This window comes from Choloepus didactylus, chromosome 18, assembly GCF_015220235.1.
Source record: "Choloepus didactylus isolate mChoDid1 chromosome 18, mChoDid1.pri, whole genome shotgun sequence".
NCBI lineage: Eukaryota > Metazoa > Chordata > Mammalia > Pilosa > Megalonychidae > Choloepus > Choloepus didactylus.
Window position 1 is genome coordinate 21,715,709 of NC_051324.1, and position 70,641 is coordinate 21,786,349.

The window sequence follows — 70,641 nt, forward strand, 5'->3', positions numbered from 1 at the left end:
CTTTGCCCCCCTTCCAAGCCCACTTTTCTAGACCCACTCATCATAGAAGCCACGGGGGATAAGTTTACTGCCCCCAGGGCTGCCCCACCCTCTAACCTCCTGTTCCACGGGGAACAAATCCGATGATTCTGGGGTTCTCCCCAAATCACAAAACATTTGAGTGCACATAGTGGGATTCAGCAACACTCCCCAAATAAAATTAGGAAAAATATCCGGGTGCAAACTGTACCTTATTCTGGTGGTGGCAGTTGTCAGTCATCAATCTCTTCCCCTGGGAGAACTGACAACAAAGGACAGTGCAAGAGACCGGTATCTAGACACAGAGCAGAGAGAAGGTTTCCCCAAGTCAGGAGACGACTGAGTAGTGAACACCCCCGAAAACAGAGCATGGAACTCTAGGGCCTCCCCTATTTTCGCCTCCTCTCCCACCTGTCCATTGGGTCTTTCCTGTCCTGACCCTCCTGGTGGGTGTCTGAGAGGACCCGGACGCATCATGTAGAAGCAGAGAGTGCGGTCCAGGACAGAGAGTCGCCAGCTCCCTGGGAGATGTCCAGAGCGCCGCGCCCTCCCACGACCTCGCGGAGCAGCTCTGGCTACAGCCTCCTGTGGCTTCTTTGCTCGTGCCCAGGCCATGTGATGTGGGAGTCCGGCTCGGGATCTCCGCCATCCAAGTCGGGGACAACCAGCACAGCGGCGACTGGGCCATGAGTACCCAGGTGTGGGATGGGCTCTAGGCCTGCGCCAGGGCCCTGGGTCAGCGTGTGCTTAAAGGAAGCACAGAGGGGCCTGGGCGCACAGAGGGGCCCTGTGGCCACAGCTCTACCACGCAGCGAAGGCCCCCTGCCCGCCGCTTTCTGCAGAGCCCCCTACCATCCCCCCACCAGTTTTCTGCAGCCCTTTGGTGCAGGAATCTACGGATATGGATTCCCAAATAGGGCGCCGTTTCCAAGGCAGCCGGCTCCGAAGTGGGGAGGGCTTTAGAGTAGTAGAAAGGCAAGTTGGGGGCAGGACTGGGGGAGAGATGCATGTCTGCTTTGGATCCCAAATCTAAGAGTGATGACTTGGTTTTTTGAGTGAAACACAGCGAGCTGGGAATCCTGACTTTGCTACAGATGTGTGATCTTGGAAAAGTCTACATTTAACCTCTCTCAGCATGGTGTTCAAATCTGCAAGAAGGGGCTAACACTACTTGCATCAAAGGGATGTTTGAGGATTACGTGGGCTCGTGTGTGAAGGGCTGGTACATGCTTATTCCTCCACTGAACAACCATCAAGCAGTCAGTCAACAAAACCTATGTTACTGTGACTGAAACTATTCTACTGCTAATGGGTAGGGAAACAAGAGTGGCAGTGTGCCTGTCCTCCTTCAATGCATATTCTAGTGGCAAGGAGTTTAAAAATATGTAAACAAATACATGAGATCTTTTCTGGTGCTAAGTATTTTTAAAAAAATGAAATTTGATTCTGCGATAATTGGACAGATGGACAACTTCAGTTAGGATGCTCTGGGAAGACCTTCTGAAGCAGGTGACCTTTGAACCTGGCCTTTGCCCACAGATGTCATTTGTGGTTTGCAGCCCTGCCGTGGGCCTGTGCCCGATAAACACAGGGATTCTGAGACCAACCTCGATGTGAATCTTTCCATACCTGTTTGCCTTCTCATCTAATCATATCCAGTTATACACACACACACAGATTTCTGTCTAATCAAGTATATAAGCTCTGCCCCTGCAGCCCCACACTCCTCTCAGTCTGCTCTTACAGCAGGGTGGCCTCCTTGCCAGACATGATTCCACCTTAGGGTTTTTCTACTGACTGTTTTCTCTGCCTGGGATGAGATCCCACTCACCCCCATATCCCCATGGCTGACCCCCTCACCTCCTTCAAGACGATGCAAATCAGGCCTAGCCCAACCACCCTACTTCATACTGTGATACAGCCCACCCTGTACTCCTATACCCCCCACTCTACAGTAATTTAAAATTTTCCTCATATCTGAAGGATGGTTTTGCCAGATACAGGATTCTTGTTTGGTGGTTTTTCTCTTTCAGTATCTTAAATATATCGCCCCACTTCCTTCTTGCCTCCATGGTTTCTATGAAGAAATCTGCAATCGTCTTTTCAAGCTTCCTTTCTATGTGATGGATCACTTTTCTCTTGCTGCTTTCAGGATTCTCTCTTTATCTTTGACATTTGATAATCTGATTATTAAGTTTCTTGGCATAGGCTTATTCAGATCTATTCTGTTTGGGGTGTGCTGTGCTTTTTGGATCCGTAAGTTTATGTCTTTCATAAGAGATGGGAAATTTTCATTGATTATTTCCTCTATTATTGCCTCTGCCACTTTCCCCTTCTCTTCTCCTTCTGGGACACCAATGACACGTACATTCTGTCTTCTCATTTTGTCCTTAAGTTCCCAGACACCTTGCTCATATGTTTCCATTCTTTTCTCTATCTGTTCTTTTGTGTGGAGGCTTTCTGGTGCCTTGTTCTCCAGTTCCTGAGTGTTTTCATCTGCCTCTTGAGTTCTGCTGTTGTATGTTTCCATTGTATCTTTCATCTCTTGTGTTGTGCCTTTCATTCTGTAGATTCTGCTGGTTGGTTTTTTGAACTTTCACTTTCTACCTTACGTACACCCAGTGTTTCCATTATACAGCTCAGTTCTTTTGCCATATTTCCAATAAACTTTTTGAAGTGACATATTATGAGTTGTTTCAATTCCTGTATCTCAGTTGAAGAGTAGTTTGTTCCTTTGACTGGGCCATAACTTCATGCTTCTTAGTGTAGATTGTAGTTTTCTGTTGTCTAGACATGGTTTCCTTGGTTACCCTAATCAGGTTTTCATAGACCAGAACAGACTCAGGTCCCCAGAGGAAGAAATATTCAGTATCCGGTTTCCCTGAGGGTGTATCTTAGAAAACTGGTACACCCTGTGATGCCTCAGGTCACTGTGCTTTTCTGCCCAGCAGGTGGTGCTTGTCAGCCTGTAACTCCAGACTGGAGTAAGGATGTGTGGCCCATGGCTGTTTTCCCCCAGGCACTGGCATCTGGTTCTGAATGGAAGGCAGGTAGTAAAGAGCTAGGTCCCATCCCTTTCCTCTTAGGGAAGATAAAGCCCCTAGGGAGAGGTCATTGGCATTTGAAAAGACTGCCTGTGTTACCTCCACCCTTGTCTGGGTCAGAGCACTGGGAACAGAAAATGGCTGAGGCTTTCTCCACTGAGTCAAATCAGGGACAGAAAGTCCATTTCAGGGGTGGTCCCCTGTGACCCTGTGGCTCTCCAAGGTCAGTCATCACCGAAAGCCTCTTTCTGCTTGTTGAGGACTCATAGCTCATAGTGAGCAGTCCACGCTCACTAATTAAAACCCTAGTTGGAGTTCAGCTGAGCTGTATTCACTTGCTGGGAGAGAGTTTCTCTCTAGCAGCAAAAGCTTTGCAACTCAGGCTGTGGGGGAAGGGGTGTCCTGGCATGGATCCACAGTTTTACCTACAGACTTTATGCTGTGATCCTGGGCATTCCTCCCAATTCAGGTTGGTAGATGATGAGTGGATGGTCATGTTGTCTTCCCACAGTTATTCTGGATTATTTACTAGTTCTTCCTGGTTTTTAATTAGTTGTTCCAGGAGGACTAACTAGCTTCCACTCCTCTCTATGCTGCCATCTTAGATCCTCTCTGCCTTGACTTTTAAAACCAGGGATTAGTTTTGCCTGTTTTTGAACATAGTATAAGTGGGATTGTATTGTATATACATTTTGAATTTTGGATGTCTAGCTTCTTTAGTTCAACATTGGGTAAACTATGAGATTTATCCATTGGGTTTCATATACCAGGAAGACATTCATTCTCATTACTTTGGAGGCACTCCATTATATGAATATACCAGAATTTATCTATTCTACTACTGATGGGCATTTATGTCTCTTTGTATTTAGCCATGACCTTGCTTTTCAGAAAATGCTTCTGAGTCAGGATAAAATCACTATTTGGAACCTCAGTTTCTCTACCCAGGCTTAAGACCAAGGGTCAATGAATTTTGCAAGTTGCAGACCAGAAGAGGCATATGAGAACACGGATGTGTGGTGTGGCATGGAAGAGCTGTGGGTGGGGCCAAGGCACTAAGAAAGCCACCACCTGCTCATGGATTTGGGGGTGAGTAGGAGTCTCAGGGTACCTGGCCTTGAGGCAGGGCCATACAGAACTTACTGGGGAGGGGTTGTGGGGAAAAGTAAGATGTGCTTTAGTTACTGCAGGGACCCACTGCTACATATTCAGAAAGTGTGAGGTTGAACTCAGAGTTCAGACAACAAAGATACCGTGTCCCTAGGACACCTTCTTCTTTCCCACCTGATCCATCTGGACAGAAATGAGCATAGTGCCAAGCAACTCTGGTCCTGGCCCAGGGACTCTTTGGAGGCTTTCTCTAGCTGTCAGGAATTGAAGGAGCTTGGCAGTGTTGGTTAGCTCAGCTTTGCAGAAGCCCAGCCTATGCCCAGCAATGGCAGAACTCCATCTGCCCCAGGCCAGGGGCCTTGGGACTCAATAGCCCAGAAAAGGCAGACACTTGAGGGTCCCAGGACCTCTAGCACTGTCACTGCAATTTCACTCCCTGCTCAGTGCCAGAGTATTCCAGAAAATACCTCATGAGTCCAGGGCCAGGAGGCAGAAACACCAAGGGGCCTGAATGGACAAAGGCTGCCTTTAGCTCCTGCTTCTGGGATCTGCCCAGAGCACGTGTCCCTCCCAGAGGCAGGAATATGTGCTCCCGGGATGTACCTTGGCAGCTTCATTCCTCCATCGAGGGGAACTTTCCCGTGGAAGGAGGATCCACTGTCTGAGTGAACAGAAATCAGAGGTCTGAGTCTGCCAGGCCAAAGGGGAGATACGGACACTGGTCAAGTCACCATATTGGTGAGGAATCCCTATGAGGAATTGCAGGACACAGCCAAAACATTAATAGTAGTAATGAAAATAACTGAGACCAGTTACTGAGCACTGACTGTATGCTAGGAACTGACGTCAATGCGTTTGCAGAGATGGTCTCAATTTTCATGTTCCCGGAGTTAGGCACAAGCATTTTCTCCAATGCCGAAATGTGGAAACTGAGGCTGAGTGGTGAAGGAACTTGTCCAGGATCTGCCACTAGGACTGACAGTGCCAGGCTTTAATCCAGGTCCCTGTGATGTAAGGGTAAGAGCCACATGTCCCGACCCCTCTCGAGACTCTGCTGCCCACCCCAGGCCTGCCCAACTCCAAAGCTCACGTCCTGCCAGCCAGTGCCTGACAGTATTCTAGGCCTCACCCTACAGCCAGGCAGGATTTGTTCCCTTTAGAATCTGTACACAGAGCAAGAAGCAACTTGCACAAAGACCACTTTCATCTTACAATGTTCACACCTAGTTGAGGAAACACTCTTTGGTGGTGGGGTGTGTGTGCATGTGTGTGAGCAAGTGTGGGTGGGAAGGTGGGAGGGGAAAGAAGCAGGAAAGGGGCAGCAGGAGGGGCTTCCAGGAATCCCTGGTGACTGCTGTCTGGCTGCACCTGTTTGTCATCTGGGAGAGAAGGACCTCACACCCAGGACAGACCATATAATTTGCAAGGCCTGGTGCAAAATGAAAATCTGCAAGTAGGAAAAAAGTGATGCTGAAGGCACTAAAATAAAAAGATTTTTCCTTTCTTCTGCTATCTCTTCACCTGACAGATGCTTTTCATTGGCTAATTTATGTCATGCTCCCTTAGGTGCTTGGATACTCACTCCAGGAGAGTGTGGACCAACACAGGCCCTCGGGGAGACCCAGGACTCAGCATGGCCCACTGGCCACTGGATTCCTTGCCTTACAGCAGCCACTGGATCTTCATGAGGGTCTGGGTGGGGACTGGGAAGTCAAGTCAGGCATTTCTCCTCCTCTTGGGCATCCCACCTGAACCCATGATGGACAGGTAACCTCCAAGAGGATTGTAACCTGGGTATGTGGATCAGGAAGGGGTGACAGGCTCGGTCCCCCTGAATCACCTGATGAACTAGCTTTGGTGCTGCCAGCATGGGGTAAAGATGGTGGCCCCCATGCCCAGCCTTGGGACCCCACAGAGAGCTCACACTCAACTCTGAGCTTCCCGAAGCCTCACCTCGGCCCCTGTTGGGGCTGGAGGGCAGCAGTGGTTACCAAATGGGGTAGAGAGGGGGGCTGGGAGGAGCCTGGGGCTTCAAGGCTTGGGACAGTGGGCAGCCGAGAAACTGTCCTGGGGATGTGGGAAGGGGGTAGGAGGCAGAACCGCAAATGAGCTGGGGTTCCAAATAACCCGGGTTCATGCTCAATTGTCCCATCAGACTTGCCTTACAAAACACAAATTCAAAGAGAAAGTGATTAAACATTTCAAGACAGTGACTCCAGGCATGAGGATTTTCTGAGCATGGGCCCTCCACACACCCTACCCCACGCCTAATTTAGGACTTGGGCATTGACTGGGTCTTCGCCACCATCAGCCAAGGTCCTATATCCAGTTAATGGGTTTCTCCCACTAGAACTCAGAGCCTTCTGCTTCACCCAGGGCCTGGTGTCCTTGCATTCTAGAGGCTCTCTTCCCCTTTGTCCCCCCCACCATCTTTTTCAGTGCATACAGACCTTCTTTCTACACATGATCTTCCTCTGTGGAAATGTTTGTTCATTAAAATGTTAAGTCCCAATTTAACCACTTGCATGTCAACAATTCAGTGATATTAGTCACATTCGCAATGTTGTGCTACCGTCATCACCATCCATTACCAAAACTTTTCCTCCCCCCAAACAGAAATGCTGTACCCGTCCCGGTAACAATAACTTCCCACTCATCCCTGCCCCGCAGCCCTCGGTAACCTGTAATCTACTTTCTTTCTCTGTTAATTTGCATGTTCTAGGTATTCTGTAGAAGTGAAATCACAGAATATTTGTCCTTTTGTTTCTGGCTTATTGCACTAAACATGTTGTCTTTAAACTTCACTCATGTTGTGGCATGTACCAGAACTTCATTCCGTTTTATGATTGAATAATATACCATTTTATACCACATTTTGTTTATTTGATATCCATCATCTGTTCCTAGACAGTGGGTTGCTTCTACATTTTGGCTACTGTAATCCTGCTATAAACACCAGTATCAAAATATCTGTTTTTCTCTCTGTTTTCAGTTCTTTCGGGGTACACACCAAGAAGTTGAATTGGTGAGTCATGTAGTAATTTTATGTCTAACTTTTTGAGGACCTACGAAACTGTTTTCCACAGGGGCTACACCATTTTACATTCCTACCAGCAATGTAGGAAGGTTCCTGTTTCCATGCATCCTCACCAGGACTTCTTGTATTTGGTTTGCTAAAAAAATTTATTTCAATAATAGCCATTCTGGGGGGTGTGAAGTGATATCTCATTGTGAGTTTGATTTGCATTTTGCTAATGGCTAATGATGTTAAGCATCTTTTCTTGTGCCTATTCGCCATGTGTATATTTCTTTGAAGAAGTGTCTGTTGAGTCCTTTGCCCATTTTTAAATTGGGTTGTCTTTTTGTTGTTGAATTGTAGCAGTTCTTTATATATTCTGGATGTAAACCCGTATCAGAAGTTTATTCACTTTTGTTCAGTGCTCTTTTCTCTGTACTGTCCCCAGTGACCAAGGATCATCAAACAACGGTTGTGACAAGTTCCTTCCCCTTCCTTTCTCCTTCTGCTCCCCCACTCACCCCAGGAACTCACCCTAATTGAACGCTTAAGAACCAAAGGATGTATTTGGTTCTACCTGAAACTGTGAGCACCCTGGAATCAAGACCTCCCAAAATGAACAATCCACAACCACCACCAAAGAGTCTTTTAATTCCTTTGGATCAGCAAAACATGTCTTAGGCATATATATTTATTTTTTCAATTAGAGAAAGCTTTATTGTAGCCTTGTATGGGCAGGCTGAACTCTAAGAGTAGCAGCAGCCCCGAACACAGGTGGGAGTACAATTTTATACCTTTTTGGGAGGGGGGTTGGGGGAATAATTGTTGGTGGGTAAGATAGAAAAGTAAGGAGTAGAGTCAGGGGATTGGTTTGCTCAGGGTAGGATAAGGAGTTGATGTTAGGGGTGTTTAGATTAAGACAAGGAGTTCATGTTAGGGTAAGATAAGGAGATGATGACAGAGAGATTGTTACATTATGAAACATTTTTGTTTATGTTCTTGCTCAGACTGCTCCATTAGCTAAGAGTGGGTTTTTCTTTAAATAATTCAATCTGATTGAGATATATTCACATACCATACAATGCGTACAATCAGGTGTTCACAGTACCACCATGTAGTTGTGCATCCGTCACCAAAATTAATTTTTGAACTTTTTCATCACCACACACACACAAATGTAATAAGAATAAAAATTAAAGTGATAAAGAACAATTAAAGTAAAAAAGATCACTGGGTGCTTTTTTTTTTTTGCCCCCATTTTTCTGCTCATCCATCCATACACTGGACAAAGGGGAGTGTGGTCCATATGGCTTTCCCTATCACAATGTCAGCCCTCATAAGCTACATTTCTATACAATCATCTTCAAGATTCAAGGGTTCTGGGTTGCAGATTGATAGTTTCAGGTATTTAATGTGTTCTAGTTTGGTAATGCTGCCAGAATGCAAAACACCCGAGATGGATTGGCTTTTATAAAAGGGGGTTTATTTGCTTATAGATTTACAGTCTTAAGGCCATAAAGTGTCCAGGGTAATACATCAGCAATCGGGTCCCTTCACTGGAGGATGGCCAATGGTGTCCCGGAAAACCTCTGTTAGCTGGGAAGGCACATGGCTGGTGTCTGCTCCCAAGTTCTGGTTTCTAAATGGCTTTCTCCCAGGATGTTCCTCTCTAGGCTGCAGTTCCTCAAAAATGTCACTCTTAGTTGCACTTGGGGTATTTGTCCTCTCTTAGCTTCTCTGGAGCAAGAGTCTGCTTTCAACAGCCATCTCCAAACTGTCTCTCATCTGCAGCTCCTGTGATTTCTTCAAAGTGTCCCCAATGGCTGTGGCTCCTCTTCAAAATGTCACTCACAGCTGCACTGAGTTCCCTCTGCCTGTCAGCTCATTTATATGGCTCCACTGATAATGGCCCACCTTCAATGGGTGGGGCCATTCTTCCATGGAAATTATCTCATCAGAGTTATCACCTACACTTGGGTGGGGTACATTTCCATGCAAACATCCTAATCCAGATGTTTCAACTTAATCCCCACTAATATGTCTGTCCCACAAGATTGCATCAAAGAATATGACATTTTCTGGGGGACATAATACATTCGAACCAGCACATGATGCTAGCTATTCCAATTCATTAGAACCTAAAAAGTCTTATCTATATTATGTCTAAGGGTGCCCACCAGAATAAGCAGATATTAGTGCCTTTCCCTTCCCAGTCCCCGTAGGTTCCCATGAGGGGTGAGCCACATGAGTGGAAGCTGAGACAGAAACAATGGCCAAAGCCAAGCTTGCTCCAATGTCTTCGGGGGTATTTAGTGAAAAAGTTATCTGCCCCTAAAGACTTTGTCTTTTCAACATGTGGATCCTGATGCCTCTTCTTGAGCCTTGTACTCTCCATGGCTCACCAGAGCCTGTAATGTGCAGATGACCCACCAGGCAGAGGGGCAAGGTCTGAAGGAGAGAGAGAGCCCCCAGGCCTCTGGGCAGTGGTGGTAAGAGTGGCTTGAGGGAAACATGGGGCATGGCTTTGGGGAGAGAGGATGGAGCCAATGGGCTTCCCCGTCAGAGCACTTGTCTTCTCTGTATCATTGCTCCATTGATTTGCTTGTCTTTTCCATCAGACCACAAGCTCCATTTTCCAAGGGACCATGTTGTCCTTGTTTACACTTATATCCACAGGGCCTGCCACATCCCAGCCCACAAGAAACTCTATTTAGTGAAGGGATATAGGGCCCTGGCCCCAAACTCTGCTGCAGAAACACTTCTATTGCATGATCGGCTGTTCTGAGTATTCCAGAGTCCAGGCCAAAGGCAGTTTCAGGCAGAAGGGCCTGGGCTTTATGCCAATGACGACTTGTCCAGCTGACCCCAGGGACCCGTTTCCATCTTTCCAGTCTGTAATGTTTGTCCACAGAAACACACACTCAAAATTTTTGGGTGAAAAAAGAATTATGCCTGTGGCTTGTTCCATAGGAGCGAGTAGAGGAATTAGCTGAATTCAATTGAACTCAATATCTGGGGTCAGGCTGGGGACCTGGAACTAGGGTTGTTTGGGGCTGTGAGACCTTGGGCTGATCCTCTCTCTTCAGATGGTCTCAGTTCCTCTTTGCACGAGTGAAGGAATTACGGTACTAGAGCAGGTGAGGGGAGATTAGTACATCTCCACGTTGCTCAGTGTGGAGAAAATGGCCACATTTAGAAAGTCATAGAAAGTCAGAGTAATACTTGTGTCCTTTGATACAGTCTTCCCCCTCCTTCCTCTTGATTTCAAGACAATGATCTAGAAGAAAAAGGAAAGCTGTCTGCAGAAAGATATGTATTGCAGTACTGTTTGGCATAGCAAAAATCAGAAGCAAACAGAATGCTGCAACAAGAGGATAATGGTTCATTAGATTATGGTGTATCCACTGCATGGAACTGTGTGCAGAGAGGATTATTTTGAAAACCCTTAAGTAGCTTGAGGGATGCCTATGGTGATTTACATCAAAGTCGAAAAAGCAAGATTTAAAATGACATGTGCCAGGATGGCAACAAGATGGAAATACGTGGGTAGAGAGAAAGTCTGGAACAGGGAAGGTAAAGATGGTAGTTCTTGCACTGTTTGTACGATAAGATCACGGCTAATTTCCTTTTCAACTTCCCCAGACTTCATGTACTGTTTGTTATTTTAATTTTTTTGGTACAATAAAAGCCATTAATAGAAGAAAAGATTGAAGTCATGGACCCTGTAGTTGCTTTCAGAGTTAACAATACTCTGTGATGTTCTATGTTCTATGAGGCCCTTACCCAACTGCCTGAATGGCCCCACGTTGCCTAGCAACCACCAGCTCAGCAGCGGTTGCTAGGGAAGCAAGGACAGGGCCAGGACTCTAATAGGTCAGCATTTATACTATGGCCAGTCTCTTCCCCCCAAGCATCTTTCTCCCCCATGCATTCCTGTCCTCTCCAGCTCTCCTCCCTCAGTTTCCCTAGCTCCCAGGGGAATCCTGCCAGCAGCCTGCAATGAGTCACCACAGGCACAAAGTGGATCCCAGGGAATCACAGCACAGCACAGGTACTCAGAGGTTCCCTGGAACCCTCTTCCTTCCCCCGCTCCAGGGTCAAGGACTGAACAGAGCACATGCATGGCTGAATGCTGAAGTCTGTAGTGCTCCCACCCTGGAGATAGGAATTGCCTGTGTCCTCTGTAGGGCCCTGGGCCCTGGCAATCCCCTCTCCCCTGGGGAGTGATCCCTCAGGAGAGAACAGAGCTCAGCCCAGGGCTCCAACCCCAGTAGAATGCATGACACAGCGGAAACATTAAATCCATGGCTCTTGAATCCATTCTTTGACAGGGCCCCATGAGGACATCTCCCTATTCTTTAAAGAGAAGGGAAAATGTGTTACTTGGATCCATCTGAACATGATGATCCTGGAAAGCCCTAGTTTCTGTCCCATGGGAACTCTCCTGAGGGTGACCCATGTGTCCTGTGTGTCACCCCCATCACTCCCAGCCGTTGCTCTAGCATCACCTCCATCCTGTGGAAGTCACCTTCTACCCATACTTGATCTTCCATTGTATGATCCTCTGTGACTGCCGCATTCAGAAGGTGAAACTGAGAGCCAGAAACGCCAGGCTGCGATAGGAGGAGGGCAAACATGAAACATAGACAGAGAGACCCCAGGACAGGTTCTCAACAGGGAATAGGGATGGGCCCCTTATAACTGGGGCCTTGATGGGGAGTGAATGAGCCTGCCCCCTGCTCAGCCATGGGCTGGTCTCCTGGCTCACGAAGGTCTTCCTGGGATGGGTCCCAGTTCCATCACCAGTGCCAAAATTACTTTTTGCTGACCTAGCAATAAACCAAAAGGATCGGAGATGTTTCCAATAATGTCCATGATCTGGGAATCTGAAGGGTCATATGTGTCTTCTGAGAGTCCTGAGAGTCAAAGAAGTTGGGGAGAGAACCAGATAAAGGAGAGCTCCGTCTTCTGGGTAGGGTGATGGCAAACCAAACATGATTGTCAGCCTAAGAACTCCTGGGTAAAGGGTTTTTAATGTGCAAGGGTAGGAGGTTTGATGGGTGTGGCACATTATATATGTACATATATTATATGTATATTATACACATACTCTTCTTACAGTGTGACTGACATTCCACCTGCTGAGAGGTGGGGTCTAGTTCTGTCCCCTTGAATCCACCATAGGGTAGGGTGGAAGTGATGCTTTGAGACTTCCATGGCCGGGTCATAAAAGGATATAGCTTCTCCCTGACCCCTCTTTTCCTTGGTACACTCACCCTTGGTATCCAGCCACCATGTAATGAGGCAAGCCCTTCCTCCTTCTCTCCCTTCATTCCTTTTGCTATATTCAAGTATAATTGACAAACAATAAATGTAAATAGTTAATATGTAAAATTTTGTAAGTTTTGACATATGTACATAGCCATGAAATCATCACCATAATCAAGATGATAAACATATCCATCATCCCTCTAATTCATCTCTTGCCCCTTTCTAATCCCACCTTCCTGTCCCTCTCTGTACCACCTTCTGCTGCCCCATCCCCAGGCAACTACTATTCTGTTGTTACCATTGATTAGTTTTCATTTCATAGAATTTTATATAATTGGGATCATACAGTGGGCACTTTTCTGAATCTAGTTTCTTTCACTTAGTATAATTATTTTGAGTTTCACCTGCAGAGTTGTGTGTATTCATATGTTCCTTTTAATTGCTACACAGCATTCCTAATAGTCCATTATATGGATATACCACAATTTATCTATTTAGCTTTGATGGGCATTTGAGTTCTTTCCAGTTCTGGGCTAGCACACGTCAAGCTTCTGTGAACATGTATGCACAAGGCTTTGCATGGCCAGGTGCTTCCACTTCTCTTGGGTAAGCACCTAGGAGTACAATGGGTGGGTGTTCTAGTTTGCTAATGCTGCTGGAATGCAGAACACCAGAAATGGACAGGCTTTTATAAAAGGGGTTTATTTGGTTATGCAGTTACAGTCTTAAGGCCATAAAATGTCCAGGGTAACACATCAACAATTGGTTACCTTCACTGGAGGATGGCCAATGGTGTCTGGAAAACTCTGTTAGCCAGGAAGGCACATGGCTGGCATCTGCTCCAAGTTCTGGTTTCAAAATGGCTTTCTCCCAGGACGTCCCTCTCTAGACTGCAGCTCCTCTTCAAAAATGTCACTTGGTTGTTCTTGGGGCATTTGTCCTCTCTTAGCTTCTCTGGAGCAAAAGTCTACTTTCAATGACTGCCTTTAAACTGTCTCATCTGCAGCTCCTCTCTCAGCTCCTGGGCAATCTTCAGAGTGTCCCTCTTGGCTGTAGCAAGCCTGCTCCTTCTGTCTGAGCTTATATAGTGCTCCAGTGAACTAATCAAGGCAATGAATGAAACCCGGACCAGCGGCTTTCCCGAGAGGGCCCCATGGAACAGGCGCCTGCAGACCGCCCGGTAAGCGGGCCTGGAATGCACGCGCTGCGTGGAATGAGACTCTGGGGAAACTGCTGGATGCGTGGGACGGCGGACCTTCGGGACCGCAGCGACCGACCTCTCAGGGCTGGGGAGGACGCTGAAAGTTGAATGATCTTTTTGAGGTTAAAATCGTTCAGAGGAAGGTAAGAGGGATCAAATCATGTGTGGAGGCAAGGAAGACGCTCCGCAATGGAAAAAACGGGAGGGCGGGGAGGGGGAAGGTATTGGGATGTAGGGGTAGGGAGGTGTTAGGGTTTGCTAATGCCACCGGAATGCAAAACAGCAGAAATCGATTGCCTTGTATAAAATGGGGTTTATTTGGTTACACAGTTATAGTGTTAAGGCTAAAACTTGTCCAAGGTAATAAATGAACAATCGGGTACCTTCACTGGAGGATGGCCAATGGCGTCTGGAAAACCTCTGTTAGCTGGGAAGGCACGTGGCTGGTATCAGCTTGCTGCCAGGTTTCATTTCAAAATGGCTTTCTCCAAAATGTCTGCATCAGCTTCCAACGGCTGTCTTCAAAATGTCCATCTCAGGGACCGCTGGCTAACTACCAGTGCCTTCGGTGTGAGCTTTCACAGAGCTGCACTGAACTAATCAGGGCTAGTGCTGAATGGGCGTGGCCACACCTCCAAGGAAATACTGAACCAATAGGTTCCAACCCAATCCACACTATGTCTGCCTCCACAAGATTGGATTAAAGAATATGGCTTTTTCTGGGGGATATCATATATACAAACTGGTACAGGGGGAGACTGATGAAACTTACTCAAATGCTCCTGAGATTTCATTCACTGCTTAAATGCAGCAAACATTGCTTGAATGTCCTCCCTGTGCCGGCTCCGGCAACACAGGAGGCCCAGAGGGTGCTGGGGTACAGGTGTGGGACTGTGGCTACTAGACAAAGCAGTGGGAAAGTAGACATTGGTTTGACCTGTGGGGGATGGGTGGAGGTATGTATATTTCTAGCTGGTTACTCTCTTAACTAAATGTCCTACAGGAATCTGGAGTGTTGGTGGATGTTTGAGGCTAGAGGATTTGTGGGTGTTACTTTGTATCCAAATTGCATTGTATGGTGTGTTGTCTCATGGGGCCTGTGCAATAAAGCTTTGTTCTCTGCAGGCTGAGCAGCCCTGAGATTTCTTTGCAGCCTGGGTGCTGACGCTGCCCAGCTGGGGAGCTTTGGGGTAGAAACCCTGGCGGGAGAACAGTTTGGTGAGGACGCCTTTGAGCTGAGGCTCGGGGGAGAGAGACAGTCATCTTTGAAAATGACACGTCTGTTCCCAGAAGCATTCCTACCCTTGGCAGGATGGGAAGGAAGGAAGGAGAATGGAGAGAAAGAAGGGGATCCCAGGGCCCAGCTCTCCGGACCTCTAAGCAAGCTGTCTCCATCCCCTCTTTGACTCCAGAGGAAGCTCGGTGTGGACCCCTTCTGCTTCCTCTAACCATAAACTTTCAGTTTAATCTATTGAAACTTATTTAAATGGTTTAATTCCTACTGCACAGCTCAACAAGAAGGGGGAGAAGGGAGGGAGGGAGATGGGAGAGAGATACATCAAAAGGCAGAGGAGGGAGGGGGAGAGGCAGAGCTGCTGAAGGACATGTATTTGCGAATGTGTGTGGGGGGACAGTAAGGGAACCACAGGGTAGGGGCACCCCTGCAGCAGTGGGGGTGGGACTGGGCCCAGCGCTGACTCAGCACCTGCTGGCTAGGGTTTGGGCCTGACCCAGAGCTGTCGTATCTGACACCGGCCCATCTGGTGTCTGTCTGTCTGTCTGTCTGTCAGCCTGCTGGCTCGTGGGGCCCCAGCGCTCTGTGAGGTTCAGCCTCTCTCTTCAGCCAGGTAACCCGCCTGGGGTGGGGGACATTCGGTACTTTACCAAAGAAATAGCGGGAGGGGGGACAGGGAGCTGCAGAGGCAGGCTGTGTCACATGGGAGCCGGGTCCCTCTCAGGGTGGGCTGCGGACCTTACCACTAGCGGGGTCAAGAGGACACCAGGCTCCACCCCCATGGGAGCTGGGATCGGGCTGGAGTGGGGCAGAGGGGCTCCCTGCCTGTGATATCTGGACGGGGACCTCATGCTAACCCTCACAGCTCTCTTTCTCGTCCTTGGTGTCCGCATCTCCCCTGACCCCCACGTTTAGGTGGAATGAACCCCAGTCTCCCTGCCCATCTGCAGCCACCCTACAATCCAGTAGGCCCCCTGAGCCAGTAGGACCCGATGTCAGAGCTAGGCAAGGAGAAATTCAGGGATAATGGGGGTTCCCAGCTCCCTTCTTGGAAGGAGGCGCACAGAGGGACGCACTGGCGAGTTAGCTTTAGGGCGTCCTGGGTGAGAGCTGAGGAGATTAGCCTGGAGCCAGGCGAGCTCCGCCAGGAGGATCAGAGCCCAGGAGGGGAGCAGCAGGAGAACCGCGGCAGGCTGGGGCGGCCTGAGCAGCAGGAAACCTCGGGGTTTCCCAGGCATCAAGAAATCACCGCCCCCCCAAGCTCAGGGTTGAAAGGATCGCGAGAGTCAGCACATGGGCAGAGCTGGTGGGGTGGGGACTCCCATATTGGGGTGTGGTGGCAGGGGCTATGAGACTTCAAGGCACCAGACTTAGCTCCCCAAGCTTTCCCCTTGCCCTGGAAAGCAATTAGAGTGTGGATTACCAGGAAAGGGGAAGGAAACTGAGGCATGGTCTGACAGGATGGGACTTTTGGTGTCCTGGCCCACCCACTCTCCCGGGCGTCCCCTCAACCGGGCCACACTCTCCATGGTCCTGGCCTCAAACCCCCAGACAGAGAGGCCCCTGGACCGGAGCCCCAGCCCCAGCGACACTCCCCGTCTGGCTGCGAGGGCTGCCTCCTGCACTGTTGCATCTTGGACAGCAGGATGAGAAGCTGCTTCTGGCAAAGGGACTTGGTGCCGTGGGACACACTCACCACTGTGCTGACACGGGCCGGCTCTCCCCAGGCGCGTGGACCTCCGGCTTCTGCTGGATCAGGTGACTGTCCAGTGCCACCATGGGGTGCCCGGAGACGAGATACCCCCAAACCTGCAGGTGCCCGGTGCACTCTGGGCTCCCCCAGAGAAGAGAAGCCCACTCACCAGGGCATGCTCTTCCCTCTTGGGCCCCCGGAGTCCCCACACCACACACAGGACCTGAGGCTGAGACCCCCGCAGCTGCCAGCTCCCATCCTTGGGCCCCGCTGGTGACTGGACTCAGCAGCCTGCTGGCCCCACAGTTGACCCTAGACTCAAATTTTGCCCCCTCCTCAAAATTCCCCCTTCCCAGTTCACCAGTGTTGCTGTCCCCACTTCCCCTCTCACAAAGTCAACACCCTCAATATTTCCAAGATGCAATTCCAATAGCCCCAGGCACCTGTCCACTCTATTTTGGGGCCCTGCACCCCTGCCAAATCCTCTCTTGGTATCTAAAAAGTGTGGATTCGTTGCTATGGGGACATTAGCTCCCCTGACCTCCTTCTGGGGAGCTGTTCAGTGTCAGGAAAGAAGACAACCTTGGTGCCTTTTCCTTTCCCACCCCATAAATGGAGAGGATTCTCCCGCTTTTTTCACCAAAATCCCGAGAACCTGTGGCTTGGAATTGCTAGGCCACTCTGGTTTCGTGGGACGTTCCCAGGCCTTCTCTCTCATTAGACAGTACCTTTTCACCAAGTCACCCCCAATTTTAGTAGCCCAGGGTTCCAGCTACTGAGCCCCTTTCCTCACCTTGTCACCCTCCACTCCTTTCCAAGTCACCTCCAAAACCACTCTTCCCAGCGGAAACACCAGGTGGTTCTGTCACTTTGAAATAAGGAGGATCCTTTTCTTCTGTCTGCCCTTAAATTTCTTCAGGGACGGCTGGTGCTGTTTAGATCCCACATCCTCCAACACAGCAAACCACCCACACCCACCCCAAAGACGAGTGCACCCACATTGTCCCCAGTCCCCAAATGTGAACAGGCCCCCTCCTCCTCAGAGCGATCGGTCAGAGCTTCCTAGGATCCTGCTTCCTCTTGGATACCGCCTATAGCACCCCTCTTTCTTCACGACACCCCTCAACCTCTCCTGTCCTGTTGATCCAGCAACAGGTGTTGCTGACTCAGGCTCCTCCCTCCCTCTCCTCTGGAAGCTGAGAATTTCCCCGCACCCCCCTGGACTCCCCGAATCCCCAAAAAGGAGCGAGAGCGTCTCAGCAAAGCACTCTGGTCTGGCGAACTCAGCGCTCCGGGCCTGGAGGTTGGACCAGGAGCAGCGGCGGCAGCACCCCCCCTTGCCAGGGATGGAGACGCTGGGGAATGGGGGTTTGGGGGATGGGGAGGTGGAACCCCACGATCCCTTGGTAGGGAGAGTGGGAATGGAGCCGAGGCTGGACCCCACGTCTCGGGGTTTACAGGAGGAGGGAGAAGGAGGCGACTCCCTGAAGGGAACTCTGGATGGGAGCTGGGTGGGCTTGAGACACATGGACTGGCTGCCACCTCAAGAACCTGGGCCTCCAGATAACTGGGGGTGTTCTTGCCACCTCCATCTGGGTCCCATTCTTTGGTGTATGGAAACAGGGAGGTATTTCCCACGTGGAAGTCCACGTTCTCCTAAGGGGGGTGTTTTCCCATGTGCAGGGTGAGGTGTTTTTTGCCACGCTGGACACATGTTGGCCCCCTGAATTTCTGCAGGGGTTTGTACCCCGGAATCCTGTCCCTCATGCCTTCTCCCACCCCATCCCCCACTCCTGACCCCGTGGAGTCCCTAGAAGCATCGTGTTCACAGTGACCCTTGGAAACCAGACAACACAGCAAGGACCCCACAGCCCCCCATTCCCCCCCCAGCAGAAAAGTGTGTTACCCCCATGGCACAAGTCAGGCCAAGGACGTTCCCCGGGTAGGTGCCCAAGTTCCACAGATGGTAGACGCAGGGTTCCTGCGGGAGGAGGGCGCAGATCCGAGCACCCCTGTGCTGCTGAGAACTCATGTTCCCGTGGGTCCAGGAGATGCTGCTGAGTGGACACATGTTCTTGCATGTGGATGCGTGTTTTCCCATGCAGACAGCCCCTTTCCTCCCAGTGCATCCAGTGCATCCCTCCACACACACACACACACACACACACATAGGCACACACAAACATGCACCCATGCACACACACCCATGCACGCACACACGTGTGCGCACACACACACCAGGCCCCTGGCCCCACACAGAAGCAGGTGGGAACAAACTGAAAACAGAAGCTGTGGGAGACGGACAGATCCGGGGGTAGGGCACTACACCTCCCTCTCCCAGAGACGCTGAGTTGGGGGTGCTGCAGAGGCCCCCCAGAGGGGCCATGCATGTAGCACCAAAGCCTCACCCAAGCTCCCTGGACAGACTTTCCCTCAGACCATTGTTCGTTCTGCCAAACTTGGAAGGTGGGTTTGTGGGGGAGGGGATAGACCATTCCCCAAAAGTGCTGAGGATTCCCTGGTCCTGGGCTGGGTCAGGGGATGCAGTGAGGGCTGGTGGGATCTTGGCAGGGGGAAGTGGCAGTTTAGGGAGCCCAGGTTGTGCCTCTCTTCTAACTCTATCTCATCCTTTCCTCTCTGCCTCAGTTTCCCATTCTCCTCCATCTCTGTCTCCCTATCTCAGTGTCACATCTACTTTCCAACAGCTGACCTCACCCCATCTTCTTGCCCCTTGCACCCCATTCTCTCAGCTGCCAGGATTCCAGGCAAGGGTGGGGAGGGGGTAGGAGACAATTTTCCTGGGAGGGGTTGGGGAGAGAGTGAGGTGATCCGAGAGGGGAGCAGGTGGAAGGGGCAGTCGGGGTTGGTCTTGGGCAGAAGAAGTTGAAGTGTGTGAAGTGACTCCCTGGAGCCTGGAGGGAACTGCAGGGAAAGACTGAGTCTCTGGGGTGAAGAAAAATGTCCAATGTCCAGAAGGGCTTTAAGGGACAACAGTGGAGGAGGACAGAACCTTTGTCTGCTGACCCTTTCTGGGGTGTGAGGGCCAAACATGAGTAGAGGGTGCGGTGCTGTATTCCACTGACACCCAAATCCAGAGTCCCTGGTCTTGACTCCCCAGAACGTTCCCTCCCGACAGACCCTGGCCCTTCCCCCCTCCCCCCATGGAAACCGAGTGCTTTTCTGTCCCCTTCCCCTGGGGGTACTGGACTAGCTCCACTCGAAACAGTCACGCCCTCCAAATGCTAGGGCTCCAGGCCCTGAATGCTGGAAACAGATGCCCCCCACCCACGGAACTGGGGCAAAGGAGGGTGGCTGGAGAACCCCATGATTCAGCCACGGACACCAATGCCCAGCCCTTCTCCACAGAACAATCCCTATGATCCCATTTTCCCCACACCCCAATCCTCTGTGGCTCTGCATACCTGTAAATCTGGCAAAACATGAAGAGATCGGTGACGTCACGCAGAGACAACTCGGGCTCTGAAAGGGCACTGGGTGATTTTTCCAAGGTAACGTGAGGCTCAGGCTCACTGAGGTTACCGTGGGGATGGTCAGGGGAGCTTACTGGGTCTTTGAGACTTCCTTCATTCTTGGTTTCGTGGTATCACATCGTCCCAGGACCGCATGTCCTAGGTAATCCTGCCAGCCCTCCCGGACCTCCAGCTCTGGAAGGGAGATTCGTGAGTAACAGGATTCCAGGTCCAGTTGCAGCTCCGGCCCGGTGTCATCCAGCAAAACTACTGGCAACAGGAGCATCAAATTGGCATTGTAGTGAGGTCCCCGGGTAAAGGGAACCAGGGGTGCAGGTCCCGCCAGAAGCCTAAAGAGCTCATGTCTAAGGGGAGACAAGGGATCATGGGGGCAAGGCCAAAAGCTGGGGCAGGTACGAGGCGTGGCTTGGAGCTGCAAGTTCCCGAAAGCAAGAAGGGTTATTTACCAAGCAATGAGAAGACAAACTTCTTGCCCCGGAGGAGGTCTGGCTGCGGCTACAGCGTGTTACTTCAGCTCTCCTACACCCCCAGCTCCTAAACCAGCTGGCTCAGTCCCTGAAGCTGTGCACCAGAGCAGAAGTCAATGTCTCTGAGCGGCCGGGCTGGGGACGGTGACGGTTGGCCCCACCATGTTGACCCCGCGACCCCAGACCACAGAAGGCATGGGGGTGTATTGTTTTTGCAAGGGGAAACACTGCAACTGAGAAGGTTGGGTGAATGGTATGTTCTTCTGGAGGTCAGAGGGTTGGGTGAAACCCGGACTTCTTAGGATAGCAGCATCTTGAGCAGGGCATGGGCTCTTCTGGGGTACAGACTCTTGGGTAAGCTCTGGAGTCTTATGAAGGTCAGCGACTTGGGGAGGGTTGTGGCTCTTACAGAGAGAAGATCCTTGGTTACGGCTGGAGTTCTTGGGGAGGCCTGGGTTCTCTTGAAAGCTCAGGTTCTTTTGGAGAAGTGGATCTTAGGAAAGACCTGGGTTCCTGTGAAGGCCTGGATTTTGGTTAGGGCCTGGGTCCTTGTGGATGTTTGAGTCTGTTGAAGGGCATGGGCTCCTTTGGGGACAAAGGTTTGGGTGAGGCCTGGACTCTTGTGAATTCCAGACAACTGAGGTCGGATGAGAGTCTTCGAAATCGTAGAGAACTGGGGAGAGATGGGAGGAGGCTTGGAGGCTGGAAGAGAGGCTGGGGGTTGCACTGAGGTGGAGGACTTCTGATGGCTGGCGGACTGAGAGGACAAAAGATCCCGGAGGAATGAGAGGCAGGGACAGAGTGCACGGTGGAAGAACAGTAGACAGGGAACTCTGGGCACTAGGAGAATGAAGGGAAGGTTAAGCAGATGCAGCCTCCTAGGAGTAGACCAGGAACTTGGGGTACACTGGAGCCTGGGTGTCCACGTTCCTCCTCTCAGAACCGTACCAGAAGGTCCTAGGCTGTGAGAACTTGTCCTTGCTATTATCTGGGATCTTGTGTTCCAGATTCCTCAACCCCAGGTAGCCCAGTCTGGAGCCTGATGTGGAGTTGTCACCATCCCCAATGTGCGGCTTTGATGTCTCCTCCAATGTACCAGAGCCGTGACTCTCTTGGGGTCTGGAGGGGGTACAGAACTCTTCTCTGGAGTAGCCGGAGTTTCGAAGGCTGCCGAGATGCCAAGAGTTCTTTCCCTTCCTACGGGCGTCATATACTACGTGACCCGGGCAAGTGCCATGGTTGAAGGCAGCCAGAGTAGAGGGAATAGGGGTTAGGATGTGGGTGCGGGTGGAGGCCATGAGCGGAGTGGTTTTCAGGGCCATGATGTGTGCTGGGGCAGGGGTTGCAGCGAGGGTTGGGGTATGGTCCGGGACAGGGAGAGTGGCTGAGGCAGGAGTGGGCGGAGGAGCTGGGGCAAAGATTGGGGCAGGGGCCGGAGTGTGGGCGTGGGTGAGGTCTGGACGAGCATGTGCTGGGGAACGGGTCTGGGCCTGGACTGAAGGACGCACAGGGAACACGCCTGGGGTCTGGCCTGTGGTATATTCTGGAGACTTAGCCTTGCTCCCTTGGGGGAAGGATGATGGAATTGTGACCAACTTGGTCATCTTTTGCTCATGGGCCTCGAGCCTCTCCCTGGGGGTTTAGATCCGGGAAGCGGTCTCTGGACTGGAGAAATCAGAGTCAGTACCCTTTAAGGCGGTGTTCCAAGAGGCCTTCCCAGCTCCCATCATCTCCTCGTTCCACCGTCCACATGGAGCTCCCATGGGAGCTGAGGTGTGCCCACATGGAGGTGGCAGCCAGCAGTCTCTGGAAGCCTTTTCCACCTTCCGGTTTCGGATCCAGGAATCCCGGTGTTTAGAGGGCCTCTTCTGGAAATTTTGCCGGCGATGAATGGGACAAGAGGCTCTTGAGCTCTGGGTTTTGGAGTCTACGGAGCAGCGCGTGTGCACGGGATGCCTGCATGTACGGCTAGGCTGCGTGTCTGCAGAGAGAAGTGGGGAGGGAAAAGGCCTGCGACCCTGAGGGGCTGAGGAAAGAGACAGGGATAGAAGAAAAGGGACAGGCCCACATCCCCTGGAGCACATCCCCTGTGGTCACTTACCTTTGGGGGAAAAGCCGGTGAAACGGTTACCCAAGAAGCTCTTCAGCTGCGTCCAGAAGTGAGGGGAGCAGAGAAGAGAGGACAAAAGCAAGGTGAGCCCTGAAGTCCCTCCCTTGTCTGACCACAACCCGGCAACCCTCCCACCCCAGCCCCTGCCACCCCAGGTTCCCCCCACCCTTCAGCCCAGGACCCTGCCCTGACCATAGTCGCCGCGTTGAGTCCCACGTTGAGCAGGATGATGGTGCCCAGAAAGAAAAGTATTGAGTCTCCCATCTCCTGGCATTTCCTGGGGATGGTGCCAGAGCACGCCTCGGCTCTGCGGTTGATTTCCTCATCCATGGCTGGGGGTCCCAGGACAACCTGGGCCCCTGGCCCACACACGCTTGCCACAAATGGACTTGGACTTTTCAGTATCCCGGAGGACTGTGCCCGTCCCTTCGTTGGCAAACACTGCCCCTGCCCTGCCCCTGCCTCTGATTTTGCCCAGGGTTGGGAGGGGCAGAAGCAATGGGTCACAATTGGGGGTGTGACAGGGTCACAGTGAGGGAGAGGGAAGAAGAGGAGGCTGCACCTGGAGTTGCCTGGTAACTGGGCTTGCGTGACCTCAGTCTGGACAGTCAGATGAGGCCTGGAGCCCAGCACACTTCCCCTCTCCCATCCCTCCATCACCCACTCACTGCCCACTCCCTCATTCAGTCATTCCAGCACTTTCCTTGAAAATACAGAGCCCCTTCATCCCTTGACGATTCCTGAATCTGGCAACATATTGGCCTTGAAGTTTTGGGGTAGGCCTGTGTGCCACTTTGCAAATATGTGTTATGTCCCCACAGTAAAATCCATATTCTTTAGGACAATATTGTGGAAGGCAGATGTATTAGAGGTGATTAGGTTGGAATCCTTTGATTGAGGGTTTCCATGGAGATGGAAGTCAATGAACTGTGAGTGTAGTGTTTCATTGGATTATTTCCATAGAGGTACGGGCCCCGCCCATTCCTAGTGGGTCTTGATTTAATCACTGGAGTCCTGTAATAGAGCTCACAAACAGAGGGAACTCAGAGCAGCTGAGAGAAACATTTTGGAGCTGGCCTTTGAAAGTAGACTTTTGCTAGTCTGGAGTTTCCCTGGGAGAAACTAAGAGAACACGCCCAGACACCTGGTGATAAACATCCTGGGAGAAAACCATTTTGAGACCACAACCCTGGAGCCGATGCCAGGCACGTGCCTGTGCATTCCAAGCAGACAGAGGTTTTCCAGACACCATCTGTGTTCTTCACTAAAGGTAGCCTGTTGTTGATGCCTTACCTTGGACACTTTATGGGCTTAAATTGAAACTTGGTACTCAAGTAAACCCTCTCTATAAAAGCCAATCCACTTCTGGTATTTTGCACAGTGGCAGCATTAGCAAATTGGAGCAGCCTGGCTGGAAATGAGAGCCTGACTTCTCCCTGCCCAGGATCTGCCCAGACATAGAAGCCCCAGGTCTGGGATCTGGCCTCAGGGACTTGGGTGGGGCTGAGAGACCCAGGGTGGGTGCCCTGCTTGTTGCTTTGGAGTCTGCACGTGCAAAATCTTCTGAGCTCAGGGTCCAGGCCCAGGAGGGGCCTGATGGCAGGGGCCCAAGGGAGACTCCTACCAAGAGTTTCCAGAGGCCAAGGGCAAGGGCTAAGGCTGGCAGAAGGCCTGGAACTTCCAAGCCACAGACCACGACAGTCCTTCCTGGACTCCATTTCTCTTTATTTCCCCTTCCATGACCTGTCCAGCCCCTGTGAGAATGAGTTTAAGTTTAGCTTTCACACAGGGTGGGGGCCACTCGGGGAGATGGCAGCAGGTCAAGAAGCCAAGCCGTAGTCTGCAGCCCGTCCTCCTGTTTATCTGCCCACTGTCCTTGCAAGGTGGAGACCCGGGGTTGGAGGCTCCTGAAATCGCCTCATAATTTGTTCCCAATTGGCTCTGCAGGTAAGGAGCAAAACAAAGAGGCCACGTAAACATAAGAGTGGTGTCTGTGCCTTGTACGGGCTGTAACAGCTATAGTGAGAGGTGGAGACTTGTTTCAAATGTTTCAGATTTGGGCGGGAGACTTAATTTCAATTGTTTCAAATTTTCTCCCGTTAGTTAGACCTGTGAAACTCTGTTAGTTTCACAGGTCTAAGAGTTAGTTAGACTCTTCTGAAAAGTGGTAAAAAGTAGCTCTTGGTTCCCTCCAATGGGATTCAGTGGCCAGTCCCTGCAGGGGCCCAGCGATTTCCTTTAGCTACTTCCCTTTACCGCTTTTCAGAAGAGGCTTATGGTCTGTGGCTGCCCTCTCAGGGGAAGCTGCAGAGTGGGAAGAGGGTGTGTAGAAGGATTCAGAATGTAACTTCTTCCTCTTGCCCACCTTCTCCGCCCCTAGATTACAACCACGCCCCTTTGGGGTAAATTTCGGGAGCGGTGCCAGCCCGGCCCACCTCGGGTGCGAGTGCACCCTATCCTGTCCAGGTACTGAGATCTCGTGCTGTCCTGGGATTTGTACTTTGTCTCCCGCACTCCCAGGGTGTTGGAGTCACGCCCCCGCATCCTCTCCTGTTCTGTTGAAGCAATGCCTGGTGGAGGTTGTAGTTTCTATGGAGATAGACCACTCTGCATCTTTCCAAAACCCCATCCACCCACCGAAGCATGCCCTGGAGTTGGGGAAGAGGCTTGGTAGGATGGACCTGGATAGCAAATAAAAGGAGATAATCCTAGGGTCCCCGTGTCCTCTCTGTGAGTAGAGGAGCTCTGGACACTTACACCTGGGAGGGCTCTTCCATACAAATATAAGTCCCTCACTTTGGAAATAAGGAAACTGCAGCCCAGAAAGGAGGCACATGATTTGCCCAAGGTAACAGAGCCGAGCCATGGAGGTGTTGAAAGGGGATCTCCAGCTAGGTGGGCAGGCATCTTTGGGATCAGTGGTGGCATTGTTAGGCAGGAACAGTCAGGAAGTGACTCAAGAGGGTCTTGTGGCCCAGAGAAGAGACACACGTATTAGACGGCAGAGAAAACACTTTTGAGCCATGCAGTTTATGTGCACACTGGGAAGGCTCATCAAAACTGAAGATCAAATCCAGAGGAAACTCTCAGTGGGTTCGGGGCAGGGTATTGGAACACTATCAAGGGCAGGAAATTGCTTTCAGTAATCTATGCTATCAGGGACCAGGATACAGCTGAAATCCAGGGTGGGACCAGGAGCTAGGATAATGGGGAGAAAGCCTAAGGATAAGGCGACAAGTTCATGAACCAGACCAGGCCATCGCTGGGCCAGAACTTCCTACATTCCCTTTGCCCAGGGACGGTCTCCAGTGCAGGGCAGGCCGAAGTCTATGGGCAAGAGAGTTAAGCAGGGACACACCTAGAAAAACCAGAGGCCCGAAGAGGAGTGGGCTCTTTGACTCCAGAGCTCCATTCGGGGCACCCAGGCCTCACAGGTTCCTAGGCCTCACTGACAAAGAAAGTTCTTCCCCTTCAGTGACCAGGGCTGGGGCTCCCGGGGTACTGAGAGCCCCCAAACTCAGCCCAGAACTGAAGATGCAGGTTTCCATCAATCTGGCTGTGACCCAAGAGGCCAGGACAAGAGAACTGAATGAAGACTGGGTTCCTTTTCATGGCCTGGGGTGACCAGACATCCCTCCATCTCACCTCCTCCTCAAGGGGGGGCCTCTGAGACACCCTAAGAGAAACTGAGCTCTCTGGGCTCTCTGAGAGCTTTGAAGATGCTGGAAGAGGATGGAAAGGCACTGTGGGGACACAATACATACTTGCAAAGTGGAACACAGCCCTACCCGAAAACGTCAAGGCCAGTATGTTGCCAGATTCAGGGATGGTCAATGGATGAAGGGGCTCTGTATTTTCAAGGAAAGTGCTGGAATGACTGAATGAGGGAGTGGGCAGTGAGGGGGTGATGGAGGGATGGGAGAGGGGAAGTGTGCTGGGCTCCAGGCCTCATCTGACTGTCCAGACTGAAGTCACAGAAGCCCAGTTACCAGGCAACTCCAGGTGCAGCCTCCTCTTCCTCCCCCTCCCTCACTGTGACCCTGTCACACCCCCAATTGTGACCCATTGCTTCTGCCCCTCCCAACCCTGGGCAAAATCACAGGCAGGGGCAGGGCAGGGGCAGTGTTTGCCAACGAAGGGACGGGCACAGTCCTCCGGGATACTGAAAAGTCCAAGTCCATTTGTGGTAAGCGTGTGTGGGCCAGGGGCCCAGGTTGTCCTGGGACCCCCAGCCATGGATGAGGAAATCAACCGCAGAGCCGAGGCGTGCTCTGGCACCATCCCCAGGAAATGCCAGGAGATGGGAGACTCGATACTTTTCTTTCTGGGCACCATCATCCTGCTCAACGTGGGACTCAACGCGGCGACTATGGTCAGGGCGGGGCCTGGGCTGAAGGGTGGGGGGAACCCGGGGTGACGGGCTGGGGTGGGAGGGTTGCCGGGTAGTGGTCAGACAAGTGAGGGACTTCAGGGCTCACCTTACTTTTGGCCTCTCTTCTCTGCTCCCCTCACTTCTGGACGCAGCTGAAGAGCTTCTTGGGTAACCGTTTCACCGGCTTTTCCCCCAAAGGTAAGTGACCACAGGGGATGTGCTCCAGGGGATGTGGGCCTGTCCCTTTTCTCCTATCCCTGTCCCTTTCCTCAGGCCCTCAGGGTCGCAGGCCTTTTCCCTCCCCACTTCTCTCTGCAGACACGGAGCCCAGCCGTACACGCAGCCATCCCGTGCACACGCGCTGCTCCATAGATTCCAAAACCCAGAGCTCAAGAGCCTCTTGTCCCATTCATCGCCGGCAAAATTTCCGGAAGAGGCCCTCTAAACACCGGGACTCCTGGATCCGAAACCGGAAGGTGGAAGAGGCTTCCAGAGACTGCTGGCTGCCACCTCCATGTGGGCACACCTCAGCTCCCATGGGAGCTCCATGTGGACGGTGGAACGAGGAGATGATGGGAGCTGGGAAGGCCTCTTGGAACACTGCTTTAAAGGGTACAGCCTCCGATTTCTCCAGTCCAGAGACCGCTTCCCGGATCCAAGCCCCCAGGGAGAGGCTCGAGGCCCATGAGCAAAAGATGACCAAGGTGGTCACAGTTCCATTGTCCTTGCCCCAAAGGAGCAAGGCTAAGTCTCCAGAATATACCACAGGCCAGACCCCAGGCCTGTTCCCTGTGCGTCCTTCAGCCCAGGCCCAGACCCATTCCCCAGCACATGCTCGTCCAGACCTCACCCACGCCCACACTCCGGCCCCTGCCCCAATCTTTGCCCCAGCTCCTCCGCCCACTCCTGCCTCAGCCACTCTTCCTATCCCGGACCGTACCCCAACCGTCGCTGCAACCCCTGCCCCAGCACACGTCATGGCCCTGAAAACCACTCCGCTCATGGCCTCCACCCGCACCCACATCCTACCCCCTATTCCCTCTACTCTGGCTGCCTTCAACCATGGCACTTGCCCGGGTCACGTAGTATATGACGCCCGTAGGAAGGGAAAGAACTCTTGGCATCTCGGCAGTCTTCAAAACTCCGGCTATTCCAGAAAAGAGTTCTGTACCCCCTCCAGACCCCAAGAGAGTCACGGCTCTGGTACATTGGAGGAGACATCAAAGCCGCACATTGGGGATGGTGACAACTCCACATCAGGCTCCAGACTGGGCTACCTGGGGTTGAGGAATCTGGAACACAAGATCCCAGATAATGGCAAGGACAAGTTCTCACAGCCTAGGACCTTCTGGTACGGTTCTGAGAGGAGGAACGTGGACACCCAGGCTCCAGTGTACCCCAAGTTCCTGGTCTACTCCTAGGAGGCTGCATCTGCTTAACCTTCCCTTCATTCTCCTAGTGCCCAGAGTTCCCTGTCCACTGTTCTTCCACCATGCACTCTGTCCCTGCCTCTCATTCCTCCGGGATCTTTTGTCCTCTCTCAGTCCACCAGCCATCAGAAGTCCTCCACCTCAGTGCAACCCCCAGCCTCTCTTCCAGCCTCCAAGCCTCCTCCCATCTCTCCCCAGTTCTCTACCATTTCGAAGACCCTCATCCGACCCCAGTTGTCTGAAATTCACAAGAGTCCAGGTCTCACCCAAACCTTTGTCTCCAAAGGAGCCCATGCCCTTCAACAGACTCAAACATCCACAAGGACCCAGGCCCTAACCAAAATCCAGGCCTTCACAGGAACCCAGGTCTTTACCTAAGATCCACTTCTCCAAAAGAACCTGAGCCTTCAAGAGAACCCAGGCCTCCCCAAGAACTCCAGCCGTAACCAAGGATCTTCTCTCTGTAAGAGCCACAACCGTCCCCAAGACGCTGATCTTCACAAGACTCCAGAGCTTACCCAAGGTTCACCCAACCCTCTGACCTCCAGAACAACATACCATTCACCCAATCTTCTCAGTTTCAGTGTTTCCCCTTGCAAAAACAATCCACCCAAAAAAAAAAAGAAAAACAAAAAAACAATACACCCACATGCCTTCCGCGGTCTGGGGTCGTGGGGTCCACATGGTGGGGCCGAACGTCACCAGCCCCAGCCTGGCTGCTCAGAGACATTGACTTCTTCTCTGGTGCACAGCTTCAGGGACTGAGCCAGCTGGTTTAGGAGCTGGGGGTGTAGGAGAGCTGAAGTAACACACTGAAGTGGCAGCCAGACCTCCTCCGGGCCAAGGAGTTTGTCTTCTCATTGCTTGATAAATAACCCTTCTTGCTTTCGGGAACTTGCAGCTCTAAGCCACGCCTCGTACCTGCCCCAGCTTTTGGCCTTGCCCCCATGATCCCTTGTCTCCCCTTAGACCTGAGCTCTTTAGGCTTCATGGCGGGACCTGCACCCCTGGTTCCCTTTACCCGGGGACCTCACTACAATGCCAATTTGATGCTCCCAGTGCCAGTAGTTTTGCTGGATGTCACCGGGCCGGAGCTACAACTGGACCTGGAATCCTGTTACTCACGTATCTGCCTTCCAGAGCTGGAGGTCCCGGAGGCCTGGCAGGATTGCCTAGGACATGCGGTCCCGGGACGATGTGATACCACGAAACCAAGAATGAAGGAAGTCTCAAAGACCCAGTAAGCTCCCCTGACCAGCCCCACGGTAACCTCAGTGAGCCTGAGCCTCACGTTACTTTGGAAAAATCACCCACTGCCCTTTCAGAGCCCGAGTTGTCTCTGCGTGACGTCACCGATCTCTTCATGTTTTGCCAGATTTACAGGTATACAGAGCCACACAGGATTGGGGTGTGGGGAAAATGGGATCATAGGGATTGTTCTGCGGAGAAGGGCTGGGCATTGGTGTCCGTGGCTGAATCATGGGGTTCCCCAGCCACCCTTCTTTGCCCCAGTTTGGTGGGTGGGGGGCATCTGTTTCCAGCATTCAGGGCCTGGAGCCCTAGCATTTGGAGGGCGTGACTGTTTCAAATGGAGCTAGTCCAGTACCCCCAGGGGAAGGGGACAGAAAAGCACTCGGTTTCCATGGGTGGAGGGGGGAAGGGCCAGGGTCTGTAGGGAGGAAACGTTCTGGGGGGTCAAGACCAGGGACTCTGGATTTGGGTGTCAGTGGAATACAATACCCCACCCCCTACTCATGTTTGGCCCTCACACCCCAGAAAGGGTCAGCAGACAAAGGTTCTGTCCTCCTCCACTGTTGTCCCTTAAAGCCCTTCTGGACATTGGACATTTTTCTTCACCCCAGAGACTCAGTCTTTCCCTGCAGTTCCCTCCAGGCTCCAGGCAGTCACTTCACACACTTCAACTTCTTCTGCCCAAGACCCACCCCGACTGCCCCTTCCACCTGCTCCCCTCTCGGATCACCTCACTCTCTCCCCAACCCCTCCCAGGAAAATTGTCTCCTACCCCCTCCCCGCCCTTGCCTGGAATCCTGGCAGCTGAGAGAATGAGGTGCAAGGGGCAAGAAGATGGGGTGAGGTCAGCTCTTGGAAAGTAGATGTGACACTGAGATAGGGAGACAGAGATGGAGGAGAATGGGAAACTGAGGCAGAGAGGAAAGGATGAGATAGAGTGAGAAAAGAGGCATAACCCGGGCTCCCTAAACTGCAGCTTCCCCCCACCAAGATCCCACCAGCCCTCACTGCAACCCCTGACCCAGCCCAGGACCAGGGGATCCTCAGCACTTTTGGGGAATGGTCTACCCCGACCCCCACAAACCCACCTTCCAAGTTTGGCAGAACGAACAATGGTCTGAGGGAAAGTCTGTCCAGGGAGCTTGGGTGAGGCTTTGGTGCTACATGCATGGCCCCTCTGGGGGGCCTCTGCAGCACCCCCAACTCAGCATCTCTGGAAGAAGGAGGTCTAGTGCCCTCCGCCCGGATCTGTCCGTCTCCCACAGCTTCTGTTTTCAGTTTGTTCCCACCTGCTTCTGTGTGGGGCCAGGAGACATGCGTGTGTGCGCATACGTGTGTGTGTGCGTGGGTGTGTGTGCGCATGGGTGCATGTGTGTGTGTGCATGGGTGTGTGTGCATGGGTGCATGTGTGTGTGCCTATGTGTGTGTGTGTGTGTGTGGAGGGATGCACTGGATGCACTGGGAGGAAAGGGGCTGTCTGCATGGGAAAACACGCATCCACATGCAAGAACACGTGTCCACTCAGCAGCATCTCCTGGACCCACGGGAACACGAGTTCCCAGGCAGCACAGGGGTGCTCGGATCTGTGCCCTCCTCCCGCAGGAACCCTGCGTCTACCATCTGTGGAAGGTGGGCACCTACGCAGGGAACGTCCTTGGCCTGACCTGTGCCATGGGGGTAACACACTTTGCTGCTGGGGGGGGGAATGGGGGGCTGTGGGGTCCTTGCTGTGTTGTCTGGTGTCCAAGGGTCACTGTGAACACGATGCTTCTAGGGTCTCCACGGGGTCAGGAGTGGGGGATGGGGTGGGAGAAGGCATGAGGGACAGGATTCCGGGGTACAAACCCCTGCAGAAATTCAGGGGGCCAACATGTGTCCAGCGTGGCAAAAAACACCTCACCCTGCACATGGGAAAACACCCCCCTCAGGAGAACGTGGACTTCCACGTGGGAAATACCTCCCTGTTTCCATACACCAAAGACTGGGACCCAGATGGAGGTGGCAAGAACACCCCCAGTTATCCGGAGGCCCAGGTTCTTGAGGTGGCAGCCAGTCCATGTGTCTCAAGCCCACCCAGCTCCCATCCAGAGTTCCCTTCAGGGAGTCGCCTCCTTCTCCCTTCTCCTGTAAACCCCAAGACGTGGGGTCCAGCCTCGGCTCTGTTCCCATTCTCCCTGCCAAGGAACCCTGGGGTACCACCTCCCCATCCCCCAACCCCCCATTTCCCAGCATCTCCATCCCTGGGAAGGGGGGGTGCTGCCGCCGCTGCTCCTGGTCCAACCTCCAGGCCCGGGGCGCTGACTTCGCCGGACCAGAGTGCTTTGCTGAGACGCTCTCGCTCCTTTTTGGGGATTCGGGGAGTCCAGGTGTGTGCGGGGGAGATGCTCGGCTTCCAGAGGACAGGGAGGGAGGAGCCTGAGCCAGCGATACCTGTCGCTGGATCAACAGGACAGGAGAGGTTGAGGGGTGTCGTGAAGAAAGAGGGGTGCTATAGGCGGTATCCAAGAGGAAGCAGGATCCTAGGAAGCTCCAACGGATCGCTCTGAGGACGAGGGGGCCAGTTCACATTTGGGGACCAGTGACAATGTGGGTGCACTCCTCTTTGGGGTGCGTGTGGGTAGTTTGCTATGTTGGAGGATGTGGGATCTAAACAGCACCAGCTGTCCCTGAAGAAATTTAAGGGCAGACAGAAGAAAAGGATCCTCCTTATTTCAAAGTGACAGAACCACCTGGTGTTTCCGCTGGGAAGAGTGGTTTTGGAGTTTACTTGGAAAGGAGTGGAGGGTGACAAGGTGAGGAAAGGGGCTCAGTAGCTGGAACCCTGGGCTACTAAAATTGGGTGTGACTTGGTGAAAAGGTACTGTCTAACGAGAGAGAAGGCCTGGGAACGTCCCACGAAACCAGAGCGGCCTAGCAATTCCAAGCCATAGGTTCTGCGGATTTTGGTGAAAAAAGGGGGAGAATCCTCTCCATTTATGGGGTGGGAAAGGAAAAGTCACCAAGGTTGTCTCCTTTCCTGGCACTGAACAGCTCCCCAGAAGGAGGTCAGGGGAGCTAATGTCCCCAAAGCAACGAATCCACCCTTTTTAGATTCCAAGAGAGGATTTGGCAGGGGTGCAGGGCCCCAAAATAGAGTGGACAGGTGCGGTCGCAGTTAAATCGTCTGGGGGGATGGCGGCCGGTTGCTGAACCCTCGGCTCTCGGCATTGCTCGGAGGGTACCGGCGGCGGGGGCTCTTTCCCGGAGGCGAAGGCGAGGCGGGGGACTTGGCCAGGTCCCCGGCGGTGGCGTGCAAGGTGTGGAGGGCGGCGAGAAGGGAAAGACAAGACACTCTTCCTCCAGTAGGGGTAGAACAAAAGGACCTTTATTCAGGGGTGAGCACAGGTTATATAGGCTGGCATAGAGGGCGGGGGTTGTTACAAGCCAATACTGAGGGGATAAAGGCTAGGATTGGTTCTGAGAGGGTGCGGAGGTTAGGATTGGTTCTAAGAGGGCGCGGAGGTTGTTTGAAAAGGGGCGGGAGTTGCTCTGGCAACGGTGTCTGGCAACAGTGTATGCGCACTGGTGGTGGCGGGAGTTGCTCTGGCAACGGGGGGTGTGCGGGCAAGATAAGGGGGTGGGGAAAAGGCGGTTCCCTCCGGCAAGCCTCCCCTAACGGTGGTATTTTGGGTGAGGAAATGGGGCCTGCCTCCGGCCTCACTTTCCCAGGCCTGGGGGGCTGTGGAGGGCGCTGTCGCCTGTGCCCACCACCCTCCCCAGGGGCGGATCCGGTCCCCTGGCCCAGGCCCGCCAAGTTGAAGCACGTAATCAGTATCCCGCAGACAGGTGCCTGGGCCTATTGGAATTGCATCTTGGAAATATTGAGGGTCTTGACTTTGTGAGAGCGGAAGTGGGGACGGCAACACTGGAGAACAGGGAAGGGGGAATTTTCAGGAGGGGGCAAAATTCGAGACTGTGGTCAACTGAGGGGCCAGAAGGCTGCTGAGTCCAGAGTCACCAGCGGGGCCCAAGGATTGGAGCTGGCAGCTGCGGGGGTCTCAGCCTCAGGTCCTGTGTGTTGTGTGGTTAGTCCGGGGGCCCAAGAGGCAAGAGCATGCCCTGGTGAGTGGGCTTCTCTTCTCTGGGGGAGCCCAGCGCACTCCGGGCACCTGCGGGTTTTGGGGTATCTTGTCTCCGGGCACCCCATGGCAGTGCTGGCTAGTCACCTGATCCAGCAGAAGCCGGAGGTCCATGTGCCTGGGGAGAGCCGGCCTGTGTCGGCACAGCGGCGCATGTGTCCCCGCGGCACCAAGTCCCTTTGCCAGAAGCAGCTTCTCATCCTGCTGTCCAAGGAGCGACAGTGCGGGAGGCAGCCCTCGCGGCCAGACGGGGAGTGTGGCTGGGGCTAGGGCTCTGGTCCAGGGGCGTCTCTGTCTGGGGGTTTGAGGCCAGGACCATGGAGAGTGTGGCCTGGTTGAGGGGATGCCCGGGAGAGTGGGTGGGCCAAGACAACAGAAGTCCCAGCCTGTCAGACCGTGCCTCAGTTTCCTTCCCCTTTTTTGGTAACCCGCACTCTACTTGCTTCCCAGGGCAAGGGGAAAGCTTGGGAAGCTAAGTCTGGCGCCCTGAAGTCTCACAGCCCCTGCCACCACACCCCAAGATGGGAGTCCCCACCCCACCAGCTCTGCCCATGTGCTGACTCTCGCGATCCTTTCAACCCTGAGCTTAGGGGGGGCGGTGGTTTCTTGATGCCTGTGTCACCCCGAGGTTTCCTGCGGCTCCGGACACCCCACCCTGCCGCGGTTCTCCTGCTGCTCCCCTCCTGGGCTCTGATCCTCCTGGTGGAGCTCGCCTGGCTCCGGGCTAATGTCCTCAGCTCTCACCCAGGACGCCCTACAGCTAACTCGCCAGTGCGCCCCTCTGTGCGCCTCCTTCCAAGAAGGGAGCTGGGAACCCCCATTATCCCTGAATTCCTCCCTGCCAAGCTCTGACATCGGGTCCTACTGACTCAGGGGTCCTCCTAGACATTAGGGGGGCTGCAGATGGGTAGGGAGAATGGGGGTCATTCCACCTAAACGTGGGGGTCAGGGGAGATGCGGAAACCAAGGACAAGAAAGAGAGCTGTGAGGGTTAGCATGAGGTCCCCGTCCGATACCACAGGCAGGGAGCCCTCTGCTCCACTCCAGCCCGATCCCAGCTCCCATGGGGGTAGAGCCTGGTGTCCTCCTGCCCCCGCCAATGGTAAGGTCCACAGCCCACCCTGAGAGGGACCTGGCTCCCATGTGACACAGCCTGCCTCTGCAGCTCCCTGTCCCCCCTCCCGCTATTTCTTTGGTAAAGTACCAAATGTCCCCCACCCCAGGTGGGTTACCTGGCTGAAGAGAGGCTGAACCTCACAGAGGGCTGGGGCCCCACAAGCCAGCAGGCTGACAGACAGACAGACACCAGATGGGCCAGTGTCACACAAGCAAGCTCTGGGCCAGGCCCAGACCCTAGGCAGCAGGTGCTGAGTCAGCGCTGGGCCCAGTCCCACCCCCACTGCTGCAGGGGCGCCCCTACCCTGTGGTTCCCTTACTGTCCCACCCGAACACATTCGCAAATGCATGTCCCTCAGCAGCTCTGCCTGTCCCCCTCCCTCCTCTGCCTTTTGATGGATCTCACTCCTGTCTCCCTCCCTCCCTTCTCCCCCATCTTGTTGAGCTGTGCAGTAGGAATTAAACCATTTAAATAAGTTTCAATAGATTAAATTGAAAGTCTTTGGTTAGAGGAAGCAGAAGGAGCCCACACCGAGATTCCTCTGGAGTCAAAGAGGGGATGGAGAGAGCTTGCTTAGAGGTCCAGAGAGCTGGGCCCTGGGACCCCCTTCTTTCTCCCCATTCTCCTTCCTTCCCTCCCATCCTGCCAAGGGTAGGAATGCTTCTGGGAACAGAGGTGTCATTTTCAAAGATGACTGTCTCTCTCCCCAGAGCCTTAGCTCAAAGGCGTCCTCACCAAACTGTTCTGCTGCCAGGGTTTCTACCCCAAAGCTCCCCAGCTGGGCAGTGTCAGCACTCAGGCTGCAAAGAAAGCTCAGGGCTGCTCAGCCTGCAGAGAACAAAGCTTTATTGCACAGGCCCCCTGAGACAACACACCATACAATGCAATTTGGATACAAAGTAACACCCACAAAGCCTCTAGCCTCAAACATGCATCAACACTCAAGATTCCCTAGGACATGAACACTTACCCCCTCAGCAGGAATTCCTCCCCTGTCCTCTTTAAAGCTGAGGTCCTCAGGGTAATGGGTCTGGAATAAAAATATTAAGTGACATAAAGCCTTGACCCCTAGATAGGAGACCCCAATTCAACAAGTCCCACCTGTTTTCCCTACATGTCAGGGCAAGGAGGGGGAGGGCTTCCTGGGATCTTAACCTCAAACACCCCCAGAGCTTCTAATTGATATAGAACTTGCTTTACCTTATAACCTCAGCTGGGCTTTAGGTGCAAAAAAAAAAGGGCGTGACCAGATCTTTCTGAAAGACGTAGAGAGCTGGGGCAGGCCTGGGGTACACCCGGAGCCCACTAGCGAGCTGGGAGGGAGACTCCCAGTTGCCTCAGACCTGGGCTGGGTGGACAGAGGAGCCCCTGAGAGAGACGCAGGGCACAGTCAGGTCACTTTTCCTCAGGCTCTTTCTACTTCTGGCTTGTTGCAGGAGGGGTGGCGGCCCCCTCACCCACACAGACCCCACTCAGGCTCCATCCATCTCCTGGTGCCACTCCAAGGGCTCTAGGTCTACACTCCACGCTTTCTTTATTAAAGACGATTTATACAACCAAGTGTTGTCTGTCTGTCCTCCCCTTGTCTGGAATCCTGGCAGCTGAGAGAATGGGGTGCAGGGTTTGAGAAAGTGGTGTGAGGTCAGCTGTGGGAAAGTTGATCTGACACTAAGATAGGAAGAGAGAGATGGAGGAGAATGGGAAACTGAGGCCGAGGGGCGGGTTGAGTTAGAGTGAGAAGAGAGGCACAGGCCGGGCTCCCTTAGCTGCCACCTCCCCCCACCTGGATCCCACCAGCCCCCACTGTGTCCCCTGACCCAGCCCAGGTCCAGGGAATCCTCAGCACAATTAGGAGAGTGTCTTCCCCCCACCCCTCAAACCCAACTTCCCATTTTGGGACAGATGAACAATGGTCTGAAGGAAAGGCTGCCACTGTGTCTGTCTGTGGGTGGTGGGCACCGGCAGTTACTAGAGCGGGGCGGGTGGGCTAGCGGCAGCACCCCCTACAACAGGTGCACAATCCTGGGCTCCTGGTCACTTCCCCTGCACTGGCAGTCCCGGTGGGTCACAGAGAAAACTCGCTGAGGGACGCAGGTGGGCTAGGACCCCCAGGACGCTGATGCTGTTGCTGGGGGCTCTGGGGGTGCCACTCACTCCCGGTAAGTCTGGACCCTGAGAGGGCAGTGCCAGGGGCTGGGATTTAGCCGAGTGCCATGGTTCCTCTTGGTTGGGGCCCGTGGGTGGGAGGTCTCACCCCCGATGTTCAAGAGAGGATGTCGAGTGGGTACACACAGGGTACACATAAGCCTCGAGGCCCAGCTCAGAGTGGATCTGAGTTTTGAGGGGCCTTCCCTCTATGGTCTCCTGGGAGCAGATGGTCTGGGCAGCTGACTCCAGGCTGTCCTGGGCCCAGGGCGCCCACATCTCCTGGGCGAGTTTGGAGGCTTCCCAGCCCTTGGGACAATCCCAGTTGTGGGAGCAGATGGCTGGGTGCAGGTCTCGGGGGCTTCTCGTTGCGGGAGACAGTGGCCCAGGCTAAGAGGCAGTGGGCACGGCAGGTGGGGAAGCCTCGATGAGGGTGTCGGTGAGCGGGGGGTCACAGTCATTGCCACAGGGTCCACGGGGCATCCAAGTGGACGTCCTTGGCGCTCTGCTTCCTCGAGGGCTGTGAGGTGTGCCGCTTCCTGGTGAAGAGGACTTGAGGGCTTCTGTGGATGGGGGAGAGGTGAGGGGTGGAGAGGCGGCCCAGGGAGGGAAGCTGTGCAGCCCCCGTGGCTGTGAGGGCAGAAGGGGAAGGGGCCGACCTAGTGCTGGGGCTTAGAAGGCCCTTTCTCCTTTGCCCAAATGCACACCCCATTTCCTTTCTCAAATATTATAGATGACCCGGAATAAGAAGAAAGGGAGTTGGTGCCAGAGCTAGGTGGGGGAGGACACGGTGAGCCCAGGCAGGCCGTGGCCCTCGGGCCTGCCCCCAGCTGCCCCACAGGGTGCCCCCACCTGGCCCTGCCCTGACCAGGGTCGCCGTGTTGACGCCGAGATTGATAGAGACGACGAGGCCCAGCAGCACCAGGATGGTGTTGCCCAGGTCCTGGCAGGTATTGGTGTTGGGGCTGTGACACGAGGCCCACGTGGGCTGTGGCCGCTCACCTCGGCCATTGGGGTCCCTAGTGTGAGAAGGAGATTAAGTTTAGCTTTCACACAGGGGGGAGGTGACACGGGAGGACGGTAGAAGTCAGGAAGCCAAGGTGTAGTTGAGGGCTGCTCCTCCTGTTTATCTGCCTGTTGTCCCTGCATGGTGGAGACTCGGGGGTGGAGGCTCCTAAGTAGCCTCCTAATTCGTTACCAACTGGCTCTGCAACTAAGGAGCAAAGAAAAGAGGCCACGGAGCATAGGTGTCAGTGCCTTTTTGGGCAGAACCGTTATTGTCAGGGTTGGAGACGTGTTTCAAATGTTTCTTATTTCAAATGTGTCAGATTTGTGCAGGTTAGTTAGGCCTGTCCAATAGACTGTAACCTCTGGAGTAGCCAATGGAGAAATACGGGAGGGTCTGGCGTGTCAGGCTTCGGGAATAAATAGTGCTGCGTTCTATTGTTCTCTGCACCAGCCACCACAGTTTGGTTGTCTGCCTCCCGACCCCTTCATGCAAGATCGTGAATAAATTTCTTTTCTTCTCCACAGTCGGATGAGAGTTTATTCTCTTTCAGGTATGGCTTTCTTTCTAACACTAGGGTTTCCTGAGTCCCTAAGCCCCCAGCCTACGGTGCCCCCCAGTCTGCCAGCCCACCTGCCTGGACCAGAGGTCCCTGGGGGCTGCGAAGTGGGTCACGAAGGCGCTGGGCGCTCCCTCACAATGTGCCAAGGTGCCACTGTGACTCCTGGGTTGGTTGACCCTCTGGGCTGGGCCCAGGGCAAACCCCTCCCTGGTTGGTGCCTCTCCTTTAGCCCGACCCCCGTACCAGCCCACAGGCCCTCTGGCCACCTTGTCGGCTGCCCCCCCATCAGTCCCTTTTGCCTCCTGTATGCTAGGCTGCGGCCTCTGCACGCACTCAGGGGCTGATCTTAACTTACGTTTATGTGTCAACTTGGCCAGGTGATGGTCTCCAGGTGTCTGGTCAAGGAAGCACTGGCCTAACCATTACTGCAAGCACATTTAGGGCTGGTTAATAAAGCAGAAGGCTGGTTTAGTAAATCCTCAATCCTTTCACTGCCCCTGTGACTGATTACATCAGCGAAGGGCATGTCTTCCACTATGAGAGAATGAAGTCAGCTGGATTTAATCCAATCACTGGAAGGCTTTTATGAAAGAGAGAGAGTGGACCTTCACTTCTTCGGCTTTCCTGAGGAGTTCATTGAACACCTTCATCAGAGTTGCCAGGTCACTGTCAGCCCTACGGAATTTGGACTCGCATATCCCCAGAGTTCCATGAGGTACTTTTATAAATCTCATGTTTACAGAGATCTCCTGTTGGTTGTTTTTCATATAAGCAGTGAATGAAATCTCAGGAGAAAATACTCTTTTTGTTAGGGGATAGTGGACATTTGTATATCACGAAATTACAATCCTCAAATTGAGGGAACTACAGGGCAGAAGGCTGGGTGGACGGGGGCCTTAGATTGAAGAAAGTATAGGAGATGTTATAATGTAGATTATACATTGAATTGTGGGGTAATCTGGAGGGGCCAGCACTGGGAGCTGCTGAGTTTCCTAGTGGAAAAACAAGGAGAGACAACTAGGAAGGCAAGAAGAGAAGGCCTGCTATTAGGAGAAAAGAGAGGGAAGGTGGGGGGCAAGGGGAGCCCAGATAGTGACGCATCAATCAAAGTCAAGGAGAGCCAGTGGAAGGACTCCCCATTCCGGCAGGCCCAGCCCCTACTGAGTAGAGCCTGTGTGTGAGTGCCATCGCCTTGTGCCCCGAGAATTCCTGCGTGGCCTTTGTTGTCAGGGGAACCTTACCCCCGTCAGAAGCGGCCAGCCCAGTCCCTTGGAAGGCACAGCCCCGACCAGGACAAGGATCCCTTCCTATGCTCAAGGCAGAGGTCCTCAAGCCTCCCCAGCTGGGCAGCGTCAGCACTCGGGCTGCAAGAAAAGCTCAGGGCTGCTCAGCCTGCAGAGAAACAAAGCTTTATTGCACAGGCAATACAATGCAATTTGGATTCAAAGTAGCACCCACAAAGCCTCTAGCCTCAAACATCCACCAACACTCCAGATTCCTCTAGGACATTTAGTTAAGAAAGTAACAAGCTTGAAATATACATACCTCCACCCACCCCCCACAGGTCAAACCAATGTCTACTTTCCCATGTTTCGTCTAGTAGCCATAGTCCCACACCTGCACCCCAGCACCCTCTGGGCCTCCTGTGTTGCCGGAGCCAGCACAGGAATGACACTGAACCAATGTTTGCTGCATTTAAGCAGTGAATGAAATCTCAGGAGCAGCTGAGTAAGTTTCATCAGTCTCCCCCTCTACCGGTTTGTATATATGATGTCCCCCAGAAAAAGCCATATTCTTTAATGCAATCTTGTGGGGGCAGACATAGTGTGGATTGGGTTGGAACCTGTTAGTTCAGTATTTCCTTGGAGGTGTGGCCACGCCCATTCAGCACTGGCCCTGATTAGTTCAGTGCAGCTCTGTGAAAGCTCACACCGAAGGCGCTGGTAGTTAGCCAGCGGTCCCTGAGACGGACATTTTGAAGACAGCCGTCGGAAGCTGATGCAGACATTTTGGAGAAAGCCATTTTGAAATGCAACCTGGGAGCAAGCGGATACCAGCCACGTGCCTTCCCAGCTAACAGGTTTTCCAGACGCCATTGGCCATCCTCCAGCGAAGGTACCCGATTGTTGATTTGTTACCTTGGACAAGTTTTAGCCTTAAGACTGTAACTGTGTAACCAAATAAACCCCGTTTTATACAAGGCAATCGATTTCTGCTGTTTTGCATTCCGGTGGCATTAGCAAATCCTAACACCTCCCTACCCCCACACCCCAACACCTTCCCCCCCCCCCCCCCCCCCGTTTTTTCCATTGCGGAGCGTCTTCCTCGCCTCCACACACGATTTGATCCCTCTTACCTTCCTCTGAACGATTTTAACCTCAAAAAATCATTCAACTTTCAGCGTCCTCCCCAGCCCTGAGAGGTCTGTCGCCGCGGTCCCGAAGGTCCGCCGTCCCACGCACCCAGCAGTTTCCCGAGTCTCATTCCACGCAGCGCGTGCATTCCAGGCCCGCGTCCCGGGCGGTCTGCAGGCGCCTGTTCCCTGCAACAAACGACACGTCCGGAGAGTAGGCTCTTTTGACAAGACCGCTCCCCTGGCTGCGGGTCTTGGCGGGGCTCGGCAACCACCGCAAGGGCGAAAGCAGGAGACAGGCACTTCTGGGTCTGGGCGCGCGGCGCGCTGTCGGGGAAAGCGCCACTCACCGCGTCGCATGCTCCCGCGGCGATCCCTGTGTACTGGGGTCCGCCGGCTCCCGACCCTCTGGGTTCTGCAGCATCAGCTGCTGGGCAGAGCTGCCCCACCCTGAGAGCGATGCAGTATCACAGGGCCCCTGCCCATCCCGGGCCAGGCCGCAGACCCTCCCCGCGGGGCCCTCTCGGGAAGGTCACTGGTCCGGGTTTCATTCATCGCTGGGGGAGATCCTGAGCCCACCCCTCTGACTTCAATACGGCCCAAGAACGGAAAGGGGCACCGTGATTCCCACCGCCAGGGAGGAGGGGTCTTTGCCCCCCTTCCAAGCCCACTTTTCTAGACCCACTCATCATAGAAGCCACGGAGGATAAGTTTACTGCCCCCAGGGCTGCCCCACCCTCTAACCTCCTGTTCCACGGGGAACAAATCCGATGATTCTGGGGTTCTCCCCAAATCACAAAACATTTGAGTGCACATAGTGGGATTCAGCAACACTCCCCAAATAAAATTAGGAAAAATATCCGGGTGCAAACTGTACCTTATTCTGGTGGTGGCAGTTGTCAGTCATCAATCTCTTCCCCTGGGAGAACTGACAACAAAGGACAGTGCAAGAGACCGGTATCTAGACACAGAGCAGAGAGAAGGTTTCCCCAAGTCAGGAGACGACTGAGTAGTGAACACCCCCGAGAACAGAGCATGGAACTCTAGGGCCTCCCCTATTTTCGCCTCCTCGCCCACCTGTCCATCGGGTCCTTCCTGTCCTGACCCTCCTGGTGGGTGTCTGAGAGGACCCGGACGCATCATGTAGAAGCAGAGAGCGCGGTCCAGGACAGAGAGTCGCCCGCTCCCTGGAAGATGTCCAGAGCGCCGCGCCCTCCCACGACCTCGCGGAGCAGCTCTGGCTACAGCCTCCTGTGGCTTCTTTGCTCGTGCCCAGGCCATGTGATGTGGGAGTCCGGCTCGGGATCTCCGCCATCCAAGTCGGGGACAACCAGCACAGCGGCGACTGGGCCATGAGTACCCAGGTGTGGGATGGGCTCTAGGCCTCCGCCAGGGCCCTGGGTCAGCGTGTGCTTAAAGGAAGCACAGAGGGGCCTGGGTGCACAGAGGGGCCCTGTGGCCACAGCTCTACCACGCAGCGAAGGCCCCCTGCCCGCCGCTTTCTGCAGAGCGCCCTACCATCCCCCCACCAGTTTTCTGCAGCCCTTTGGTGCAGGAATCTAGGGATATGGATTCCCAAATCGGGCGCCGTTTCCAAGGCAGCCGGCTCCGAAGTGGGGAGGGCTTTAGAGTAGTAGAAAGGCAAGTTGGGGGCAGGACTGGGGGAGAGATGCATGTCTGCTTTGGATCCCAAATCTAAGAGTGATGACTTGGTTTTTTGAGTGAAACACAGCGAGCTGGGAATCCTGACTTTGCTACAGATGTGTGATCTTGGAAAAGTCTACATTTAACCTCTCTCAGCATGGTGTTCAAATCTGCAAGAAGGGGCTAACACTACTTGCATCAAAGGGATGTTTGAGGATTACGTGGGCTCGTGTGTGAAGGGCTGGTACATGCTTATTCCTCCACTGAACAACCATCAAGCAGTCAGTCAACAAAACCTATGTTACTGTGACTGAAACTATTCTACTGCTAATGGGTAGGGAAACAAGAGTGGCAGTGTGCCTGTCCTCCTTCAATGCATATTCTAGTGGCAAGGAGTTTAAAAATATGTAAACAAATACATGAGATCTTTTCTGGTGCTAAGTATTTTTAAAAAAATGAAATTTGATTCTGCGATAATTGGACAGATGGACAACTTCAGTTAGGATGCTCTGGGAAGACCTTCTGAAGCAGGTGACCTTTGAACCTGGCCTTTGCCCACAGATGTCATTTGTGGTTTGCAGCCCTGCCGCGGGCCTGTGCCCTATAAACACAGGGATTCTGAGACCAACCTCGATGTGAATCTTTCCATACCTGTTTGCCTTCTCATCTAATCATATCCAGTTATACGCACACACACAGATTTCTGTCTAATCAAGTATATAAGCTCTGCCCCTGCAGCCCCACACTCCTCTCCGTCTGCTCTTACAGCAGGGTGGCCTCCTTGCCAGACATGATTCCACCTTAGGGTTTTTCTACTGACTGTTTTCTCTGCCTGGGATGAGATCCCACTCACCCCCATATCCCCATGGCTGACCCCCTCACCTCCTTCAAGACGATGCAAATCAGGCCTAGCCCAACCACCCTACTTCATACTGTGATACAGCCCACCCCCTACTCCTAATCCCCCCCACTGTACAGTAATTTTAAATTTTTTCTATTTGTTATGCATAGGTTGCTGGTGCATCCCCAGTGCCTGCAAGAGTACTGGCACCTGATAGCACCTGGAGGAATGAAGGAATGTACGCGAGTGATTCACATCACAGAAGTCAGCAGAGACTTTCAGTGCAATATGGAACAGAAATCCCTCTAAAACTACAGTCAAGGAATAGAAAAGTTACAATCTCATAGGACAACAAGAATTGCAGAAAATACAGTAACGAATGAGATGTCAAAAAAGGTTTGGAAGATTGAAAGCAGATGAATAAAAATCTGCTTTAGCAGAGCAGGGAAAGCTGAAGCCCAGGTCTGCAGAGTTTCAGAAGGAGCCTATTGACCTGCAGAACTAGGTAGGGTCAGGAACCGGAGGTGCCGAGTCTCTCTGAAGTGGGGGTGGGAAGACTGAAAGCAGCAATTTTTGTTGAAAGTGTGTAATAGGAGCAGTTAGATACCTAGATCCTCCCACCCTTGCCAGCCTACAGGGCCTGGTCACTGCCACCCATCACTACTGTTTAGTTTCTGCAGAGGCTCTACTAGACAGATTACAGCTTCCAGACCATCAGCCACAGTTGAAGGGCAGAGTGCGGTATTGTGTTCTAAAGGGTGAAGGGGCAAGCAAGTGACGGTCCACATCCTCACCAGTGAGCCCTACACACTGGTTCTTTTCCCCATCGACTCTCAGATTGCTGAGCCAGGATGATAACCCACTGTGCTGGTTTGAATGTATTATGTCCCCCAAAATGCCATTTTCTTTGATCCAGTCTTTTGTGGGCAGAGATGTTAGTGTTGATTAGATTGTAATTCTTTGAATGTTTCCATGGAGATGTGACCCATCCAATGGTAGGTGATAACTCTGATTAGATAATTTCCATGGAGGCGTGGCCCTACCCATTCAGCGGGGGCCTTAATTAGTTCACTGGAGCACTATATAAGCTCAGACCGAAGGAGCAAGCTTGCTACAGCCAAGAGGGACACTCTGAAGAATGCCCAGGAGCTGAGAGAGGAGCTGCACATGAGAGATAGTTTAAAGGCAGTCATGGAAAGCAGACTTTTGCTCCGGAGAAGCTAAGAGAGGACAAACACCCCAAGAGCAACTGAGTGACATTTTGAAGAGGAGCTGCAGTCTAGAGAGGGACGTCTGGGAGAAAGCCATTTTGAAACCAGAACTTGGAGCAGATGCCAGCCACATGCCTTCCTGGCTAACAGAGGTTTTCCAGACACCATTGGCCATCCTCCAGTGAAGGTACCCAATTGCTGATGTGTTACCTTGGACACTGTATGGTCTTAAGACTGTAACTGCGTAACCAAATAAACCCCTTTTGTAAAAGCCTGTCCATTTCTGGTGTTCTGCATTCTGGCAGCATTAGCAAACTAGAACACCCACCGATTGTACTCCTAGGGGCTTACCCAAGAGAAGTGGAAGCACCTGGCCATACAAAGCCTTGTACACACATCTTCACAGAAGCTTGACATGTTCTAGCCCAAAACTGGAAAGAACCCAAATGCCCATCAAAGCTAAATAGATAAATTGTGGTATATCCATACAATGCACTGTTAGGAATGCTGTGTAGCAATTAAAAGGAACATATGCATACACAACTCTGCAGATGAAACTCAAAATAATTATACTAAGTGAAAGAAACTAGCTCCAGAAAAGTACCCACTGTATGATCCCAATTATATAAAATTCTATGAAATGAAAACTAATCAATGGTAACAACAGAATAGTAGTTGCCTGGGGATGGGGCAGCAGAAGGTGGTACAGAGAGGGACAGGAAGGTGGGATTAGAAAGGGGCAAGAGATGATTTAGAGGCATGATGCATATGTTTATCATCTTGATTATGGTGATGATTTCATGGCTATGTACGCATGTGAAAACTTGTAAAATTTTACACATTAACTATATACATTTATTGTTTGTCAATTATACTTGAATATAGCAAAAGGAAGGAAGGGAGAGAAGGAGGAATGGCTTGCCTCATAACATGGTGGCTGGATACCAAGGGTGAGTGTACCAAGAAAAAGAGGGGGTCAGGGAGAAGCTATATCCTTTTATGACCCGGCCATGGAAGTCTCAAAGCATCACTTCCACCCTACCCTATGGTGGATTCAAGGGGACAGAACTAGACCCCACCTCTCAGCAGGTGGAATGTCAGTCACACTGTAAGAAGAGTATGTGTATAATATACATACAATATATGTATATACATAATGTGCCACACCCATCAAACCTCCCACACTTGCACATTAAAAACCGTTTACCCAGGAGTTCTTAGGCTGACAATCACGTTTGGTTTGCCATCACCCTACCCAGAAGACAGAGCCCTACTTTATCTGGTTCTCTCCCCAACTTCTTTGACTCTCAGGACTCTCAGAAGACACATATGACCATTCAGAATCCCAGATCATGGACATTATTGGAAACATCTCCGATCCTTTTGGTTTATTGCTAGGTCAGCAAAAAGTAATTTTGGCACTGGTGATGGAACTGGGACCCATCCCAGGAAGACCTTCGTGAGCCAGGAGACCAGCCCATGGCTGAGCAGGGGGCAGGCTCATTCACTCCCCATCAAGGCCCCAGTTATAAGGGGCCCATCCCTATTCCCTGTTGAGAACCTGTCCTGGGGTCTCTCTGTCTATGTTTCATGTTTGCCCTCCTCCTATCCCAGCCTGGTGTTTCTGGCTCTCAGTTTCACCTTCTGAATGGGGCAGTCTCAGAGGATCATACAATGGAAGATCAAGTATGGGTAGAAGGTGACTTCCACAGGATGGAGGTGATGCTAGAGCAACGGCTGGGAGTGATGGGGGTGACACACAGGACACATGGGTCACCTTCAGAAGAGTTCCCATGGGGCAGAAACTAGGGCTTTCCAGGATCATCATGTTCAGATGGATCCAAGTAGACAGATTTTCCCTTCTCTTTAAAGAATAGGGAGATGTCCACATGGGGCCCTGTCAAAGAATGGATTCAAGAGCCATGGATTTAATGTTTCCGCTGTGTCATGCATTCTACTGGGGTGGGAGCGCTGGGCTGAGCTCTGTTCTTTCTGAGGGATCACTCCCCGGGGGAGAGGGGATTGCCAGGGCCCAGGGCCCTACAGAGGACACAGGCAATTCCTGTCTCCAGGGTGGGAGCACTACAGACTTCAGCATTCAGCCATGCAAAGTGCTCTTTCCAGTCCTTGACCCTGGAGCGGGGGAAGGAAGAGGGTTCCAGGGAACCTCTGAGTACCTGTGCTGTGCTGTGATTCCCTGGGATCCACTTTGTGCCTGTGGTGACCCATTGCAGGCTGCTGGCAGGATTCCCCTGGGAGTTAGGGAAACTGAGGGAGGAGAGCTGGAGAGGACAGGAATGCATGGGGGAGAAAGATGCTCGGGGGGAAGAGACTGGCCATAATATGAATGCTGACCTATTAGTCAGAGTCCTGGCTCTGTCCTTGCTTCCCTAGCAACCGCTGTTGAGCTGGTGGTTGCTAGGCAACGTGGGGCCATTGAGACAGTTGGGTAAGGCCCTCAGTCCGCGTGGGACACATAGAATATCACAGAGTATTGCTAACTCTGAAAGCAACTACAGGGTCCATGACTTCAATCTTTTCTTCTACTAATGGCTTTTATTGTACCAAAAAAATTAAAATAACAAACGGTACATGAAGTCTGGGGAAGTTGAAAAGGAAATTAGCCATGATCTTATCATACAAACAACGCAAGAACTACCATCTTTACCTTCCCTGTTCCAGACTTTCTCTCTACCCACGTATTTCCATCTTGTCGTCATCCTGGCACGTGTCATTTTAAATCTTGCTTTTTCGACTTTGATGTAAATCATCATAGGCATCCCTCAAGCTACTTAAACATTTTCAAAATAATCCTCTCTGCACACAGTTCCATGCAGTGGATACACCATAATCTAATGAACCATTATCCTCTTGTTGCAGCATTCTGTTTGCTTCTGACTTTTGCCATGACAAACAGTACTGCAATACACATCTTTCTGCAGACAGCTTTCCTTTTTCTTTTAGATCATTGTCTTGAAATCAAGATGAAGGAGGGGGAAGACTGTATCAAAGGACACAAGTATTACTCTGACTTTCTATGACTTTCTAAATGTGGCCATTTTCTCCACACTGAGCAACGTGAAGATGTACTAATCTCCCCTCACCTGCTCTAGTACCGTACGTAATTCCTTCACTCGTGCAAAGAGGAACTGAGACCATCTGAAGAGAGAGGATCAGCCCAAGGTCTCACAGCCACAAACAACTCTAGTTCCAGGTCCCCGGCCTGACCCCAGGTATTGAGTTGAATTGAATTCAGCTAATTCCTCAACTCGCTCCTATGGAACAAGCCACAGGCATAATTCTTTTTTCACCTAAACATTCTGAGTGTGTGTTTGTGTGGACAAACTTATTACAGACTGGAAAGATGGAAATGGGTCTTTGGGGTCAGCTGGACAAGTCATCATTGGCACAAAGCCCAGGCCCTTCTGCCTGAAACTGCCTTTGGCCTGGACTCAGGAATATTCAGAACAGCCCATCATGCAATAGAAGTGTTTCTGCAGCAGAGTTTGGGGCCAGGGCCCTATATCCCTTCATTAAATAAAGTTTCTTGTGGGCTGCAATATGGCAGGCCCTGTGGATATAAGTGTAAACAAGGACAACATGGTCCCTTGGAAAATGGAGCTTGTGGTCTGATGGGAAAGACAAGCAAATCAATGGAGCAATGATACAGAGAAGACAAGTGCTCTGACGGGGAAGCCCATTGGCTCCATCCTCTCTCCCCAAAGCCATGCCCCATGTTTCCCTCAAGCCACTCTTACCACCACTGCCCGCAGGCCCAGGGGCTCTCTCTCTCCTTCAGACCTTGCCCCTCTGCCTGGTGGGTCATCTGCACATTACAGGCTCTGGTGAGCCATGGAGAGTACAAGGCTCAAGAAGAGGCATCAGGATCCACATGTTGAAAAGACAAAGTCTTTAGGGGCAGATAACTTGTTCACTAAATACCCCTGAAGACATTGGAGCAAGCTTGGCTTTGGCCATTGTTTCTGTCTCAGCCTCCACTCATGTGGCTCACCCCTCATGGGAACCTACGGGGACTGGGAAGGGAAAGGCACTAATATCTGCCTATTCTGGTGGGCACCCTTAGGCATAATAGAGATAAGCCTTTTTAGGTTCTAATGAATTGGAATAGCTAGAATTATGTGCTGGTTTGAATGTGTTATGTCCCCCAGAAAATGTCATATTCTTCGATGCAATCTTGTGGGACAGACATATTAGTGGGGATTAAATTGGAATATCTGGATTAGGATGTTTGCATGAAAATGCACCCCACCCAAGTGTAGGTGATAACTCCAATGAGATAATTTCCATGGAAGCATGGCCACACCCATTGAAGCTGGGCCTTTATCAGTGGAGCCATATAAATGAGCTGACAGGCAGAGGGAACTCAGCGCAGCTGTGAATGACATTTTGAAGAGGAGTCACAGTCAAGGGGGCCACTTTGAAGAAAGCACAGGAGCTGCAGATGAGACACAGTTTGGAGATGGCTGTTGAAAGCAGACTCTTGCTCCAGAGAAGCTAAGAGAGGACAAATACCCCAAGTACAACTAAGAGTGACATTTTTGAGGAACTGCATCCTAGAGAGGAACATCCTGGGAGAAAGCCATTTAGAAACCAGAACTTGGGAGCAGACACCAGCCACATGCCTTCCCAGCTAACAGAGGTTTTTCCGGATACCATTGGCCATCTTCCAGTGAAGGTACCCCATTGCTGATGTATTACCCTGGACACTTTATGGCCTTAAGGGTATAACTCTATAAGCAAATAAACCCCCTTTTATAAAAGCCAATCCATCTCTGGTGTTTTGCATTCTGGCAGCATTAGCAAACTAGAACACATTAAATACCTGAAACTATCAATCTACAACCCAGAACCCTTGAATCTTGAAGATGATTGTATAAAAATGTAGCTTATGAGGGGTGACAATGTGATTGGGAAAGCCATATGGACCACACTCCCCTTTGTCCAGTGTATGGATGGATGAGTAGAAAAATGGGGGCAAAAAAAAAAAAAAGCACCCGGTGATCTTTTTTACTTTAATTGTTCTTTGTCACTTTAATTTTTATTCTTAGTACATTTGTGTGTATGTGGTAATGAAAAAGTTCAAATATTAATTTTGGTGATGGATGCACAACTACATGGTGGTACTGTGAACAACTGATTGTACGCTTTGTATGGTATGTGAATATGTCTCAATCAAATTGAATTATTTAAAGAAAAACCCACTCTTAGCTAATGGAGCAGTCTGAGCAAGAACATAAACAAAAATGTTCCATAATGTAACAATCTCTCTGACATCAATTCCTTATCTTAATCTAAACACCCCCAACATCAACTCCTTATCTTAAACACCCCTAACATCAACTCCTTATCCTTCCCTGAGCAAACCAATCCCCTGACTCTACTCCTTACTTTTCTATCTTACCCACCAACAATTATTCCCCCAACCCCCCTCCCAAAAAAGCTATAAAATTGTACTCCCACCTGTGTTCGAGGCTTCTGCCACTCTTAGAGTTCAGCCTGCCCATACAAGGCTACAATAAAGCTTTTTCCAATTGAAAATATATATATATATATATATATATATATATATATATATATATATGCATATATGCCTAAGATGTTTTGCTGATACAAATGAATTAAAAGATTTTTTTTCTTGCATTTCCATCTGAAACTGTCAAATCTTTATGTGACTTATATGACATTCATTTTTTTTTTAATTATTTTAACTTTTTTTGGGAAATGCTTTGAAATTTACAGGGCAGTTGCAAAACTAATGTAAAATCTATACAGAAAACTCCAGCATCCCTCCCTCCCAGATACATCAACTTTTAACATTTTGTCACATTTGTCATGTCATTCTATCCGTCTTATCCATATAACTTCTAAATATTTGAGATTAAGTTGTATACATCATGCTCCTTGAACATTTAATATTTCCATACATTTCCTAAGAACAAAGATATTCACTTATGTATCCATCTTAAGTATAGGTATCAAGTTCAAGAAGTCAACATTGACACAAAACTTATGGTCCATATTCCAGTTTTTTCATATGTCTCAATAATGTCCTTTTGGGCATTTTTCTCTTCCGTTATTAGAGCCAGTCCAGGCTAATGCATTGCATTTAATTGTCATTTTCTCTTTGGTCTCTTTCTTTTTTTTTTTTTAAATCTTCATTTTATTGAGATATATTCACATACCACACAGTCATACAAAACAAATCGTACATTCGATTGTTCACAGTACCATTACATAGTTGTACATTCATCACCCAAAGCACACACACAAAACTAACAAGAATAATAATTAAAGTGAAAAAGAGCAATTGAAGTAAAAAAGAACACTGGGTACCTTTGTCTGTTTGTTTCCTTCCCCTATTTTTCTACTCATCCATCCATAAACTAGACAAAGTGGAGTGTGGTCCTTATGGCTTTCCTAATCCCATTGTCACCCCTCATAAGCTACATTTTTATACAATTGTCTTCGAGATTCATGGGTTCTGGGTTGTAGTTTGATAGTTTCAGGTATCCACCACCAGCTACCCCAATTCTTTAGAACCTAAAAAGGGTTGTCTAAAGTGTGCATAAGAGTGCCCACCAGAGTGACCTCTCGGCTCCTTTTGGAATCTCTCTGCCACTGAAGCTTATTTCATTTCCTTTCACATACCCCTTTTGGTCAAGAAGATGTTCTCCGTCCCACGATGCCAGGTCTACATTCCCCCCCAGGAGTCATATTCCACGTTGCCAGGGAGATTCACTCCCCTGGGTGTCTGATCCCACGTAGGGGGGAGGGCAGTGATTTCACCTTTCAAGTTGGCTTAGCTAGAGAGAGGGGGCCACATCTGAGCAACAGAGAGGCATTCGGGAGGAGGCTCTTAGGCACAATTATAGGGAGGCCTAGCCTCTCCTTTGCAGCAACCATCTTCCCAAGGGTAAAACCTATGGTAGAGGGCTCAACCCATCAAACCACCAGTCCCCTATGTCTGTGGTCATGTTAGCAACCATGGAGGTGGGGTAGGCCAATACCCCTGCATTCTCCACAGGCTCCTCAAGGGGGCACTACATATTTTTTCCCTTGTTTTTTTTTTTTTTTTAAATCAACTGTATGAAAAAAAATTAAAAAAAAGAAAACATACAATAAAAGAACATTTCAAAGAGACCATAACAAGGGAGTAAGAAAAAGACAACTAACCTAAGATAACTGCTTTACTTCCAACATGTTCCTACTTTACCCCAAGAAAGTTACCTAATATAGCAACATTTCTGTGAACTTGTTCCTACTATATCCATCAGAAATTAACAGACCATAGTCATTCCTGGGCATTCCCAGAATGTTAAATTTACCCACAATAGCTTATCTGTTCTTCTTTGACTATTGTTCCCCCTTCCTTAACTGCTCCCTATCGCTAGCTCCCCTACATTCTACATTATAAACCATTTGTTTTACATTTTTCAAAGTTCACATTAGTGGTAGCATATAATATTTGTCTTTTTGTGCCTGGCTTATTTCGCTCAGCATTATGTCTTCTCCTATAGACTTTTATAATTCTATACTAGAGATGAAAGTCTTGAAAGTCACCTGCTGTCGATGCAAGAGTGCTGGAAAGGTTTTTGCTTTGCTTTTGTTTCTTAATCTAAAAACTTGCCTTTAAATTTTAAGAGCCCAGAAGGCTGGAGGACTTGTCATACAATCTATTCCATCATCACAGGAAGGAGTGCATCATGACAGAAACTTTTTTTCACTAAAAAAAAAAAAAAAAAAAAAAAAGAAACTTGACCAGTGGATGGGAAAGGGAAAATCAGAGGGGTTTGACTTGGTTTAGAGGCTGGTAGTTCCTGAGAAGAAAGCCAGAGCCCCACCATTCAGGGCTGAGCCCCTGTAGGAGAAACTCCCCCTAAGTTTGAGGAAAATCCTGATCTAGAGACACCCTTGCCAGGCTTCCAGTGGTACCCAGGAGACTGCAGGCCCGGTAGGGCAGCCTGTGCTCAAGAAGGAGAAGCAGTGTCTGCAGGAATTGACCAGACAAGATAATCCTCAGGGAGGGTGCACCTCACCCAACAGGGGAGGTGACATTCGCTGAGCATCCCCAAGCTCTCTGAGAAGCCATAAGTAGTGCAAGGGCCAGCACTGGTAGAGGCCTTGGGTTGGGACAAGTAGGAGGCAGAATGAGTGGCCTGTGGACATCAAAAGCAGGAAGTGGCACGAAGCAGAACAAGTTCTCCCTCAATAGAGGCCAGAGAGACAGAAAGATGACCACGGAGCAGACACTTACCTCCTACGACCCCATCCTTGCTGCCATGCTGTTATATGAGCCTCCCCAGATGCCACCCAGGGAAAAGGGAAGGACAAGGGCAGTAGTGATCCAAAAGCTCTGAGTCATTATCCAGAAGATAAGAAGCTACACTGAATTAGCAAGACTGTTTTCTTTTTCCATTCCTGAAAGTAACTAGGGGCCTGTGAGCTAAACTGAATTCAACAAAAAAGATAACAAAAGCATTAACTCTTTGCATGCCAGAGAATATAGTCACAAGCCAATACCCACTTGAGGTACAAAAAGAGAACAAACAGCTCCTGCCATTTTCAGCTAGGAGCGTGACTGGACTGAGCCAGCCACCCTGTCTCTTACTTCCCCTTGTCACCAGTGCAAAACCGTTACAGGATGCATGACCAGGAACGGAGCTGATTGGCTCCAGAGGGGACTGCACTCGGAACCACCCTACTCTCCACCCAGTGAAGCTAAGTCGGAGGAGAAAGATGACCACCAAGGCCCTGCCATGAAGTTCCTTTTAAGATCAGGGAAATGTCACTGATTCCAATCTGCCCTTTATTCCCACAAGGTGGGCAGCCTGAGGCAGTCTACGTGAAGCCACCCAAGAGCTTCCGAGGTTGCCCACGAAGCAGGTGGCATTTGGTAAGGAGGAAGCCTATGGCTACCACCCAGTGAGCGGTGAGCAAAGGGAGCAGCTCCCACTCTTGTATACCAAGTTCTGAACCATGTGCCATCCACCTGGCACTCTGCTTTGCCCCTCAGGAGCCCCCACCCTTTATAGTACTGTTCCTTCTGCCTGGAATGAGCTCCCCTCCCTTCTTTACCTGCCCATTTCTGATGTAGTGCTTTAAAACCAGCAAAGGTGTCACCTTCTCTCATTCCACCCTCTTTGAGCTCCCACACACTGCCAGGCACACAGTAGGCACTTAATAGGTGCTTACTGAATGAATGAACCTAATGGGAGATTGGACATGAAAGTCACGAACTCTAGCCCAAATCAGATTTGGGCACTAGCTATCAGACACGGACAGTGAGCCCTGCAAGTAGAGGTGAAATGTGTTCTGGTTGAACAAGGCCAATATCTGCTGATAGACAGTATTTCAGCTAGGAACACAAAGCCCAGATTCCTTAATGTCAGTGCAAGCTGAAGGCCAGGCAGAGTTTGTGCTGGATGCCCTTTTCCAGTGTGTAGAATAGGCAAGCATTGTGTCGTGTCCCTCTGCACATCCATCCGCTTAGAAAGCCTGGCTTTGGGTTTCATGGATGATGTCTGACATTCTTAGAAACTCCTGCTTCAACCACAGCCTACCGACAGCAGAAGGCCCTTTCTCAGATGCTTTATCCAGAAGATTTGGCCCCAAACACCTACTAGGCAGACCCCTTCCTATGCCAAGGAAGTTAGCTGCCATCCCTGGAAGTGGCAGAATCTGCCTTTCTGTCTTCAAAAATTGAGATGGTGAGATGGGAGTTTGGTGATGTTTAATGGGTGTCTAGCGGAGCAGGGGTCCCAGCAGGTGCCGACGCTGAGTGTCCCCATCACTCCTGGATTCGCATGTCCAAGCCCATCTGGGGACCAGGGGGCATCCTCCAGAGGCCTCTTTGCATGAAACAGTGAAGAGCCTCCTAAGTGAGAAATCCTAAGAGAAGGGGCCAGTAGGGGTTCAGAGGAGGGAGATTTGGAGTTCAAAGTTTCTTTTAAAAAAACAAAACATATTTGTCTTCTGGCCTAGTCCTGTGGGATTCAACTTTGAATCCTAGGGCAGGGGGTGACTTCATAAAGGAAGCCACATTGCTTCAGGATCACCCCCACAGATGTAACAGAAGGGGTGAGAGGCCCTTTGTTGCAGGTCACCTCACAGCTCTTGCACCACTGAGCTGCAGAGCCCCCTACCACCTCCAGCATCGGCTGCAGCGGCCAGGGCTTTGGGCCGTGCATGGCGAGGGCACTGCCTGATGGAGCTGCCGGCGGTCTCACCAAGAGCAGCCTGTGGGGCAATCACCCAACATAGCAGGACCAGAGGCCGGGACAGGGGGCCTCAACCAACCTCAAAGGGGACCAGAAAAGGGAAAGAAAATTACCAGCAGACATCTCATATGGATGGCCCGATTTATTCATGAGCATAGGAGAGGCCCCCTCAGGGATTCCCAGAAATACTTTTCAGTGGTTGGGGTCACTGCAAAATTGTGGGGCCACAGTCCTGCAAAGTGTGGGGCAAGAGGCAACAAAATCCCAGTTAAGCCCCTGGCTGATGTGGCCTGGGAAAGCATGAGACATCAGGAATTTTGCTTTGAGCCCTCTCCTCTCATTCCATATTCTTTCCCCACCCCCAGGTAATTTTCAGCAAAGACCCAAAACTGAAAAACATTTTTTCCAAAGGCATGTAAATGTCTTCAGCAAGTTTTCAGGAGTTCCCAACAGTACATAGCCGCAAACCACAGCCGCCTCCAGCCCTGGTGCATTCTGCTTGGAATTGGGGGAGGAGAGGAATGTGCTTAAGGGGCCACAGCTCCCAGGAAGGACACAACAGGCCAAACTGTCCTTGTGGGAAAAAATTGGCTGCCCCCCCCCACCCCAGTGCCCCGACTCTCCATCCCTTCCTACGTAGCCTCCATAGACCTGAGTCCTCAGGTGGTCCAGAAACGCCATGGAGACCCCCGAGGCTGCCCTTAGAGTGTGGCCACCTGTCTGTCCTGCACAGGGCAGCCATTTGTTCCCCGGGACAGTGACCGCGCCCCTGCTCTCATGCCTTCTGCCCAAGCAGCCAAGGGTCTTACCTTCAATTGCTCAACCCAGGGCTATTTTTCTGGCCTGCAAGTCTTTGTCCAATGTGAATAAGCAGAATAGAGCCAGGACTACAAGTGTATTGGTGCCGTTCCAAGGAGGCCATGCGCCCCAGCTCTTTGCAAAATCCCACCTGGATTTTGTTTTGCAAAGGCCAAGGCCCTTTACTGTGTAACCAAGGAGCATTTGGGAGAATCGACTCAGCTTAAAAATTTGAGGCCTCAGGGGAGGGGGTCGGGGGTGGCGCCTACATCTGACTGGTGTCGTGGGGCACCCCACACAGGTCACCTGCTGGCCCCACCCCAGCTGCCCTTGGTGTCTGGGTAGGGACAACCAGCTGGGCTGGGACGGGCTCTGTCTCTCCAGCGGAGCTGAAGGTCAGAAGGGGAGCCAGCCTGTGTTCCTGCAGCCCTGCTCCCAAATTGTCAAGCAAGGGCTTGTAGCCCCTCGGCTCCATGTGGTTCATGTCACCTGTGTGAGTCCCAGAAGTTCAGGGGTATTAACCAGCCTCACAAACCACAACAGGCCTGCGGACTGTGTTGGACCAGAGTATGTCTTTTTTTTTCTATTGGGGTAACATACGTGTATGTGTGTATATATATGTATAATAAAAGTCATTTTAACCATTTTTAAGTGTACAATTCAGTGGCATTAATTACTTTTTCAATGTTGTGCTACCATCACCACCTTACATAACTAAAACTTTTTTGTCCATCCCAAACAGAAACTCTGTACCCATTAAACAACAACTCCCCATTCTGTCTTCCCCCAGCCCCTGTAACCTCTAATCTAACTTCTGTCTGTATGAATTTGCTTATTCTGGACATTTCATGTAAGTGGAATCATATGATGTCTGTCCCTTTGTGTCTGGCTTCTTTCACTTAGCACAATGTTTTCAAGGTTCATCCGTGTTATAGCATATCAGAACTTCATTCCTTTGTACAAGTGAGTAATATTCCATTGAATGCATAGACCGTATTTTGTCTGTCTGTTCTGTCAATGGGCAATTGGGTTGTTTCCACCCCTCAGATCTCGTGAATCATGCTACATTGAACATGGTGTACAAGTAGAGTATGTTTTTTAAATCCAGTTCACTTCTTTATTGGGTGTGGCAGGTCCTTTTCAATGTTCTTTGAAAGCTATAACCTTAATCTTAAAATACTTAAGGCAATAAAGTTCCATTTTATTTTAAAGCATTCTTGTTGACACAGGTGCATATGAAGGAAAACAGCAAATCCACTTCCCGGCCGCAGGGGCTGGGAACCACACGGTGCCACTGGTGTGGGCACGAGCCAGTGTGCTGGGGCCAGGAAGGTTTTTAATTCGCCATCTGGTTGGGTTTACTGAAGCCAGGCTGTTCCAAAACAGTAAGCAGCAGCCATTGTGGGGGGCCCATCCTGTTCTCGTCTGACTTAACTCCCATTCAGGCATCAGCTGAACTCAGTGCAGAAAATGCAGGATTGGCAATGCGCTGTTAGGCAGCTTTTGTTCCTCAGACCCGGCTGGGAGAGGCCTCTGGCCAGAAGCCAAATCCTGGGAGGAAGCGGAGTCTGCAATCCAGGCCGAGGAGGATGACCCACCCCGAAAAGTCAGCTTTGAGAAGAGGCCACTCCTGCGGGCTGCGTGATCTCCCTGGGCCATGCTTGTTTGGTGTAACTTGCCCCTGGTTTCTAGGTGCACACCGAGCTGCTCCTCAGAGGAAATAATCTAGAATAAGATGTAGGATGACAGTGAGCCCACGTGGTGCTGCTCTTCCCAAAGTCCACGACAGACTGGCTGTGTGGACCTGTTGCTCGGGGCCGTGGAAACTCAACCAACTTCCAGGAGCTGAACTGCATGGTTCTCATGTAGCTGTGAAGGAAATCCCCCTTCTCTTCCACCCAGAAGTACTCGCAGCAGGTTGAAGTTGGATGATGCCCATTGTAAGAAGGCCTCTGCTCATCTCCACCGGGAATGCCAGCATGGGGAGATGCCAGGAAGGACGCTCGGCCAGGAGGGAGGTGCTCCCCAGGCCCTCCACATACTCAGGTGGCTTCCTGTCTGCTCAGGCTCACCTTTGAGCTCTCTGAACACAGTCTAGACAAGAGTGGACAAACCACAGGCCTTCCTGATTGTCTTTTTTTTTATTATCGCGATTGTTTACATACCATACAATTATCCAAAGATCAGTTGCCCCCGGTACCATCATACAGCTGCACATCCATCACCACACTTTTTTTTTTTTCAATTTTTAGAACATTTTCGTTACTCCAGCAAAGAAATAAAGACAAAAAAAGGAAACTCAAATCCTCCCATACCCCTAACCATCCCCCTTTCCTTGTTGACTCATAGTATTGGTATAGTATATTTGTTGCTGTTGATGAAAGAATGTTAAAATACTACTAACTGTAATATATAGTTTGCAATAGGTATATATTTTTTTCCTATATGCCTCTCTATTATTAACTTCCAGTTATAGTGTCATACATTTGTTCTGGTTCATGAAAGAGAATTCTGCTATTTGTACAGTTAATTATGGACATTGCCCACCACAACGTTCACTGTTTTAAACATTTCAATTTTTTAACCTCCAACTTTCCTTCTGGTGACATACATGACTCTGGGGTTCCCCTTTCCACCACATTCACACACCATTCAGCACTGTTAGTTATTCTCACAACATGCTACCATCATCTGTGTTCATTTCCAAACATTTACGTTCAACATAGTCAAATATTCTGCTCATCATAAGCAACTACTCCCCATTCTTTAACCTCGTTTTATGTCCTGGTAACTTTATTTCATGTCTGTGGGTTTACATATTATAATTAGTTCATATCAGTGAGACCCTGCGATATTTGTCTTTATGTGTCTGACTTATTTCACTCAATATAGTGCCCTCAGGCTTTCTTCATCAACCCATTTTTTTAAAGACAATTTTGTTCACACACCATACATTGCATCCTGAGTAAACAATTGATGGTTCCCTGTATAGTCATGTTTATATATTCACCACCATCACCACTATCTATATAAGGACATTTCCATTTCTTCCACAAAGCAGGAGGAAGAGTCATAGAAGGTAGAGAGATAAAAGAAAAAGAAAAAAAAATGACAGCTAGGAAGCAACAAAAGGAAAGATAGCATTAAACTAAAGTAGAATAAAGAGTCAGACAACATTACCAATGCCAAGAGTCACATACCCCTCCCTTATGTCCCACTCTTATATGCATTTAGCTTTAGTATCTTGCCTTTGTTACATTAAAGGAAGCATAAAACAATGTTTCTGTTAATTATAGTCTCTAGTTTGCATTGATTGTATTTTCCCCCAATACCTCCCTATTCTGAACACCTTGCAAGGTTGACAATCACTTGTTCTCCCTCATGAAAAAACGTATTTGTACATTTTATCACAATTGTTGAGCAATCTAGGTTTCACTGAGTTATACAGTCCCAGTCTTTATCTTTCCTCTTTCCTTCTGGTGTCCCACATGGTCCTAACCTTCCCTCTTTCAACCATATTCACAGTCATCTTTGCTGAGTGTACTTACATTGCTGTGCTATCATCACCCAAAATTGTGTATTCAAACCTCTCACTCCTGTCTCTTCCTATCTGTCTGTAGTGCTCCCTTTAGCGTTTCCTGTAGAGCAAGTATCTTGTTCACAAACTCTGTTGTCTGTTTGTCAGAGAATATTTTAAACTCTCCCTCATATTTGAAGGACAGTTTTGCTGGATATAAGATTCTTGGTTGGCAGTTTTTCTCTTTCAGTATCTTAAATATATCACACCACTTCCTTCTTGCCTCCATGGTTTCTGCTGAGAAATCCATACATAGTCTTATCAAGCTTCCTTTGTATGTAATGAATCGCTTTTCTCTTGTTGCTTTCAGGATTCTCTCTTTGTCTTTGATGTTTGAAAATCTAATTATTAAGTGTCTTGGCGTAGGCCTATTCAGATCTGTTCTGTTTGGGGTACACTGCGCTTCTTGGATCTGTAATTTTAAGTCTTTCATAAGAGATGGGAAATTTTCATTGATTATTTCCTCTATTATTGCTTCTGCCCCTTTTCCCTTCTCTTCTCCCTCTGGGACACCCATGACATGTACATTCAAGCATTTCATGTTGTCATTCATGTCCCTGAGATGTTGCTCATATTTTCCCCTTCTTTTCCCCATCTGTTCTTCCATGTGTAGGATTTCAGGTGTCTTGTTCTGCAATTCCTGAGTGTTTTCTTCTGCCTCTTGAGATCTTCTGTTGTATGTCTCCATTGCTGTATGTCTCTTATGTTGTGCCTTTCATTTCCATAGATTCTGCCAGTTGTTTTTTTCAAACTTTCAATTTCTACCTTATGTATGCCCAATGTTTTCATTATATGCTTCATCTCTTTTGTCATATCTTCCCTAAACTTTTTGAATTAATTTAACATTAATTGTTTGAATTCCTGTATCTCATTTGAAGTGTAAGTTTGTTCCTTTGACTGGGCCATACCTTCATTTTTCTTAGTGTAGGTTGTTGTTTTCTGTTGTCTAGGCATCTGGTTTCCTTGGTTACATCAGTCAGGTTTTCCCAGATCAGAACTGGCTCAGGTCCCAGATGGAGGAAATATTCAGCACCAGGTTTCCCTGAGGGCGTGTCTTAGAAGATTGATACACCCTGTGAGGCCTCAAGGTGCTGTGCTTTTCTTAATGTGCCCAGCAGGTGTTGCCTGTCAGCCTGTTGCTCCTGACTGGTGCAAGGAGGTGTGGCCCCTTTAATTCCCAGCTTAAGTTGTTTCTGGTTTGATTGTTTTCCCCCAGGCCCTGGGGTCTTGTTCTGAATGGAAGGTAGGTAGCAGAACTAGGCCCCACCTCTTTCCTCTTAGGGAAGATACACCCCCTAGGGAATTTTCATTTGCATTTAAATAGGATCTTTGTCTCTCTGACTCTGCTATCTCCACCCTTGTCTGGGTCAGAGCACTGTGAACTGAAAATGGCTGAGTCTCCACTGCAGAGTGCTGCGAACTAAAAATGGCTGAGGCTTTCTCCACTGAAACGCTCAGGTTGAGAGAGAGAAAAAGGGACAGAAATCCCCCTTTCAGGGTCAGTCCATGGCCCCCAGTTTCACTTGTCAGCCAGAGACAGCACCCAGTCCTCTGGGCTCCCCCTCCTGAGACAGAGAAGTCCCTTGGCTCTTCAAGGACAATTGTCACTAAGAGCTTCTGCTTGTTGGGGATTTGCAGCTTGCAATAAGCAGTCCACATTTGCCAATTAAAACCCCAGTTGGAGCTGGCCTGAGGTATACTGGCTTGTTCAAAGAGTGCTGCTCTCTATCTCAGAGAGGTTTGCAGTTTGCATTGCCGTGGGGAAGGGGGCTTCCAGCTTGCTTCTGCAGTTTCTACTCCCAGATTCCACACTGTGATCTCATTCTTCCCAATCCAGGTTTGTGTATGATGTGTGGACAGTCACAGTTGTCCCCCAGCAGTTATTCCAGATCATTTACTAGTTTATTCCTGGTGGTTTATTAGTTGCTCTGGGGGGATTAACTAACTTCCACTCCTCTCTATGCTGCCATCTTCTTCCCTCCGTGATTGTCTTTTTTTTTTTTTTTTAGTTAAATTCAGTTTTATTGAAATATATTCACATACCATACAATCATCCATGGTGTACAATCAACTGTTCACAGTATCATCATACAGTTGTCCATTCATCACCACAATCTACCTCTGTACATTTCCTGATTGTCTTTTGATTGGCTCAATAGAATTCTGGGAGCCAGGGACAGTCAGTCTTTGGTGCAGTTTATGGGGGGAACCTGAGTGGTTTGGGGGCATCTGTATCAGACCCTGGTCTCAACCTTCTGTTTGCCCATCAATGTCAGGTCCAGGGGCTGGAATCCCCGGTAGCCCCCCCACCCCACCCTGTCCTGTGAGTGTGTCAGTGCCGAGCTCAGTGAGGAAGGAGGTTGTGGGACAGTGGCAGAGGAACTTATGCTTCAGGAGCTCCTTGGCAGTTGTCCTGAGGCCTGAGAACATACTCTGGGTGTGGGGAGCCATGCCCAGCCTCACTAAAGGGTTTGCTGAGATGCCTTTCTGGAGTTGGTAGTGGTGGTGGTGAGGGGATGTTCTTGGGGATCAGATCAAATCTCAGAAGAGAGGTCACTGTTTGGAAGCTACCCTGGTCCAGTCTAATGGCTGTTTCCACCAGGGCCCAGGTGCCAGGGTAAAATCCCAGGGCAGCTGCTGGATGACCTTGGCTCCAGGGAGAAAGGGGTGCCTCAAAGGCATCCTCTTGATCTGCCTGGACTCTCCAAAGCTGGCTGCCCCACACCCCCTGTTCCAAGAGGCACATGTTGGCTGCTTTGATATCTCTGTGGATCTTCTGTCAGAATGTGGATAACCCAGGCTCTTCAGAGTTCCCCTCAGAAGGTGGCAATGCTGAACTCTCCCCTGGATCTGGATTTTAGCAGGATCTACAACAATCTACATCTTGATGGAAAGAGCACTTGCACTGGCCTAGCATGCTGAACTTTCCCGGTCTTGCCCTCCACCTCTTCCAGGCTAATGACCTTGAAGGCTACCACCTCCTTGGAGCAATTAAAAGAGTTTTCAAGATCTACCTGGGAATGCTAGTGGGCACATTCCCTCTGGGAAACTGAGTCCTCCTACTGCCAACAGACCATCTTTCTGCAACTCCAGGAACACTTAGATTCTTCCTTTGATGCTCGGGGTCCTGGGAAGCCTGAGATGTACAGATGGAGGGATCAACAGGGCTTGCAGGGTGTCGCAGTGTAGTTGGCCCAACCTCTAAGAACCACTGTTCACGGTATGTCCTTGCTCTAATCATTCATCTGGGGCTGTGCACTCTTGGTTTTGTAATCAATTCCTACAGATTTGAATGAGTGACCCCCACCCCCAGCTCCAGATCCCCTATTTGAGTCTGGTCTTCCTGGTCACGGAAGCTGCCTTGCACCAGCTGTGCCACTTGGGGCGAGTGGCATCCCTTCTCTGTTTTCTTACCTGGAAGTGAAGGGTGAGAGAGGTAGGAGGGTTGACTTGCCAGCACATCTCCAAGATCTACCTGTGCTGAAACACTGAATTTAATAGGTCTGCCCTAAGCAGGACATGTGCCCTTTGTTTTCACAAGGATGTGCCCAGCCTGCCCTTGTGGGGCGTGCAGTGAGGCCATCTCTCATCTAGCTGGAGAAGACCCAGCACAGGGCACCACCTCCCCACAGCACTGGCCCCCGCCATCCAGTCTGGGCACGTCTCCGGCTCCAGGCCCTTAGCTGAACATCAGTGAGAACCCTCAGGGGAAGGTGCCAGTGTGTGAGTAGGGACCACCTGTATTTGCTGATTGTGGGGGTCTCTAGGTGAAAAGGTAATGGATTTGGAACAGCCCAGCCCTAAAACCTGCAGCTACTGAAATGAGCTCCTACTCAGATCAAACCAAAGAAGGGAGACATCCCCAGTCTGTTCTGTAAAAGGGAGCCCCTTAGGGGGGGCATTGAGCTCCTGTGGGTGGAAAACTGTGTCCCCCCCCCCCCCCAGAAGACCCCAGGCCCTGGGCGACCTGCTGAGCTGGTCCATCTTAAGTCCGAGCTGGCCCACCCCAGAATTTCCCTGTCTGAGGTGGCCACAGTCTGCTCAGCCGAGCACCCAGCCGGGGTGAGGGGGCGGGGGCGGGGGGTCTGTCCCTCCTGTAGTCCCCCAAGGATGAATGAAGGGGGGCCTTCTTTTCCTCCCGGGGCAGGAGTGAGAGCCAGAGCCAGACCGATAGCCTGCCATGCTGAGCCATCACGCGGCTGGAGCCATACGAAGTGCATTAACTATTAATAATTTCCAGTTGTTTGCTCGCTGGGTTCGCCTGGCTTCTCCGACCGCCAAACCTAGAGATATTAGCGCCTCCCTGGCTCCGCGGGGACAGGGCGAGGCGACCAGACGCCTCCAGGGGCCCGGGCGCGAGTGGGGTGCCCACGATCACCTGTAGCGGGGTTGCGAGGCCGGCCCCGACGGCGGGCGCCCTTCCCGCCCGCTGCAAGGCCCGTCTGGGGCGCCCGGCGGACAGGGAGGGCGGGCGGCGGACGGCCTCGTGGGGCGGCCAGTGCGGGCCAGGCCGGGCCGGGCCAGGGCGGGGCTTGCTGGAGGGCGAGACCGCGCGGGGAGCGGTCCCGGCCTGAGTCTGCGCCCTTCGCGCCCCTCACTCCCCCTCGGCCACCTCGCCGCGTACCCCCGGCCCCGCGGCGCGCGCAGCCATGGTGGGTCGCCTGAGTCTGCAGGATGTGCCCGAGCTCGTGGACACGAAGAAAAAGGGCGACGGCGTCCTGGACAGCCCCAGCCACTGGGGCCTCGCGCCGGCCCGGGGAGGCAGCGGCGGGGAGCGCACGCCGGCACCCGGAGCACTGGAGCCCGACGCGGCGGCGACCCCCGCGGCCCCGGTGAGTGTCCCAGCGCTGTCCCCTCTGCTCCCCATCCCGCCCACGGCCGGTCCACGGCTGGCCCCCGGGGGACCGCACGGGGGTCTTGCCGCCGCGCTCGGGGCGCGCGGTGGACGCCGCCAGCCGCCCGTCGGGCCGGGGTAGCCATCGCCGGGAGCCCAGGGCGGGAGCGCAGCGAGAGCCTGGCCAGCTGGAGCCGGTGGCTGGAAAACTGTCATCGCCTCGGAGGCGCGGGAGCCCCCGGGAGAGATGAGCCGCCTCCTCCTCCCTTCGGGGTGGGGACCCGGGTTGCTGCCAGGCTGCCTGCGGCTCGGCCACGTTCCTGCCCACGCCGGGCGGGTGGGGCGCCCGGGACACCGGGAGGGAACCCTAGCTTTCCCCCGGCGGAACTGGGGGCCTGGCAGCCGCGGCTTTGCCCTGGCGGTGGTGGCCACTCCCAAGGGCCTGCCCCCCGGGGGGTCCCGGGGAGGGGGTGGGCTCTAGCCCTGCCCAGAACGCCAGCGAGGCTGCTTTGGGGACCCTTTGAGAAGGGCCACCTCCTGGTGACCTCTTTGTCCTGAACACCAAGCTCTCTTCCAGATCTAGTAGATGGGACGCCTTTAGGTGTATGGAATCTTTTAAATATCAAGCGTTTTGTTTTATTTTGGAAAATTTAATTGAAGAAAAAACACCAGGTGGAATTTGCCTGGAATGGCTCAGATGGCCCTGTTTATTGCCTTTAAGTAGAGCTCAGGGGAGGCCACACCCTACTTACAGTCAAAGCTCAAGAGACTCCTGTCCCCTCCCCCTTGGGGCAGGTATTTCCAGCCCTCTTTTCTCCCCGGAAGTAGTCCATGTCCCCTGCAGTTCCTCAAGGACCCCCAAGGAAGCCCTTGGGGTGTAAAAGTAAAGGCCAGATTCTTGACCCACTGACCCTGTCTCTCCTTGAGCATCAGTTCACACCCTCAGTTCCATTTGAAGGCCCCAGTACCAGTTCCTTCAATTTGGCCTTTGAAGTCCTCTCTCTATGGCCACTTCCTCGCCTTGTCCCCCACAGCCCCAGACCACAGGCCAGACACACATCGGTGCCTCTGTGCCTTCCGAGGCTGCTCTCTCCACCCGCATGCCTTTTCCCGCCCAAGCCCATCCTGCCCTCCCAACACCTGGTCAGCTTTTCCACCTGTCAAAGCCCACCTCGGGTTACCTCCTCCAGGAAGCCTTCCTTGATACCTCCCAAACATGTTGGCGTCTGTGGCTCTGTCTCCGTTCTCGGGGGCACTGCACTCACGTGTCTGACGTAACCCTTGGTGCCCCACCCCACCCCATCCTGTGCCTTTTCTAAAGTGTCCCTGAGGCAGTGACAGAGGAGGTGCTAGATAATCGAGGATTCTGGCAAGTGAAGCTCTGGTTAATGGAGGTTTTCTCCCAGCACTGTGAGGGTGCGTCAAGGCTTTGGCCACAGGATTGCAGCCAAGCTCAAGTTTGCTTCCTCTTTTCATCCTTTCACAAAACCTCAGCGATGGAACCTCCTTGGTACACAGATCGATTCGCAGGGCACGGCGTGTTCACAATAGACCTGGGATTTGCACCCAGGCCTCCTGGCTCCCTGTCCACTGCCCTTCCCAGGCAAGCCCAGCATGGCGACAGAGATCACAGCTGACCTATCCCCTGGGCTGTGGTCCTAACTGTGTCCTCCATCCCCGCAGAGCCCAGCGCCCCTCCCCGGCCAGGCCTCCAGCTGCCTGCCAAGGCTCCGAACTCTGTCCTTTGGCGAAGGAGCTGAGTTTGACCCCTTACCACCAATGGAAGTAAGGTAAATATGGCGGGCCCTGGTTTTCTTTTATTAAATTTTTCATGTTTTATTCCAGAAATTCATGCTAGTAAAAAAATTAGATTACTTAGATACACAAGTGTGCCAAAGATCATTACAGTTTGGTGGGTACTCTTTCAGATTTTTTTTCCTTATGGATCTAACCAATGAACTATATAGACATGTTTTTTTAGAATAAAAATGAGATCATGCTATACATAAAGTTCTGAAAATTAATTTTTTCTGTTAATATCCCATGGCCATCAGGTGTTAAATGTTAAAATGTGTTAAAAATTGACTGTAGAAGCTGCTTTCCCACGTCCCCACCCACCTCAAGGTGCTGTAACTCATCTTATGGGATAATTTCACTAGGCAAGCAGCATTCTTCCTTTTGGAACTTATCTCATCAAGGATTACCTAGGGGCAAAGATTCATTGAGAGGCTACTGAAAGATATGTCTCTGTAGAGAAAGGAATTTCACTTCTTGTAACTGAGGGTTTTAGAGCCAGAGTTTCAGTTGCAACAATTCAAAGGGCCCTTTGACGTGGAACAAAGGGAGGTTCACCAGTTTGGAGGTGAGTTTAGCCTTTTTTTCCTGTGGAGCTTGTATTTTGAACAAAATGAGGACACAACTTCATGATATTACCCTTCCGTAAACCTCTTATCTATGTGCCCAACCAAGGAGAATAAAAGTTTCTATCAGACTTGTGGAAAAGCAGGTTGATTTCTACTTAGCTGTCCAGTGAGGCAGGGCTGGTTGGGGCAGTGCTGGTTGATGTGTCTGTATGTGATACTTGTACATATTTTAGTATCTTTAAAGTTGGAAAAATAATGCAAAAAATGCCCTGATGCTTCATTTACACACACATACGCACACACAATCACAAACTGCCTGAGAAGGACTTAAAAACAAAAAGGGAGGTAGCTGCTGAGGAATGTGGACTTGAATTTATTTTATGGAAATCCACATTGTAATTGCGTTTGGCTGATATGGGCATGTCCCTGAAGCCCTGGGTCCGAGGGTTCTCCTAGCCAAAGGCCCAGGTAGGCCAAATACTGGTACTTGGGATAGCCAAGCTTTCGGAAGTGTCGTTCAGGATTTCTGGGTTCCTCCTACCTTTATCCTCTCATTCAAGAGCTGGTTGATCACTTAAGGGGGCAGAGTAACTACTCATCCCTAGTGGAGCAGTAGGACCCACTTGCTCTCAGGTACACCGATCACCGCTGACAGCACTTCTAAGTGCTAGCGCCCTGCGCAGTTATCATGGAGCACCGTTGGCAGAGAAGAAATCAGGGCTTGGAAGAGTTAAGTACTTGGGCTGGGGTCTCTTTGCTCATGATGATGGGAGCAGAACCCAGGGGCTGCAGCCTGCACTGAGAAACCATGAGTGCAGGGCTAAATTTGGGGGTCCTACACATTGGGTTCAAATCCCAGCTCCACCCCTCACCAGCTCTGGGACCTTACCCTCGGCACCCCTGCCCTCTCTCCCAGGAGTGTTGAGACGATTAAATTAGATCCTCAGGCTAGTACCTGGTGCATAGTAAGTGCTCCCTAAACTCTATGCTGCTTCTCACCGGAGCAGCCGCCTCTCAATGTCCGCGTCCCACGGGAGACTGCATGGTCACGGTAGGGTCCCCTGCGCCCCTTGCCCAGAGGATTGGCTTCATACTGCCTTATGTCTCCGGCCCAGGTACACCTCCTCGGTCAAGTACGACTCTGAGCAGCACTTCATTGACGACGTCCACCTGCCCCTGGGCCTGGTAGTGACCTTCTGCAGCCAGACGGTCACCTGCATCCCCAACTGCACGTGGCGCAGCTACAAGGCTGAAGTGCACTTTGAGCCCCACCACAAGCCCACACGCTTCCTCAGCACCACATCGTCTACCCCAAGTACCCCAAGACCACCACCCTGGACTACAACTGCCAGAAGACGCTGAGGAGGTTTCTGTCCAGCATGGAGCTCGAAGCCTCAGAGTTCCTGGGCAGCAACGACCTCTCGGATGAGTGCTGACTCGAGCAGGCCGGCCGGCACTTGGCCCCCAGACAACCCCGGTCAAGTTGGGCGACACTGTCCTTGTGTGTCATTTTGGCCCCGGAAGGGTCTAGCCTGGAGATATCACTAAGTCCAGCCTGGGGAAGAAAAAGGGATAGCACTGCAGCTTATAATTGCTGAGGAAATGTGTTGTGTTTAAAAAAATTTTTTAGATTGCTTTTTTAAAAGGAGTATATTTCCTCGGTTGCTGCTGCCTATTTCCCTCAGAGTCTCAATTTGATGAGAAAGTGAAAGGAAGACAAGAGTAAAAGGAAAATGGCAAGCATTTGAAGTAGGAAGTGGGGGAAGAGCTCGTCTTCCATTGGTCAGCTTGTCTGAGGAAGAGCATGGAAAAAGTTTCTGGGATGGAAAAATTGAGTTTTAAGAAATTTAAGCCAAGGGGTGTCTTCACTGCTATAAAAGCGATGCAAATTCAGTAAGTTGTAACACACATCTAGGTTCCATCTGTGGAGAATTGAGTTCCTTTTCCATTTGGATTTCCTGTTAACCAAAACTCTTGGAATTCTTCAAATCTTTTTCATGATATTGGAAAACCCCAAGCCACAATATAAGATGCTTAAAAAACAAAAATCAAAAAAGGTCCACCCTGTTCTGGTTTCAGGACTGTGAGGCTAACTGGCCACTGAGTTCAGGAGCAATGGCTTTGGGTACTGGTTCCAGCAAAGCACCTTGCATCCTTGGCATCTCTACAGGCTTGTGTTATTCTCCTAATGTATATCTGGGGGTTTCTAAATACCTTCCTATTTTTCATAAGGCAAAAACGTAGCAGAGGGCCCTTTTGGACTCCACAGGGGGGTTCACTTGACTCACGATAGGCCACACATAAGACCTGATGCCACCAGGAGTAGGTGGATGGAGATGCCCTGCCCATCTGGCTCATCACGACAGGCGTCCCTCTCCGGGGACACTGGATCCACCCACTATAAAGACTTCGGTCGTCTCAAAATTGCAGAGAAAATCCGCCAGCCTTAGGTCTAACCTAGAAAGTGAGGAAATCTGCCTCTCTGGTTAAGTGGAGTTGAATTTAGAATAGGGAATGATGTCACGGTTCAGACGCCAAAACCAAATTCAAAGCACTGTAGAGACGGTGCGCATTTCTTTGAAGTTTTCATTTTAGTGAAGGTGACGGGCGTGGAGTTGGGTGTTCACTGAAGCTGTTCCCAGGGTGACTTTGTGAGTCCAGCCGGGTCAGCTGCAGAAGCCAGGAAGGCCACTGGTCCGCGGGTGTGGCCGGCCAGCTGCCCCCACCTCCTGCCCGTCCCTGGCCTGCGTTACCCCCACCCTGCCCCCAGCCCCGAATTCCTCTTCCTGCCAAGGAAAGAAGGCGGCAGGTGGCTTTTTTTTTTTTTTTTCTTCTGAGTTTTGGAAAGAACAAACGTGGGTATTTCCTCTGACTAATCCAAATCATGTCAAGTGCTCGGAGGGTTAGGGGTGCTGTGAGCTCGGCTCCCCCTGTATCTCAGGGTCCCTGCTGATGGCGCCCCTTTGTCCCGAGGGCAGAATTGGTAGCTCTCTGGGCACCCTGGGGCCACAGCAGGGGTTTTTGTTACATTGGAGCAGGTGTGATGATAATCGCCCTCATTGAAAGTCACGGAGGCCCCTGGAGCCCGATAATCTGGTGTCCTCCTGAGACTTGACAGTGTTCAGTCTGTTGTGCCGCCTGGCCCATTCCCTTGGACGGGAGCCCCAGGTTGGCTTTGTGGCCCAAGATGGCCAAGGTGATGCTCGGCAGGGACCCAGCAAGGGGGCACTTAGGGACCTTTCAGTCATAGTGCAGAGCAACAGATGCTTCCTGCTTTTAGAAGAGCAAATGACATGGCAGCGACTGATAAAAATTGATTTTTCTATCTGATTTCCTAATCTTGTCATTTAAGTGGGAAATGTAATTTTTGAATGTAAAGAGAATCCTCAAGGCTCTGCTCTCCCCAGTTGGAGGCACTTAACTGAGGGCTGGATGAGATTGGGGCAGAGTAGCTGGAGAGAGGCGAGTGTGGGGGAACAAGGCCTTTGAACACAACCACGTTTTGAGACACCCTTAGATGTGTTTTGTTTTGTTTTAGGAAGATCATATTAAGTTAGCTGGATATGGAGAGAATCTGAAATATAGCAGTAAAGTTAAGTAGAAGAGAGCAATGGTGAGCGTGTAATAGGAATGGAGAAGCAGGTTTGACTTTGAGTCATTCACTAGGAAACCAACTGTAGTTCTTTCTAATCCTCTTTTTCCCTCCAAACCTGCTTTGCTTGAAAGTTGCAGGGAAGGACGCATGTGAGGACCCGATGGGACACTTCAGAGCACATGTGTCTCAAGTGACGTAAATCAAGAGAGTATCATGTTCGTTTGCAAGGTGGAAGGAGTGATTTTTAAAAATCACTGGTCAAAAACAAACATTCCTAACTGTATCTGGAAGATTCTGTTTATATGTTAATTAGAAAGCTTTTTTTCTCAGTCTTTTAAATTATAACTTTCATGTATTAAGGATGATTTGAATTTTAAGAGAAGCTATTTTCTTTTCAAATCACAGGCCTTTTTAGAAAACTTAATTTGAATGAGTACATTTTCATTTGACACTTTTCCTGTTTCTAACCTTAGGAAATCCAGAATAGTATGTGCCAAAAACTATTTTTTAAATTTATCTTTGACATCTGTC

General features: G+C 51.0%; 1 protein-coding gene, 1 long non-coding RNA gene and 2 pseudogenes across 2 annotated transcripts; 2 read left to right on the top strand and 2 right to left on the bottom strand.

Annotated features, from left to right (window-relative positions):
- Window positions 1–29,446: 29,446 nt before the first annotated feature.
- LOC119514688 lies at window positions 29,447–34,656 on the top strand (annotated as a pseudogene).
- Window positions 34,657–36,977: 2,321 nt separating this feature from the next.
- Window positions 36,978–38,942, bottom strand: LOC119514689 (spermatid maturation protein 1-like). Its single transcript, XM_037810473.1, has 5 exons — window positions 38,923–38,942; window positions 37,941–38,107; window positions 37,553–37,718; window positions 37,236–37,449; window positions 36,978–37,115 (listed from the first exon to the last, which is right to left on the bottom strand). Exons 1-5 carry the CDS (start codon window positions 38,940–38,942, stop codon window positions 36,978–36,980), a joined length of 705 nt encoding a protein of 234 aa, XP_037666401.1.
- Window positions 38,943–39,050: 108 nt separating this feature from the next.
- LOC119513076 lies at window positions 39,051–53,028 on the bottom strand. Its single transcript, XR_005212547.1, has 6 exons — window positions 52,981–53,028; window positions 41,887–41,970; window positions 41,360–41,459; window positions 41,013–41,198; window positions 39,898–40,048; window positions 39,051–39,081 (listed from the first exon to the last, which is right to left on the bottom strand). It is a non-coding gene; the product is annotated as an uncharacterized LOC119513076 (long non-coding RNA).
- Window positions 53,029–63,902: 10,874 nt separating this feature from the next.
- LOC119513888 lies at window positions 63,903–70,640 on the top strand (annotated as a pseudogene).
- The last annotated feature ends 1 nt before the right edge of the window (window position 70,641 follows it).

Bases quoted from the DNA above. Each gene is read 5' to 3' on its own strand.
- LOC119514689 (XM_037810473.1), bottom strand. From the start codon at position 38,942: ATGGGGGGGCAGCCGACAAG. The intron at 37,719-37,940 runs GTGGGGGCACCC...CTGCCCTCACAG, and splicing joins CCTGGTCAGGGCAGGGCCAG to CCACGGGGGCTGCACAGCTT. The intron at 37,116-37,235 runs GTGTGTACCCAC...CTGCCCTCTCAG, and splicing joins TCGAGGCTTATGTGTACCCT to GGTCCAGACTTACCGGGAGT.